Source organism: Peromyscus leucopus, chromosome 3, assembly GCF_004664715.2.
Source record: "Peromyscus leucopus breed LL Stock chromosome 3, UCI_PerLeu_2.1, whole genome shotgun sequence".
In the NCBI taxonomy this organism is placed as follows: domain Eukaryota; kingdom Metazoa; phylum Chordata; class Mammalia; order Rodentia; family Cricetidae; genus Peromyscus; species Peromyscus leucopus.
In genome coordinates this window covers 83,582,760-83,653,376 of record NC_051065.1, presented here as the reverse complement: position 1 = coordinate 83,653,376, position 70,617 = coordinate 83,582,760, and the positions used below count along the sequence as shown (strand labels likewise).

At 40.0% G+C, this 70,617-nt stretch overlaps 1 protein-coding gene across 1 annotated transcript; it reads right to left on the bottom strand.

Moving 5' to 3' along the window:
- Window positions 1–32,191: 32,191 nt before the first annotated feature.
- Mad2l1 (mitotic arrest deficient 2 like 1) lies at window positions 32,192–38,194 on the bottom strand. The gene is made up of 5 exons (XM_028880764.2): window positions 37,984–38,194; window positions 37,455–37,601; window positions 34,559–34,679; window positions 33,632–33,735; window positions 32,192–32,952 (listed from the first exon to the last, which is right to left on the bottom strand). The coding sequence occupies exons 1-5, from the start codon at window positions 38,054–38,056 to the stop codon at window positions 32,780–32,782; spliced, it is 618 nt and encodes a 205-aa protein (XP_028736597.1). The 5' UTR covers window positions 38,057–38,194; the 3' UTR covers window positions 32,192–32,779.
- Window positions 38,195–70,617: the final 32,423 nt, after the last annotated feature.

Below are 70,617 nucleotides of genomic sequence, written 5' to 3'. Positions count from 1 at the left end.
CCGTCTTTTTACTCTAAGGTGGTTCCTATCTTTAAAATTAAGATGTGATTCTTGTTGGCAGCAAATAGATGGATTTTATTTTATTTTATTTTTATCTTAGTGTGATTGGACACCAGATAGCCTGGGAATTGAACCTGGTTCCTCTGGAACATCAGTCAGTGCTTTTAACCACTGAGCCATCTCTCTCCTAATAGATGGATTTTATTTCTTGGTTTATTTGGTCAGTCAGTGTCTTTTGAGTAAAGAACTGAGGCCATTCATATTTTATTGTTGAAATGTGTGTGTTGGTTCTGGAGATCGTGTTGTTGACTTTTGGTGTTTTTGTTCTCAGTGGTACTTTGTGTTTTAGTAATTATGGCTCATATTTCTTTCCATAGTCTCTCTGCTATTCTCATTCCTCTACTCAATCTGACACAATGCTTCTTGTATTTTTCTTAGATTTGGTTTATTGAACATTACTCCTCCTCTTCCTCCTCCTCCTCCTCCTTTTTCTTCCTCTTCTTCTTTTTTTTTTTTTTTTTTTTTGAGACAGGATTTCTCTGGGTAATTTTGGTGCCTGTCCTGGATCTTGCTCTGTAGACCAGGCTGGCCTTGAACTCACAGAGATCCACCTGGCTCTGCCTCCAGAGTGCTGGGATTAAAGGCGTGTGTCACCGCCACCTGGCCCTGGACATAACTTATTTAAAGGTTGTTTATGTTGTAGAAAAATGATCTTTCTCCTTCAATCGTATCAGTAGTTTTGCTGGATATATTATTTTAGGTTTGCTGCCATGGTCTTTTAGGACTTAAAATGTATTGCTGCAGGCTCTTCTGGCTTTGAATGTTTCCATTGAGAAACCAATTGTTCTTTTTATGGATTTTCCTTTATTTGTGACTTGTAGTTTTTCTCTTGCAGCTTTCAATACACTTTCTTTGTATTATATATTTAGACTTTTAACTGGAAGATTCCATGAAGATTTTCTTTTCTAGTTTTGTCTATTTGTGCTGTGTTCTTTTTGTATTTGTATGAGTGTGTCTTTCCTTAGGTTAGTGCAGTTTGTCCTATGGTCTTATTGAATATCAGGTTTATGCCATTGTGGTGGTTTAAATAGGAATGGCCCGCAGAGACTCATGTGTGTTGTTGTTTGGAGTATGTGTGGCCTTGTTGAAGAAAGTGTGTCACTGTGGAGGTGGGCTTTAAATTCTTATGTTTCAAGATAGGCCTAGTGCAGTCTCCTGCTGCCTGCATATCAAGATGTAGAACTCTCAGCCTTTTCTCCAGCATTATGTCTGCCTGCACACTGTCATGTCCCATGGTGATAATGATGGACTAAACCTCTGAAACTGTAAGCCAGCCCCAATTAAATGTTTTCCTTTATAAGAGTTGCCATAGTCATGGGGTCGCTTCACAGCAATAGGAACTCTAACTAAGATAGCCATTGCCTTTGGATTCCTCTCCCTCACCTGTGGCTATAAGTTCAAAGTTGGGTTTTTCATGGTGTCCCACATTTCCTGTGGGTTTTTTCATATTCTTTATTTATTTGGTCTAGATCTTCTGTTTTATCTTTGGGACTTGATATTCTGTCTTCTGAATGATTCATTCTGCTTGTAAAGTTTTCCTTTGAGTTTTTAGTTGGGCTAATGGGTTTTTCAGTTTCTTCATTTCAGCTTGAGCCCTCTTCAATGACTCTGTATCCTGGTTGAATTTTGTTCTCAATTGTTGTATTATCTCCATCACTTCCATCAGCCATAAGTTTGTGTTTCCACGGGCATCACTCAGGCATTTATTCCCTGTATGCTCTTTATACTTCATTTCATTGAGGTGTTTCTTGGTGTCTCTTTGAAATCATTGAGGAGGTTTATGATTTTTTAAAATTCTGTGTCCTGGGTTCATCTAAGTAATTGGCAAACATTTCTACAGAACTGGTGGGTTTTGGAGAGAAGATATTGGCTTATTCTTTCATATTATTTGTATTCCTGAGATGAGATTGGAGCATGTGGACTTCCTTTGTTAGTTTTGAGTTTGTTATGGAAGGAGCAGGTTGGGGGAGAAGAGACGATGTGGTAGTGAGTTACTAGGGATGGGAAATGGCTTGAGAAAAATGAGGTCAGATGGACAGAGGGGACTCAGCTGGTATACAGGATGTGCATCCTATTCTAAGATGTGAGTAGGAGCTTAGATAGTCATCTTAGTTACTTTTCTATTGCTTTGAAGAGATATCATGACCAAGTTAACTCATAAAAGGGAGCATTTAACTAGGGGCTTGCCTACATTTTCAGAGGGTTTGTCCATTATCATCATGGTAGGGAGCATTGTTGGCCAACAGGTAGGCATGACACTGGAACAGTAGCTGAGAACTCACATCTGATTCACAAGTGGCAGGCATAGAGAAGGGGACACTGAGCTTGGTGTGTACTTTCCAGACCTCAAATTCTATCCCCAGTGACATACCTCCCCCAAAAAGACCATACCTATCACACCATACCTACCACACCTAGGCTATACCTCCTAATCCCTCTGAAACATTAACTGGTGACCAAGTATTCAAACACATAAGCCTATGGGGACATTCCCATTCAAACCACCACACTCCACTCCCTAGCCCCATAGGCTTGTAGCCATACTATAATGCAAAGTGCATTTAGACTAGCTTCAAAAGTCCCCATAATCTTTCATAGTCTCAATACTGTTTCAAAGTCCAAAGTCCATGTCTTTTCTGAGACTCAGAAAAACTTCCTTGTCTGGAGGTCTGTAGAAACCTCCAGGTCTCCATGGTTGGTACTGGGATTAAAGGCATGTGTCACCATGCTTGGATCTGTTACCTAGTATGGCCTTGAACTCACTCTCTCTCTCTCTCTCTCTCTCTCTCTCTCTCTCTCTCTCTCACACACACACACACACACACACACACACACACACACACACACACACACACCCTGCCTGATAAGTGATCAGATTAAGGGCATATGCTGCCTGACTTCTTGTTTACTTAAAATGGCTGACCTCCCCCATCTCCAGTTAAGCTTTATTTGAGCATAAATAAAATATCACCACAGTAATATACTTTTCTCTCTTGGGCTGGTTCCACACCCTGTCTGCAGCTTTCATTGGCAGGTATCCCATGGATCTGGCATCTCCACATCTTGGGGTCTCCACATGATCCAGGCTTCATGTCCATAGATTCACATAATAGCCTCTCTGGACCTCCATGTAGGAACTCCTCTATCACATGACTGGTCTCATTGGCTTGCCTTAAGAGTAGAGAAAGATTTCACAACTCCTTTCCTGTATTGTTATTGACTTTAAATCCAGAATCAGATGGCCAAAGCTGCCATTTTTTTTCTTTTGGGGCTAGAACCTGCTCCCCCTACCATGACTTTGTAAACAGCTTTCTGTTATTTTTTAGGCCTTGGAAATCCCTCAGGCCTTTCCCTTTCACTGGTTGTAGGATTAGCTGGCTGAGGTCTTGCCACTCCCTTTATTCCATTTACCATCAGGCTTTTCATTAAATGTTTCATCAAGACTTGGCTCCAACATTACATTTCCTGGTTCTCCTCTTCTCCTCAAATTGTACATTATATTTATCTTTGTCCTATTTGCTCCTTCTCAATGTAGATCTTTATAAAAGTCATTACTTATGACCATCTGACACAGTCAATACTAGGATGTCTTGAAATCTCCTTTTCCAAAGACATTAATCTAAAACTCTTCAGTTTAGCCTCAGGCAGATTCTTAGGACAAAGTCAGAAACCAGCTACATTCTTTGCCAAAATATCACAAGAATGATCTGTAGGCCATTTGCTAATAATATTTGTCTACTATGAAACTGCTTAAGCCGGGGCCTCCATTGTCCAAATTTCTCTCAGCCCTGTTGTCTTCTATGGTCCCAATAGGATGGTCCATTAAGCTCTACTTAAAGCATTCAACTGCTTCTCTAGATCAAACTCTCAAAGTTTTCCATATTTTTCCAAGAACTGGTCTGAGCGGAAAGGCTGGATATGACATGGTAGAGAGCTGTGGTTTGGTGGGAAAAAGGTAAAGTAAGCTCTGGGCCAAGCCTAGAGCTCCTTTGCAGCAGAGGCGAGGAAGGTGAGACTAGGTTGATGCACTGGTTATGGGACCCAGGCTGAATTTGATAGTTACAGAAAAGGTGTGGATAAGGAGGCTAGGGTATTCACCAATATATATACCCTGTTGAAAGATATGGAAACTCTGGGTATGGAGTGGGGTAATGGGGGTGGCACAAAGGATTCTCTGGGTAGATTCAGGTAGGTGGGTTATGGAGGAAGACTAGAGATTGGCTGTGTTGTAGGTGGAAGTCTCATATTTTTCAATTTAGTGGAATATATGCTTTAAAGGTATATCTTTATGGTTTTCTAAATTTCATCAGTGTCTGTCGTAATGACTCCCCTTTCAGCTCTAATTTTCTTAATTTGGGTCTTATGTTTATTTCAGTTTGGCTAAGGGCTTTTTAGTCTTGATTATCTATATTTGGTCTCTCAATCTGTCATTCAGTAGTAGCTGTATCTTCTATGCTGGTGCTTTTACCAATGTGAGAGCAACCAGATGAAGGTCACTAAATCCTGCTCGCTCTTCCCCATGAACTATATCATCAGGGCACCGATTTTAACAGTGACAACCTCCAGGGATGTCTTTCTTGTAGGAGTTATGCTGACCACAAGTGCATACATGGTGATTATCTTGTTCAGACATCAGAGGCAACGCAAGCATCTTCACAGTATCAGCCACCCAAGAGCATCCCCTAAGAAAAGGGCCACCCAGACCATCTTGCTGCTGGTGGTTTTCTTTGTGGTTAGGTGGACTTCATCCCATCCACTGCAGTCCTGTTATGGAAGTACAACCCAGTCATCCTGACTGTTCAGAAGTTTGTGATGAATGCCCATCCCACAATTACTCCTTTGGTACAAATCAGTTCTGATAATAGAATAATTAATATGCTGAAAGAATTTGTTTTCAGAACATTTTTCTTAGATAATATTGTCAAGATTTATGTATATTTCTACCAAATAAAAATTTAATTATATATAATAATTTATATGGTAAAAATGATCATATTATGTATATAGTATTTTGCCATCCACAATATACCAATTGACATATATTATTTCATATCTTGGTTCTTGTGAATAGTACTGAAATGAACACTGGAATGCAATTATTTCTGTGGAATATCAACTTAATGTCCTGTATATAAATTCACGAAAGTTGAATCATAGTTTGAACTTTATAAATCTACGTTGAATCCTTGTGAGGAACCACAATAGCCTTTCACACAATGTCTGCACCAATCTACCCTTTTACCAAAAATGAACAAGTATTCATTTTTCTCCACGTCTATGGTGATATTTTATTTGTACTAAAATGTGATTTTATTTGTATGTTAATAAATAAAGTTGCCTGGAGGTCAGAGCTAATAGCAAGCCATAGCAGAGCCAGGACGTTGGTGGCACACACCTTTAATCCCAGCTCTTGGGAGGCAGAGCTAGATGGATCTCTGTGTGTTCAAGGATACAGCCAGCATGGAGACACATGCCTTTAATCTCAATACCAACCATGGAAGACCTGGAGGTCCATTGTGAAATAAGCGATATGCTAGTAATACCAATTAGAAAAATCTCTAGGAGAAAGGTTATTCCACTATGTAATTATTTAATATCACAGATTCAAGTATTTCTAAAATGGTTATTATGTTATACAGAAATATATGGTATCAGCTTTCCCAGATATTTCTATATTATATCCTAATGCTTGGTCATATAGTCTCTTTTAATAATATAGAACCCAGATTTTAAGTAATTTGAATATTAAAGTGTAATTAAATTTGAATATTAAAGTAATAATTTGTTCTGTTTCTCATTCATTTAATACAATAATAATGTTACTTCCCTTGTGAAAAACTCTAAGATACATCCCCAAACATGTAGATCTCATCATTTGTTTGATCCCAGAAGTGTCAATCCATACAATTATTATAGATTTATGATACTGTCTTTAATTAAAATAATTATATGGTATCTTTGTGGTCATTTGTGAATTCTAGAAAAGTAGACCATAAAAGACACTAATTAAATTATGCTGAATCATCCATATGCTATGCATCACAGAAATAACCCACCCTCCACCCAAACACAACCTCATCAATGTCTTAATTTGTGTCAAAAACAGTGCTAGGCACTAGAAAAGAAAGAATGTACAAGAATCATGTTTTCAATATGATCTAAGTGCAGTTTCCAGCCAATCTACTGGCTACAGCCTAGGAGTCAGTAGACAATTGCCCATCTGGCCATTTCTCCTTCCAAGCAAAATACACAACCATGTGCACTGACTGAAGTTGTACCTACTATGAAGATTTCCCTTCACTTATATTTTCTAAGGTTGTTATTGAAGGGGCTGTAATGCTGTAGCTGTCCACTTCTGCTGTCTGCACAGTGTGCAGAACCATCACTAACCAGGCACTGATCTCTTCTTTAGTCTTCTCATCATAGGTCACACCCCCTAATGCCATCAGCAGGTGCTTGAGGACAGAAGATGGTGAAATAGGAGTAGAATCGTAGGCATTCTTCATTACTTGCTGCTCCCTCAGAACCTGCTGAGGCCTTACCACATATGTACCACTTCCATTTGATGATGGATGGCTATAGTGGACATCCAACTTTTGCAAAGCAGTCTGCACCACAACATGGACCTGTTGAAGAGTCATATCTTATTCTAGCACTATACAAAACTAGCACCTTTCCACGTTGCTTTGCATATGGGCTGGAGTAAGGCATCCTAGTAAGGGATATGCTGTTTCCAGAATCTGTATAGGCCTACTAAGCATTTTGTTTCTCTCTTGGAACTGGGAGAGACCAGTACAGCAACTTACCTTCCAACTTAGAGACCAGTACAGCAACTTACCTTCCACCTTAGAAGGAGTATTTCTACATGCCTGCACACCACTGGACTCCTAGAAATTTCACTGAGGTAGAATGTCCTTGGATTTTGGTTGTAATTATTTCTTGTCTTCTAATGTACATATGCTTTATCAAGTCCAAAAAGGCTGCTACTGTCTGCTTCCTTGATCCAAGCAGCATAATGTTATCAACATTGCAGACCAGCATGATACCTTGAGGAAGAGGCAGAAGATCAAGATCTCTTTGAACTTATTTGTAATAGAGAGATGGAGAATTAATATACCTTGAGGTAGAAATATAAAGATGAACTGCTGTCATTGCCAGATGAAAACAAATTGCTTTTGGTGGTCCTTATGAACAAGATTTTAGAAAAGCATTTGTGAGGTCTCCATTTGCCTACCAGGTATCAGGAGACACGTTTATCTGCTCCAGTAAAGAAATGACATCTGGTATAGCCAGTGCAATGGAGTCTTCCTCAGTCAGTTAAGTTCGTCAGAGTCAACAGTCATTCTCTATAAATGAATGCCCTGTCATGGGATTCCTCCTAAGTTTTCTACAGAGGCCAAATAATAGTCAAAGGGAGATGTGATGGGAACTATTATGTTGGTATCTTTCAAATCCTCAGTGGTGGCATTGATTTTTGTAATTCCTCTGGGAATGAGAAGCTGGTTTTGGTTTGCTGTCTTCCTTGGTAAAAGCAACTCCAATGACTTCCATTTGATCTTTCCAACCACAGTAGTCCTCAAATAACAGGTGAGGGAACAAATGTGGGGATTCTGTTGTGAATTCCTGAAAAGAAGCTGTGTCTGGCTGTGAACAAAAGACTCCCTGAAGGAGTCTGTGTCTGCAGAGACTGATGGACCGACTGGAATCTCAGTACTGTGGAGAGACTGAAATTTTGTAGGATCAGAGGCTAACTACTTTGCCTCGGGCTAGTTTATGCCCCCTGGAACACTATCTGAATTAACACCTCATGATAAATAAGTTAAAACCTCTTAGAAGCTATTGATTTAAACTAACAGCTCATGATTATAAATAAAAACCTATCAGAAACTATGAACTTAGCAGAACACCAGCTTCAACCAGTCCAAGAGCTAAGAATGTCTTCCGGAAACATCTAGGGCCTATAAAAAAGCTTTCCACATCTCCATGTACCCACATCTCTGGTGTGTCCACCAATGCATTTTAAACTTGTCCTGATTTATAATGTTCTTTGCTCTGTAAAACTATAAAAACTTTATAGAACTGCTTCCACATTGGAACACAGAGTTTTGGGGCAACCTGAATTTGTGTTTCTGGGCCATGGTCACTCACACACAAATAAATCAAGTCTTTTATTGATGTGAGAGATGTTTCTTTTGTGGACTTGCCAACTTTAAAGGTTATGTATCTTAATTATACATTCTGGGACTTTATAAATAACTACAGCTTGAATTTTGGATCCCATTGTGAACTGGATTTTCACAATGGATGGAGCCACACAGTTCCATCAATCTTGTGACATCCATCAACCCATACTTCAACTGGAAAGCCACAATGTTGTTGAGATCTCTCAGAATCATTGTCAATTCAGAACCAGTATCAGATAGGCAGAGAAAGTTATAGTTTCTTTTCCCCCAATGTATGGCTACCCTAGGAAAAGCCTGAAGGTCCTTCTTAAGGATAATGGGGAAAAGGCTATCAGTAAAACTCTAGTTTTGAGCTGCCTAATATGGGTTCTGGGAACTGGACTTGGGTCCTCTGGAAGAACAAACAGAAAGTGTTTTTAAACACTGAGCCATCTCTCCAGCACCAAAACAAATTTTAAGCAGTGAATCCACTCAAACATTTTAATTACCCTTAGTCTTAAAAACCTTTCATTAACACTAAACCAAGGGCTATCAGGCACCCCCAGCTCCTTCTCACTAGGTCATCTTTTGTTAAATACTTCAGCAAACTCTTGATGTCTTTAAAAAAAAAAGTGTGAGCCTCAATGTTAACCCTCGCAGCTCTGTTCAGCGATCTCATTTCAATAAACTCAGACTAATTCAGCGCTATGTTCCTTCTGCCATACACCACAAGCCTTAAAATTCCAGTCCCACGCATCTCCCTCAGATTTGTGCTTGAATGAAATGGCAAACTATTCAGTTCTTTGGAAATATGACATACCTCTTCACGCTCCACTCTTTGTATCTCACCTCTAGGGGCCTATTTAGCCTGGAGTCTAGTTATAGGTCCACAAAATGATGGATGGACCCTGAGGAACATCCCCATTGTCTGTTCTGTCACCTCCGTAGGAAAGGTCACTGCTTGCTCTACAGATGTGGCAGGATTTTTCAGAAAGAAAAACCGCAAGCATCTAGAATTGTTAATGCCTCACTTTTCATCATTGTTTGTCCATGGTTTTAAGTCTCCACCATACACATAACTTGAGAGAATTTAAACCGTACATTTTAATGGCTTTGTTTGCTGGTGGGACATTTCCTCAAAAGCTGCTCTTGAGAACTAACTAGAGCTAACTTGCTCAGCAGGAATTTTGCTGCCTTTTGTAACTGAATGTCCTTGGATTCATGTGTGGGACCAGAGACATGTTTTCTAATGACTTGAAAGTATGTGTGACATGAAAGAAAGGTGGTCTCTTTGTGGGGAGGGAAGAGGCCAGAAAGAATGAGTAGGATGGGTGGGGAAAGGTAGTGAGAAAAGGGCTACAGAAACCTAATGGACTCTGAGGAGGTTTGAAAGAAAATGGACCCCAAAGGGAGTGGCACTATTAGGAGGCGTGGCCTTGTTGGAGTAGGTGTGGCCTTGTTGGAGTAGGTGTGGTCTTATTGGAGGAAGTGTGTCACTGTGGAGGTGGGCTTTGAGGTTTCGTATATGCTCAGTGTCTCAGGCCACTTCCTGTTGCCTGCAGGTTGTAGGACTCTGAGGTACTTCACCAGCACCATATTTGCCTGCACATCACATGTCCTACCATGACAATAATGGACTGAACCTCTAAACTGTGAGCAAGCCCCTCCCCTGCAATTAAATGTTTTCCTTATAAGAGTTGCTGTGATCATGGTGTCTCTTCACAGCAATACAAACCCTAAGTTTGTCTTAACAGACTCAGTGAGGTAGATTAGTATCAGAGTTAAGTCTGGGGCAGATTCCTTGGGCAGAGTCTGAACCTTGTTGTCCACACCTAAGTGAGTCTGACTAGGGAGCCAGATCTAGTTTCTCCTCAGTGGGGAGCTGAAGGTGGCTGGACAGAAAGGACCCTGTCTAGTTCTCTGATCCTCAGCATGCCACACCTTGATCATAGTCATGGCCTTTGTCCTCAGAATGCTATTCTTGGCTTTTTGTCTTGCTGTAGAACAACGCTATGATGGGTAAGGTGTAACCCAACTTTCTCTGCATGGATATGTCTCCTGCTATGAATCATTAGCCAGAAAGCCCTTCACTTTGGAGGGCTCTTTGAGTAAACTCAGATTGGTAACCAGCTATCTCTGGCCCAGATGTTCTCCATGACCTTGAGAAAGAGGTCTGCAGATGAAGAGATAAGTGACAGGGCATGTAAGCAAAGGGTGGTCTTGGCAGAGTAGAGAAGGCTATAGGATTTATGTACTCAAATGGCATCCAAAGTAAGAGCATAGGGCCTGGCCTGGCACAGGTAGGCATGCCTTGGGATTTAAACAAAGGAATGGATGCAGGGAGGCAAGGATAGGAGAAGAAAGAGGGCCTGAGAGGGTGCGGATCTGAGGCTCCTGCATAGAAGCTGAGCAGTCGGTGTGGCAAGACCTCGGTGTCCTGGTAAAAGGAACCCAGTGGACACTGAGGTCAGGGGTCTGATCCCAGGAAGGGCCTACAGTGACCAACGTGGCACAGGGAAGGCCATGCAGCCCCTGCTGAGCAGAAGTGCCTCTGCTCAGTGAGCACAAAAGGTATCTCTCAGGTTCAGGACAAAGATGGCTACAGTTCCAGATCCTGCTCTGAATTATTCTCCAAAGAGTGGTCTCTTAAACATGGGGTTCAGCATGCCCTGGAGCTAGGGTGGAGCCTGGCACAGTCTGTTTAATGGGGCAGCCACTGGCTTGGCGACCACCCACCTACAGGGCAAATTGAACTGAATTCAGTGGGCCCATAGTACTGCCTCTATGCCAGACATAGTCTTGGAGGAGTGCCTGACCTGGTGGGAGGCCTCAGCCCCTCGTGGTCATTGTGGGGCACACATAGATTTGGTCAATAGAAGCTCCTTACCCTCATCTTGGTGTCTACAGGGTAACCTGTGCACACCTTCAACTACCACAAGGAAAAGATCAAATTGAACACCCTGGGAGTATAGGAGAGGGCATAAAATAGATAGTCACGGGAGTGTTTTGTCCCCAGGAGTCAGCAAACTGGGAAGAGAGTGCCCTGTGGAGTGGTGGAAAAGACTGACAAAATCCAGCAAGCCTCCATGGTACAAGTCCTAGAGAATGCAGGGCCAGAGGGAACATGCCTCAACCTCGTGAGAGCCATATATGGGAAACACACAGCTGACATTATTCTAAATGGAGAAAAGCCTGAAGCAATCTCAGTGATGCCAGAAACAAGACAGGAACCTCATTCTTTTTCAACATTTTGCTCAAAGTACTAGCTGGAATAATAAGGCAAAAGATGAAAATCAAAGGGATAAAAATAGATAAAAAAAATTAGTCAGACTATCCCTATTTGCAGATGATATGATACTATACATTAGAAACTCTAAGAATTCTACCAAAAAACTTCTAGAAGTCATAAACAAATTCAGCAATAAACTTGCACAAGGTTATCAATAGCATTTAATACACCAACAACAAACATACAGAAAAGGAAATTATAAATGCACACCCATTCATAATAGCCTCAAAGGAAAGAAAAATATCTAGGAATAAACATAAACACGGATGTTAAAGATCTCTACAATAAAAATTTCAAACCTGTGAAGTAAGAGATGAGAAAGTCACAAGAAGATGGAAAAACATCCCATGCTCATGGATTGGTAGAACCAACATTGTGGAAAATGGCAATTCTACCAAAAACCATTTACAGATTCAGTGCAACCCTAATCAAAATTCCTATATCCTTCTTTGTGGATATAGAAAAAAACATCTTAAAATTCATATGGAACCACAATAGACCACAGGTTGCCAAAACAATCCTGACCAAAAAAGGACAATGCTGAAGAGATTACAATTCCAGATCTTAAGATATATTACAGAGCCATTGTGGTGATATATTGTGTCCCCAATAAATTGTGTACCCTAGTAAAACTTATCTGAGGGTAGAGAACAGAACAGTCACTAAATTAGACATAGAGGCCAAAAAATGATGGCACACACCTTTAATCCTATCACTTGGGAGTTAGAGATCCGTCCAGATCTCTGTGAGTTCAAGGCTACACTGGAAACAGCCAAGCATGCTGAAACATACTTTTAATCCCAGAACTTGAGATCTCATGTCTTTCTTGGGGAAAGATACATGCCTTTAATCCCAGGAAGTGACAGCAGGAAGAAGAAAGGTATATAAGGCGTGAGGACCAGGAACTAGAGGATTTTAAAGCTTTTAGGCTTTTAGCAGCAGTTCAGCTGATATCCATTTGGGTGAGGACTCAGAAGCTTTCAGTCTGAAGATTCGTGGAAACAGGATCCAATGAGGAGTTGTCGAGGTGAGGTTAGCTGTGGCTTGTTCTGCTTCTCTGATCTTTCAACATTAATCTCAATACCGGAATCTGGGTTTTTAATTAATAAGACTGTTTAGAAATTCATGTTACAAGCCATAGTTATAAAAACAATATGGTCCCGGCACAAAAACAGACATGTAGACCAATGGAACAACAATTAAAGACCCAAACATAAGCGTGTACTAAATTTAGCAACTTAATATTTGACAAAGATGCCAAAAACAAGCCAGGGGGGAGAAGCATCTTCAACACATGATGCTACGAAAATTCGATATCCACATGCAGCAATAATGAAATTATATCATATCTATCACTTTGGACAAAGGTAACTCCAAATAAATAGATCAAAGACCTAAATACGAAATACTGAAACTGCTAAAAGAAAACATAATAAGTACCCTATATGATATAGGTGTAGGAGAGTACTCTCTGAATAGAATTCTATTGCCTAAGAGTTAAGGCCAACAATTGGCAAGTGAGGCTTCATGAAACTAAAAAACTTCTGCACAGCTAAATAAACAATCACTCAGGTGAAAAGGAAACCCACAAAGGAGGATGGGAGAAAAATCTTTGCTACTTATACATGTGATAGAGGATTATTATCCAGAATATACAAAGAACTCAAAAAAATCAAAGAGAAAAAAAAACAGCCTAACAAACAAATGAACCATTCAAAAAAAAAAAAAAAAAAAAAAAAAAAAAAAAAGAAAAAAAAAAAAAAAAGGCTTGAAACCTAAATAGAACTCTCCAAAATGAGGGAAAAAAAGGCTAATAAATATCTCAACAAATGTTCATCACTCTTAGCAATTAGAAAAATGCTAATAAAAACTTTCAGATTTTAACTTAACCCAGGTACACTAGCAAAGATCAATGGAACAATCAACAACAAATTCTGCAGGGAAGTGGGGTGGGGGTGGGGGAAATATAATGACTCCTCATTCACTGTTGCTGGGATTGCAAGCTGTGTAGCCAGTATGGAAATCAGTGTGGAAAATTCTCAAAAAGCTATAAATAAATCTACCATAGGACTCAGCTATACCATTCCTGGCATATACCTAAAGGACTCAACACTACACTCCACAGATACTTGTTCAGCCATGGTCATTGCTGATCTAATCACAATAGCTAGGGAATTGAAAAAACAACAAAACAAAACAGAAAACAAAACAAACAAAAAACCCAAAACTAATTGTCCTACAATCAATGAATCTGATATATGTACACTATGTAATAATATTTAGATGTTAAAAAAAATCAGAAACATTGTAGGTAAACGGATGAAACTAGAAAAAGATCATATTGAGTGAGGTAACCCAAACCCAGAAAAACAAGCTGAATGTTCTTATTGGAGGCTCTTAGCTCCAAATCGTTAGATATGAGTACATACATAGCCTGTAGTAACTCTAGAGACCAAGAAAGTAAACAGAAATACTTCCAGGATAGAGGAGTTGGGGGAGCAGTAGAGAGAAATAATAGGGTACAAGTCTGATCAGGGAAATGGGAAAAGGGAAGGCTCTTTAGGGAAGGGGAGGAAGGTGAGTATAGAAGGAGAGAGGTTGGTAAAATAACAATAAGGATGTCTGAAAAAGTGATAAGGAATTATACTATTAGCTATTTATAAAAAAACCTCTACTATGTGTAACTCTGTGTATAAACATATAGTTTTAATGAGCTTTTCTTATTTTGGCTGATGGTGCTCCCTCCAAGAGCCAAAGACCATTTAACAAAACCTCAATACCAGATATGAGAAGCCCTATTTTGAGTTGTTGGCCAGGGTTGTCCAAGAGACTCCTAAAACATATAGCCTATTGCTGTTGCCCCCCAGAGGTAGAAGTGAGTCTCTATTTTTGAAGACACCATCTACTTCAGAACAGGGCTCAGATACCTGTGAGCTGGACATGACCTGAATGGCCTCTTCCTGAGGACTAGTTTTCATGGTACCAGAAGGGGTCATGCAAACTTCTAAAGGAAGGGATGCAACCAATAGTCCTACCCAGCTATGGTGCCTATAGACATCAACGACCAGCATGGTACAATCACCCTAAGAATGCAGTAGTGGCACACACATCTTGGTGGTAACCAATGGCTTTCTAATTGGACTTAATACCTAATCAACAAGAGGGAGATTGTGTCTGGTACTGGAAACGTAGCTAACCACTCAGTGCTTGTGAAGTCATGGTTATTAGAAGAGAATCTATAACCACTAATTTACCAAATAAGCACAATCTTTATCAATAATCTATAGACATTTGTCCTGATACCCACAGATAAATGCAGACTTAAGCCATCATCGAGGAAATTTCTCTTTGCAACGGATGGAGACCACTACAGAAAACTACAACCAATCAGAATGCAGAAATGTAGAGCCCTGTAAGTGCCAGCACTTACTTAACAGGCCAAGGTTACCTGATATAGCTGGTGAGAGATGAAAACCAGGCACAGATTGGAAGGGCCACAGCAAGACTGAGGCTGTGACAAGTTTATTCCAAGCAACCAGACTTTTTATATCCTTACCTGAAACAGAATATAATGGCGGTTGCCAGGATCAATACAATGGTAGTTGCCAGGATATTATGACATTTGCGAGCAATACAGGGTACACAAGATTAATGCCTAAGACCAGTTGACAGCCAAGTTTCTATATGCTTCATTGACTTCTAGGGACACAAAAAAACACAGAGCAGATGGAATGCTTCACTACCTGAGGGAGTGCCTTGGTTTCCCAGGAACTGAAAGACACACAGTGCCTCATGAGCCATGGAATCTAAGGCATGAAAAATCTATGATGCATGGTTCTGAAAGCAGCTAGACCAGGTCAACTCCATGATTCTCTGCAGAGCCCCATCTTAATGGATACATTACAAAACACTCCTGCACCTAAGGTCCAGGGAACATTGTGGAAGAGGGAATTGAAGGGCCAGAGGACCCGGGAGTTTCCTGTGAGATTGTGTCTTTAAGTAACATTTGAAGCAACACCCATAAAGTCTTACCATCATGATTACCCAAATGTTAGCTAAACAAGGATGACACCGAAGAACATAACAAACCGGACAGAGAGAAGCACAAGGCCTCAACCCTACAGGAAGAACTATAGGCAATAGAGAAAAGCTGAAGATGGGAGATGTGCCCCTCCCTCGGGGAAGAGTACATCAAGTGGTTGTCCATTGACAAATGGTCAGCCCTGAAAACATCCATACAGGTAGCATTATACAGACAGAACAGAATACCAGCTCCCTCTGTACAATTCAATAGAGACACCATTTATCAAATTCTCAGGATGAGCATCCAAGGGACAACATATTCTAATGTCAAAAATGCATACCAAAGCATGTCCTTCAGGAATTATCTCATAGATTGAATCTTCAAGAAATAATCTCAATAAATAGGTATGAAAAGGGAGGAAACATAAAAGAAAAGAGCAATCTAAATTACTTAAATGCCCAAGTATTGCTCTGGAAGAAATAATTCCTTGAATTTCTTATCAATATTATACAATTTTTATGCACATACAGGTACCATTATATATAAATATATAATATTGACATAAATATACATTTTTACTTGAACTATAGAGTTATTGACCAATTTCATTATGTTATGATGCTTATTTCACAGGGAATTTAAACTGAGAATGCAAGAACAGTGACCATGCATAAACTAATATTATATATATTTGCTGTATTTAGTTTAAAGCTAGGCTGACAAAACATGGCTTGGACATGTATAACAATCAAGTATCTTGCAATAAAATTTAGACTTATTTATTTAAATATTTATGGAAAATAAAACAGAGTTGATTTTTAAATGAAAAGAGCTTACAAGTCACCTTCTCCTTCTTCTTCCTTCTCCTCCTCCTCTTCCTTCTTCTTCTTCTACTACTACTGCTACTAATCAAGTTGAGAACAGTCAGATTGACATCCACAATACATCCTGAACAGATTTGTACATCTTTCCAGTTCTCTTTGGCCTGTAACAAGAATGCCCCTTACTCAATAGCAGGTAGCTTCTGCCATAGGTCAGGACACCTTGCTTGATGGAAAAACCTTGTTTGTTGTTCCTATCATCATTTCAGACTGTAAAACCCTTCTACTCATTAACTTTAGGAAGCACATTCAGTTCCCAAAGCATTACTGTCTGCGTGCAAGGAACAAACTCCTTCCTAGGATCAAGGGTAGATATCAGCAGTTGATGTGAGTGACCATAGGAGAGTAATCTGTATTTAAGAGAATTTAATGTATGACTCAAGAATACTGTTTGGACCAATAGGAAGGTTGGAGAGGAGGAAATAATAAGAGTGGTGACCACATATTTCTCAAAAATAAATACAATGTGAATGTTAATTAGAGAAGCAACAGCCAAAACCAGGAAATGTCTAAGCAAGAAGATATTTCAGGGTTGTCCACCAATTTTATTATATAAAAGGGGAAAATATGAGAGCACTGGTTTGCATTATCTGTTATTATTTTACCATAGTAAAGAATTAAAATATGTACACTGGTAACGTACCTTTGAAGGGTAAAGTGCCATTGTTCCATTTGTTCCAAAAAATTATAATTAAAAAAAAATGAGAGCTGGGCAGTGGTGGAGCACACCTTTAAGTTGAGTACTCAAGAGGCAGAGGCAGTTGGATCTCTGTGAGTTCAAAGCCAGCCTGGTCTACAAAGCAAGCTCCAGGACAGCCAGGACTGTCACACAGAGAAACCCTTTCTTAAAAACAAACAATCAAACAAACAAAAAAAAAAGTGAGAAAAACTTAAACTGTAAAATATTCATGCTATGATTTTTAAGAATACTCTTTCATTTTTTTCTTTTTCTTTTTTATAATGACTGGGAGAGTTTTCTTTCTATTTTTCCACTTTGTTTTTAATTGAAAAATTTTCACACAATATATTTTGATCATGTTTTCACCTCCTCCAATTTCTCTCAGATCCTCCCCACTTCCCTAACTTTATATTCTTTCCCAGTCTGTTTTAAAAACAAACACACAAAAAAAACCCAAGAAACATACCCTCCCAACAACAACAACAACAACAACAACAACAAAAACAATAAAAAGGAAACAAAATACACCAGGAAAAGATCAATCAGAAAAAGAAAATTCCCAAATAAAGCAAAATGAGTAAAAGTGTCTGCAAAAACATCAATAAGTTTGTTTTGTGCTGGCCAACTACTCCTGGGCATGGGGCCTTCCCTGAAGTATGGTTACTACATCCCATGATACTCTACTGTAGAAAACAAAGTTTTCCTTTGCCAGTGGGTATCAGTTATTGCTGTGTTATTGTTATTGCTGTGATGAAACACTGTGACCAAAAAGCAAGTTGGAGAGGAAAGTGTTTATTTGGCTTATACTTCCACATTGTAGTCCATCATCGAAGGAAGCCAGAGCAGGATCTTAGACAAGGCAGGGACCTGAAGGCAGGAACTGATGCAGAGGCCATGGAAGTGTGCATCTTTCTTATAGAACCCAGGACCACCAGGCCAGGGATAGCACCATTTACAATTGGGCCCTCCCCCATAAATCACTAATTAAGACAATACTCTAAAGGCTTGTGTACAGCCTAGTATTATAGAGGCATTTTCTCAATGGGGGTTTCCTCCTCTGAGATGACTCTAGCTTGTAAAAAGTTATAAAATTAGCTAGCACAGAACCCATATCCACTTCTCCCTTTCAGTGTTGGGACCCCAACTAGCTTGAATCTGTGCAGGCCTTGTGTGTATTGTTATAGTCTTTGTGAATTCACTGTACATCAGTCCTGTTTACCATTTAAGATTGAGTGTTCCAAAGTGTCTCACTCTTTGCACATTGTTCAGTTGTGGGCCCCTGTGTTAGTTCCCATCTACTGTGAAAAGGAGCTCTTCTGATGATGGCTGACAGAGGAACTGACCTATTGGTATAGTGTGTATCATTAGGAATAATTATACTGTTATGATCTGATGGGGGGGAAATGTCTTTCTGTATGCTACAAATGTATTTCTCTGATTGGTTGATAAATAAAGCCATTTGGCCTATGGCAAGGCAGCTTAGAGGCAGTCAGGAAATTCAAAGAGAGATAGAAGAAGACAGGGAGAGACACCAGCTAGCTGTCCAAGGAGCAATATGTAATGAGACGCAGGTAAAGCCACAGAACATGTGCTGATACATAGATTAATAGTTGTGGGTTAATTTAAGATGCAAGAGCTAGCTAGCTAGTGAGAAACCTGGGCCATTAGGCCATATAGTTAAAAAATAATATAAGCCTCTGTGTGTTTATTTGAGTCTGAGTGGCTATGGACCAGGTAGGACACAGGAAAACTTCCAACTACAATGATCCTTTAGGAGAATAATAGCAATTGATTTCCCCGTAGGTCCATGGCTTATCCAGTCTCAGATTCTTGGCTATTTTCACAATGCCAAGGATGGACTTTATCTCACAAAATGGGCCTTAAATCCAAGCAGAGATGGTTGGTTACTCCCATAACCTTTGTGCCACTGTTGCAGTAGTGTGTTTTTCAGGCAGTTCACTGTTTCAGGTCACAAGGTTGGTAACTGGGTGATCTTGATGATTACCTTTTCTCTCTGGAAGTGTGCAGAGTACCTTCCAGTACTGTGAACACTATCCACTAGGGGTGAAGCTCCTGGTTAGGAACAAGTTAAACTTCTCCATGTTTGATGGCATAGGTAAGTGTTTTCCTCAGCAATAGGTCCTTACCATCATGTCAGGGAAAGTAATCAAACTGGTCACCACTGTTCTGCCTGTATGTGACTTGAAGTGACTTGTAAAAATGGTTCACTACTCTCTTGACCCTGAAAATCATGCAAAATAAACAAAATTAAGAGTTTTCAAATCTTCAAGTCCACTTTCAGTGTACCCACAAAACTGCCCAGGCCATCAAGGGTATTCATATCTGAAAAGCCACCAAAGTATTTGAAAAGTGTCACTTTCAAGAAGCAATACGTGCCTGGACCAGACATGGAGCTAGACGGTCAGTGGCCCCCAAATGGTGCTGAGTTATTGTAGCACAGGCTTAAAAATGCAGAGAGTAATGCCCAACTTAAGGAGACATTGTTGTTCATTCAACCTGGTGATGATGCAGAAGAAATGGAAAGAGGATAGAGGAGAGAGAGGAGAGAGAGAGAGAGAGAGAGAGAGAGAGAGAGAGAGAGAGAGAGAGAGAGAGAGAAATATGAATGCTGATAATGAATTCTCTAGTTGAAAATAAGTATTAAAGTTGGTATGTGGTTTTTCAGGTTAGTAGATGTCTGTTATACAATCCCTGTGAACCCAGCAGTATCACCAATAATCTTCCAGGCACATGGATTTATCTCCTACCTTTGTGTTAGCCTAAGACTGTACTGGAAAACTAACCTACACCCCACAAATCAAACCTCTGAGATGCTACATCATTCAAAGAAGCCTCAGATAGGTCATAAATAGTTATATTAGTGAATTCTCATGAGGCAATGAAACAAAAGGGCAAAGAGGGATAGAGGGAGCAGCTGTCCTAACACATGGAAGACACGGATGTGAAGGCAGGTGAAAAAGTCATTCCAATTTGGTTTTGTTTATGAAAATTCAGATTAATGAATATTATAGGAAGGTATTCCCATCTTATCTAAAACAATGTTCAGATATTGGAAGAGCTGCTAAAAGGCAGCAAATAATGTTGGCAACATCAAAAAGTTTCTTAACCCAAGGGAGTTCTTAGAGGTTCAGTTGAGGTCTGACCACTTTCCAGCAAGACTCTGTGGCCACCATGGGTAAAACAACTAAACTGAGCAGAATGTAAAATCTTACAACCAGGGCGGATCTTAGATTTACAGACATGTACCTCTTGTGGAGCACAGCACATAGCTCCCTGATGGTTAAACCCACTCGCTCAAGTTTGACATGGAAAATCACAAACAGGAGTAACTTCTCATGAAACCAGTGCCAAAGGTGAGAATTAGTGCACATGATTTACAGAAAAACAGGCCCCACCAAGGAGATAAAAAACCAGGACATTAAAAAGATCCTTTTTACAGTAAAGCCTTGAACTTTTTTTCTTCCTTTCTTGGTACTGAAGACCCAAAATGGCAGACCAACTGCTGAATTCTAGGATTCTGCTGTAGCCAGGGGTCACTGACTACTATGATATCAAATTTCTGAGGTTCATGCCATAACTGAAAAACTTCGATTTTTTTTTTAAAGCTTCCAAAATTAATTTTTATCTAGACAATTTTAGATCCAAGTGCAATTTCAAAATTGAATGCAGGAATTCCAGCAATCTTTCGTCTGGTTTGCCACAGATGGGGTACGTATTCCCAAACGGAGGCACAGTATTATAAACAGATGTGGTAGACTGTTTTCTGTTGCTTAATCTTTGAGGCTAAATGGACAGCTCAGGTAGTCCCATGGAGGTGGCCCCTGGTTGGGGCCACAGAGGTTATGTCACACCACAGAAAACGGCAGGCATTACAGCAGGCACTCTAGTGAGAGAGCTCATGGTGAGGCAGGAAGCCAAACAGTATGCAGAAGGTCCACTCTTGCTCTCTGATAATAATGCTCCTGCAAGGGCTCATGACAGACTCACTAAAACAGGGGCTGCATTTCCAAAGACAGGACAGCTGTCCTAGAAGCCCAGTATTTTAAAGTCCATCTTCTCTCATTGTAACACTAAGGGCTAAGTTTCTAACACATAAACCCTTGAGTGCTAAGTCATATCCAATTACAGAACCAGGATGTCAATATTGACACTATTAGGACATAGGACAGTTCTTTATATGCTTCCTTTACAGTCACACCAATTGTCTCCTCCTGTTGGCCTCCATGTAATTCCTAGCAACCACTTATCCAATCTCCATTTCTGTTTTTTTCTTCTTTTTTTTCTTTTCAGAATGATGTGCAATCAGGACCATATGGTATATACAGCTTTAAATTTTTTTTCATTTTACATAATTAGAGATTCATTTATATTATTGCTGGTATCATAGATTATTTTTGTCTTTGTATCTCTTAATTGCATTGTATTGCAGTTTCTTTAATTGTTTGGCTCTTTGAGTGGCTGTTGGATTGTCTCCAGGTTGGGCCATTATAAATAAAGTTGCTATGTAAATTGATGAACAGACATTTTCTCCTGAAGGCCATAATAAATTTATTTTTTTAAAAACCAGTACCACCTTGCTCATGGTGACCAGTATATACATGATGATAGATCTTCTCTTGGGTTTTTACACTGCAATATTTTTATATATGTAAATGTTTCATCAGGACTGACAAAATCAGAGAATAGAGCTTAACTGGACATACATGCTAACATCTCTGGTGTCTTGACTCACAATGGATTTACAGTCCCTGAGAATCAGTGGTGTTATGTCCTATAGTTATGAAGAACAAAGGTTTTAGGCAGCATTAGCTTGTGTTTCTCTATACTTTAATGTTTAGTTTTTGTAACTATGGCTAAAGCACCTAAGACAGTTGTGAGGGTTAATATTATCAACTAGACAAGATCTAGAATCATCCATGAGTTAAGCCTCTTGGTACTCCTCAAGGGATTATTTAGGCTAGGTTACTCCTGGGTATGCCTGGGAAGGGTTTCTTGATTTAAGTTGAGAAGGAAGACCTACTGTGTGCAGTGCAAATGAAAGGCTTTTGTTGTCTCCCTGTTTGCCATTGTTACTGGATTCTCAGCCTCGCCAGTGCTAAGACAGCCATCGTTGGACTACCAGATAGTATCCTGTACACGAGTGCAATAGTTTGTTAAATTGCATGATTTTAGTGATTGTACGTTAAAAAAAAGGTGGGGTGTAGCTTAATTGTTTAGTGCTTGCCTAGCATGTGCAAAGCCCTAGGTTCAATCCCTGTCACTGCATATGTGGGCATGATGGCTCATATCACTGATATGAGTGATATGAAGCTAGGGCTTCAGAAGGGAACAAAGACAGCAAATTTAAGGCACAAAATTACTTAGCTGTTTCAGTTGGGGTTTGTATAGTTGAACTTTAGGTAATCAATCCACAAGAATCAAAAGAAATCCACAGTTTTTTGAGGATTTTCATGGGTGTTGAGGTCTTCAAAATATGCTGAAGAAAAAAAATCAAGCAAAAATGCAAATAGTATAATCATTTTAAAGACTACAATGGTAGTGTAGGCATACATAGCATACTGTAGTTACAAAGTGGTTAAGAACACTTGCTGCTCTTACAGAGGATCTGGGCTTAGTTCCAACACTTAACATGGTGGCCCACAACTCCCTAACTCATTCCCAGGGATCTTCTAGCCTCTACTAGCACAAAGCATGCACTCTGGATACAGATATATAGACAAAATATACATAGACACAGATATATATGTAGACAAAACACCCATTTTTTTTTCTTTTAAATACAGGAGTACTCCACTGTCACACTTAGAAAGGGCTGGATCTGGTGGATGAAGGTCATCCACCAATGTCACCGAAGTGTGACTTCTTCCAGAACTTCCTGTCCTGCCTGGAATAGGTCAAGAAAAGGCCTAGAAGGAGCTGATGGTGGACACCTACTGCTTCCTGACCTTGAGCATGGCCCTACCGCCACCCTGGACCTGCTTAGTCAAAGTGTTCAAGGACTTCACCAAGAAGATGGATGACACATTGTTGCAGCTCAGTTATACAGTCCTGTTCTTTAAAAACATCAGGAGGAGCATTCCTTTTGCCAGGGCTTTAAGCTGGCCTCTTACTGGGCTTGAAGTAAGCCATGCTTTCCCTAGAGCCCGGGAGGATGCCATTAGCAAGCTCTTCCTAGAGTAGAGCAAGCAGTACCTGGAATCTGTAATGAACCTGTTAGAGCTGAGTCAGAAGCACCTTAAGATCGCAGACATGAGTCATGTTCAGAGAGCTCTTACCAAGGTGGAGGAGAGTAGGTGACCAGTGGAAGAAGGGATGAAGATCCCCAGAACTGACAGAATTCAAAACAGCTGCCGTTGCCTTGGCTGTGATGTACCACCTCCATCAAATCAGAATAAGAGACTTGCGACTGAAAATCAAAGATGTAACATTTCTTACAACAACAAATAACATTTTCCCAAAAATGACTCCGAAGTTGAGAGAAGTTCTTCCTAAGTATAAACATGTTAAGTTAGGTCCAGAGATAAGATTGTGTCCTTGTTTTCAGTTCAAGAAAACCTCTTCCAGCAGGGTATAGCTTGCTATCAAAAACTTCTTTGCCAGGCTGGAGAGATGGCTCAGTGGTTGAGAGCACATCTGCCCTTGTAGAGGGCCAGAGTTCAATCACTAGCTAACAGCCAGATGTGAATTCCAGACCTGGTGTCTCCTGGGACACTTGCACTCAGCCATAGCCACACATGAGCACACATGTATATATGCTTAAAAATAAATGTTTAAAAAGTAAACTTAATGTCAACTGTCAGTGGTACAAGAATGGTTTTGAGTTCAAACCTGCCTGAGTATGTAATGGAGGAGAGAAACAGTTAATGTTTAAATAATAAAGTATGGTTCGGTTTTCAGTTTTATGCAGGAGGCATAGAATTTCAATATATAACATTCAGTTCAAGGATCAGGGATACTAATAGAGGGTGAAGGTAGTGAAATCATGCTGCAAAGTCCTTGGTCCTTATAGACTTTTATCTTAAAACCCGATTATCAGAGATATGTGGTAGACATCTTGAGAGGCATTTAACAGCTTTTGAAACATATTAATACATTAATTGTATATATGAGTGTGGCACAGTGTTAAGACATTTCCATACAGACTGCATTAGTCAAATAAGTCCTTCTCCCTCTTCTCTACCCTCCCCCAGCATCCTTACCAATACCTGCTAATTACTACTTTCAAGGGAACAATTTTTAGCCTCTTGTGAAAGAAAACATGTAGTCCTTGCCCTTCTTGTCCCTATTTTATTTGACAAAGACATGTGGTTCTATCCGTTTTACTGCAAATGACAGATTTCTCACTTTATGGGTAATAACACACTTATTTGTAGTTTTAATTTGCATTTCTCTGAAGCCTGAAGATTTTGACTTTGTTCATGTATTTGTTGGGAATTTAAATTTCTAGAAAAATATCTATACAGTTCATTTGTTGCTGTGGGATGGTCTGTATGTCAAATCTGTTGCTCTGATTGGTCAATAAATAAAACACTGATTGGCCAGTGGCCAGGCAGGAAGTAGGTGGGACAAGGAGAGAGGAGAATACTGGGAAGCAGAAGGCTGAGGCAGAGACACTGCCAGCTGCCGTCATGACCAGCAGCATGTGAAGACACCGGCAAGCCACCAGCCACGTGGCAAGGTATAGATTTATGGAAATGGATTAATTTAAGCTATAAGAACAGTTAGCAAGAAGCCTGCCACGGCCATACAGTTTGTATGCAATATAAGTCTCTGTGTTTACTTGGTTGGGTCTGAGCGGCTGTGGGACTGGAGGGTGACAAAGATTTGTCCTGACTGTGGGCAAGGCAGGAAAACTCTAGCTACAATTTGTCCATCTTAAAACAACCTATCAGACTTGTTGAAATTTGCAAGTTCCTTATCCATTATGGATATTAAACTTCTGTATTAGCTAAGGATCTGTAGAGCACCAGAAACAATAGGATAAAAATATGTATACACATATAACATATATATTAAATCAGCTTACCTTGAAATAATAACAGCTCAGTCACACCTGAGCGGCCGAGTGCCTGGCAGTTGTTTGGTCCTGGATGCTGAGTGTTGAGCACTCAGAGCAATCTCACAGTGGCTGTCTCACTGGAGAGGCTGAGAACTCAGTGCATGGGGCTGCATGCTTCAGGAGTCCCCATCCAGTGTCAAAAACCTGGGAACACTGGATTTGCTATCAGCAAAGGAATCTTTTTTTTTTTTTAAATCCAGATGGCTACCAAAGGTGCCAGACAGCTTTGGGGTGGGTCATTCCATACCTATTAAGGCGATTAAGACAATTCCACAGTGAAGCTCCCTACTCAGGTGATTCTCATGTTCTGCAAGTTGCCATTAAACCAACCATCACAACTTCTACCCAAATAAACACTGACAAATATTTTCTTCTATTCTGTAGGGCATTTGTTTCATTGTGGTAGTTATTCCCTTTGCTGTGCTTTCTAGTTTGATGTAATGCTGTTTGTCAGCCTTTGCTGTTATTTCTTGTGCCTTGGAGTCCTGTCCAAAAATTAATGTCTGTACTGATACCGTAAAGTGCTTCCACTATGTTTTCTGATAGCTGTTATGTAGTTTTATGTTTGAACTTTGGGTCTCCAATTATCTGGAGTGGATTTTGTACAGGGATAACAATCTGTAAAGGGACAAGCTCACTGGGTAGCACTGCCCTCACATCAAGCCTCCAAGGATCCATTTAAGATCCAAAATGCTAGCCGTCTCTTCTCTGTACCTTTCCCAGTCCGAGATTGTAGCAGGCCCACCCTCCCATTCCCTGACTTCACAGAAGCTGGGGACCTCTGTACTTTTCGAATCTATTCACCACTGATAAACCTTGCTAGGCATTATCAGTCCCTTGGAGGAATTTTCAGAGACTCCTACCTCCCGCCCCACAGATCTAATAATTCATCAAATCCAGGAAGACTGCATTCTTAAGAGGTGCTGCCAGGGGATTCTTATGCTTGGCTAAGACTATGACTGAGGTTTAGGTATTTAAAAAACTTTTCTTTTCTGTCTTTCTTTCTTTTTTTTAAACTTTGTGAGACACAGGGTCTTCTATGTAGCCCAGGCTGGCTTCACACTCAGAGAGATCCTCCTGCCTCTGCTTCTGGAATGCTAGGATTAAAAGTATTTGCCTTAGCTGGGCTGTGGTGGCACACACCTTTAATCCCAGCACTCAGGAGGCAAAGGCAGGCGAATCTGAGTTTGAGTCTAGCCTGGTCTATAGAGTGAGTTCCAGGTCAGCCAGGGCTACACAGAAAAACAAAAACAAAAAACAAATAAAAAAGTGTAGAATGAGAGCACTGTAGACACCTGAAAGTCCTGTTCAGCTCCGAACTTCTTTCACAGGACAGGTGAATAAACCTTTAAAAGTATTTGCTGTTAGAAAGAAAGAGTACACTGACACCACCTTCTTCATGCAATAATTAATTATGTGTAGTAGCTAATGCCAACTTTCTCTCCAATGTCATTGTTAAGAGGGGGTTCTGGGAGAAGTAGGAGCACCAGACCAGCAGAACACTGGCATCAAACACACATTCCAGGCAGAGTGTAACCAGAAGAGAGCAAAAACGGCTGTACCAACAGAGGCTTTCAATCAAAAGACAGAACACAACAGGTACTATGTATTTTAAAGGGTCAGTACAGAAAGGTGACAGAGCAAGCATAAACATTTACAGACCTAAAACACCATGTGTTGCAATGGTTAGAAAACGGAAGGGCTTTGAAGACAGTACACAACCAGCAAGGGGCTTTCAAACACTGCCAGCACTAATGTATGGAACAGAGGGAATGAAAAGTGGAATTTACCTATAAATTGACTACCGTGTGACATATATGACTGTCCCCAACAATAACAGCCATTGCAGAAAACAGTATGTTGGTTCCTCAAAAAATTGAAAAACAGAATTTTTATACAATCCTGCAGCGTATTTGGGTATATCCTCCAAATGACTGAAAACCTGGACTTGAAATATATGCATATCCACAGTTACAACTGCATTATTCACACTAGCTGAAACATGGTAGCATCCCAAACATCCACAGATGGATAAATCCATAAATAAAGTGTGGTGGACACACACACAGTATATTACTTGTTAAAAAGGGAATTTTGAGATATACTATATGGGTAACTCTGAGGACATCAGAATAATAAAACATACATAAACGGACAAACAGTATGATTTCTTCTTTTTTATGAGATACTTATAAATGGTCAAAATGAGAGACAGAGTCAGTTGTCAAATTCAGGGAGGAGCTGCCAGAACTTACTGTTCCAGGAATAGTTTTACAAGATGAAGTATATGGGAATAGATGGCAGAGACAGAAACATAGCATTATCAATGGATTTAATATGACTATATATCAGAAAGCAGGAAACACCAATGCAGGGTAGTTTATGCCTATAATTCCAGCACTAGGAAGGCTGAGTTAGGAGAGGTTGCAGGTTCTAGAACAGCCTGTGCTACATGAATTCCAAGACCAATCTGGGCTACAGTGGGAGACCTTGTCTCAAAAAGTCTAAAATATAAGGAAAAACGTTAAACTTTATTAGGTGTATTTTCCTTCAATAAAAGAATTGGAGAAAAAGAAGAGTCAGTAAAAATTCTTGTTTTCTTTAAAATTAAAATTACATGTGGATGGATGTTTTGCCTATATACATGTGCACCACATGCGTGCAATGCCAGAGGTCAGAAGACACTAGATCCTCTGGAAGTGGAGTTACAGAGGGTTGTGAGCCACCCTGTAGGTGCTGGGAGTTGAACCTGGATCCTCTGCAAGAGCAGCCTGTGCTCTTACTGAGCCATCTTTCCAGCCTCCCATTGCTATTTCTTTTAGGAATAGCTTTTCATGGATGACTGACAGGCTTTGATTCTTGGTCAGCTCTATCTGCAATAACAAAATATGGAGGTACAGACATATACTGTTTCTTACATTGTGGAAGCCAGAAGCAGCCCCACATCTGGATTCTGGGGTGGAACTCTGTCTAGTTTCTAACAGTCATCTTCTCAATGTTTCTTCATGGTAGGAGGAAGATAGATATTAACACAAGAACACAGGAGTCTGAGGGAACACAACACAGAAGTCTCTTTTCATTTGGTCCCCTGTGGGCTCCTAGATAGAACCTTAGGGAACAGGCCAGCTGTGCTGCCGAGAGAATGGAGTCCACACAATCAGGACAGACCCCAGTAGGGGAGCTCATGGAGGTAACAAATGATACAAATGAGCCTTAACAATTATAAAATGAGATGCTCAACTCAGAAGGGGTGTAAATATCTGGCCTACAGCCCCCTTGACCTAAAACAGGATTTAGGAATTGTAATCCTCAAGGTAAATCAGATGACTTGACCTTCGTTGTTGAAACATGTTTTTTACTCTAGAGTAAAATTAAGGAAATAATTTTGATTTTATACCAAATATTAAACATTTAAAGTTGGCTTCACTGTCTTACAATCATCTTACCTAGTGTCTTATTTTCTTCTGGAGTGATAAAATACCTACACAGGAAGCAAGCTTGTCCTTGGTGCTCACCCCCCTCCTCTACTGGCTGTGAACCTTTGGCCACTGTGGGCAGCATGTTCTCAACCCCAGGCCCGAGTTCAGAGCAGCTCCCTTGATTGACAGCGGACTTCTGCTTCTTTAAGGACCCCACACCTTGGGCTTCCCCCAGGTGGGACTGAGCCCTGAAAACTGTGAAGGTGCTGGGAAGGTCTCCCCGTTCTCTCTATGGTAGACCGTGAATCTCCCCCTTGACTATTTCTACTCAAGTGCTCCTTTTAGTCTCCACCCCAATTACTGTCACCCTGGGGAACTTTTACCTTCACAAAGTGGAGGTGCCCCTGACAAGTGTCTTGGCTGCCCTCTGCTGACAAAAGCTGGAAATCAGCGTTGCTGTCTGAGGCCTTGGCCAGGAGAATAGAGCTAGGAACACAAAATGTGAAGATGCTTCATAAACTAAGTTAAACAAGGTTACATTTTTTGAAAATGTTTTAAAAAGTCAAAATAATAATAAGAACAAACTACAGTGAACAAAAAATGTCCTGATGTACAGTTTAGTAGAGCCTCTAGCCCTACAGTAAATTGGTGATTAGAGTTCAGGTCTGATTCAGAGACCCACCAGGTTATAGCTGCACCTTGACTTCCATGAGTACAAGTTAGTTGCAAATTTTTTGGCTGTTAGATGGATTACCTTTCTTCCAAGATGATTCTCAAAGTGAGAGGCACACATCTATTTGGAACCACAGGCTAAATCTTTCCAACTCACTTCCAACAAAGTTCCAAAATGTAATTTAAATAATATAAAATCTTTAAGAGATAAGAAATGTTTAAGGTATATGATCAACTTCTAAGAATGTGATCTTATATAATTTAGTTATAAACAATCTGTCACTTTTCTGGAAATTTTTAAATGTTGGAAAGATAGACTGACTAGAACCAACACACCTATTAAGAGGAGCAGTGAAGGCAAAGGAAAAGCTTGGTGCTCAAGGTCATAAGAAACATGAGGCAGACACTTAATTATTAATAGTCTAGGGGATCCTAGGAAGAGCTGGGCTGGGCTCCACCACCAGAGCAGTGAGCACTCACCAGGTCTCCTGGGTCTGAGGACTGCCACTCCTTGGGAAAACTCAGAGAAAACCGAAAGTGAGAGAGTTTGCTGTCTGCCACCCCTGCAACCAAGAGCAATAGCAGAGCAAACTTCACTACAGGCTACCTCTCCTCTGCTGTAGAAATTCTTATTTGGCTCCAACCTTGTACCACTTAAAAAATGACACTGGTGATGGGATGTTCCTTCAGTGAGTGCTCTGTGCTGCCATTTGGTTGGCGGCCTTGGTAGTCAACTTGAAGCTGTATCCCGAGGCAGTCTTGCCAGGCTTCCTGTCAGTGGTGCTGTGGGCCACCGCCACCTGCTGCTGGTTCATAGCCCACCACTCACCAAGCGACACGATCAGCTTCCCAAATCACTGCTGGTCCTGGACTTGCTGCTGTGCTGTGGGATATCTTCCTTTTCAAGTAAATACAGGGTCTCTGATACTACTTAATGATGATGCTTGCATTCTGTATCATCCTGACAGGCCCTTGTGCCCTGCTTTTTCTGAAATCTAACTATTCACAGCAAGACCAGCAGATGGCAGCAGTGGCTAGTTAGAATGCCTTTCTTGCACAAGCTAATTGTGGACTGCTAAGCAGTCTGTCTGTATAGCATGGCTATATAGCATGGCTCTCTGCCACTCTGGGAATGAATGGATAAATGACTACTCCACAAACATGAGAATGAAGAGACTGTAAAAAGCCTTCCCATGAGCTTTAAAGAAGGCAGGACTTAACTGGGTAGCTCAAAGACATGCTGCATTCTTGGGTCATCCTGTCTGAGGGTGCTGCCCATCAGTGTCTACTTAGTGTTATAATCCAGAAAATAGGATGGAGTTTGTACAAAGGAAATTACCGTCCTAATTTCTAACTTATTAATGAAGAGAAGCAGAAATAAACACTTTATTGGTTGAGGGAAGGAACTCAGGCTTACCTTACGGAATTTAAGTTCAATGAAACTGGGCCCCTTTGTCATGGTTGCTAATTGAATGTTTTAAAAGGCCAGCTCATTATTTTCAGCCAAGAATTATTTACTTTAGTATTGTTCATCTCTTAACATTGTCTGCCCTTCTTAGCTCAAAATACTTTGATAATAATTCCAGATAAAATCCATCCCCATCGGGATCTGTCTGTTGCATGGGCAGGCTTCTGGGAATCCGGTGCCTGTGGTGTGACATTTTGTGCAGCCTTGGTGCAGTGGGAAGGGGCTTGATCCTGCCTAGGCTCAGTGTGCTGGGCTCTGCTGATTCCCCATGGGAGACTTTTGATTTGGGGGATGTGGGGATGTGGGATGGCTTGGGAGAGAGGGCTGGGGGATGGGAGGGGGGAGGAGGGGGGATCTGTGGGTGGTATGTGGAGTAGAAAATTTGTTAATAAAGAAAAATGAAAAAAAAAAAATCCATCCCCAGAGAGCAAGTCACGATCACTTACAATGTGTGATATAATGTAAATATTCACAAACACACATGTGCGTACTAAATCTGGAACCCGGGTTCAACATTCTAGAGTTGCTAAAATAAAGGTTTTAGTTTATCGGACACAATTTAAAGGGAGTATACTTGTTGAACTGTACAGCTATATTTTTGTTCTTAGAGTTACTTAAATTCCTTTTAATCTGAAGTGTCTTGTTTTGATCTTATTTTAACTGATTTCCAGGAGACAAAAGAACACAGTAAATGTATTGATTTGATTCTTTAAGAAAACCAGCCCTGAAAGCACACTGCTCATTACCATGGTGTCTGTACCCTTAACATAGTAACCGGGTTTGGCTGTGCCTCTTACCCATTCCCTCCTGATATTGCAGTACTCTGCTCTGCTAGAGAAACAGAATAGCATCCTGCACCTGTCTAGGCTTCAACTTCATCGATGCTCCATTTGAGTTATGTGGCTCTGGACCTGAGCCCTCGGCATGGCATGCTTCCTGTGATAGGGAGTTAACGACAGTATGTAACTGTCTTATATTCTGTTGTCCAGGGTAGTTAAATCTCTAAGTATGTTCACAAATGTCTTGTTGCCTGACAAACACTTTAAACTTATTTGCTATTGTTATTACATGTTAATCAAGGGGAAAGACAGTTTGTAGACAGGAAAAACCTTGAACTTACCAAACTACTATCCTTACTATTCTCATCTCAATTTGTTTCCAAATCAGCAATGTCACTCGAGTCCCTGTCTAAGCATTGAATTGCTAGCACAGACAATATTTGATAATAATGTCTTTTACCCATTTCAGTTTTTACTTGAAATGCCATTAAATTATGCTGATAACTTCTGAATAAATGTGAATGACAAAAAAATTAAACAAAACAAAAACAAAAAACCAGGGATACTATAGCCTGATACTTGAACTAATTTCAAAGGACATTTGCCTCTTCACATTAACTGCACTGTTGAGAGATGAAGGTAGCACATAATCAAAAAGAACAATCCACACACTCAATCTACTGCAGTATCTGATTATATTAATACCACACCATTCGTCAAAGATACTCTAACACAAATTTAAAACACAAGAGTTAACTTAATTATCTGTATCACTGCCATTTAAAGCTTGATTTTTATAAAACATTAAAACAAGAGTTCTTTATTACAGAAATTAAACAGTATCAATTGCTTTTCGAGTTCAAGGTATATACACTAAAATCAAACAATTAGCATGTATTTCAATATGGGGTCTATACAAAGAGAAAGGACAAATGGACCCAGTAAGGCAGTATTCATGACTCTCAGAACTAAACAAAGCTTCAGTTCCTTCTGCTGTATTTACATTCAGATGCTTCTCTATATCCTGGTCAAGATTCCCAAGCTAAACGGTTAAAGAATGTATTTAGCTTTCTAACAAAAGAATTTCTATCTACAGTGACCACTTTTAAAGGAATCCACTCCACAATGCTGACAAAATCTGTTGGTTCCCCTCACTAATGTGCAGCAATCTTGTTATGTTGACTCTGGCAAGTCCAGGAGGAACCCAAGAAATGGAACAACGAAGCACATTTATCAAAGTTGGATCCTGGCTTTCTTCACCTCTCTTCAGTCATTGACAGGGACTTTGTAGGCCACCATACTGTTCACTTTGTGGATGGTGGTAGTAAATGAGCGGAGACGGACTTCTTCAGAATTAGTAATGAACTGGGGTCCTGATTCCTCCCATTTTTCAGGTACCACCAAATCTTTGTCAGTGTAAATCAGCAGATCAAATGAACCTAAGGTGGAAATGAGATTAAAGTACAGAACTTTTTAAAAGTAGAGCTGTCTTCTCTGCCTGTCTCACTGGGCCTCACTTGAATCCCCCCTTGCTAAAGATAGCTTCGCTTGCTCAAATTATGATTTTCCTCAAGAAAACCTAGTTTAGAACAAAGTAGTATACTTCATAATAGAAAGTAAAAGTAGTAAAAACAACTGTGAGAAAACTTTCACAAAGTACTGTAGAATGTTTTCATTTTCTTGAGTGTGTGTGTGTGGGATGTGCACATGTGGAGGCCCCAAGCTAATGGTGGCTCTTCCACTTTATTCACTGAGGCAGGCATTTTCAAGCAAACCCAGAGCTTCCCAGCATGTCTACTTTTGCTAACCAGGTTGTTTTGGTGATCCCAACTCTGCCTTTCTGGGCTGGAGTTATGGTGGGTCACCCTAACCACCTGGAGGGTCCTGCTGGTGGGGATCCTAATCCAGGTCTTCACACTTGCTCAGCAAGGACTTTAACCACTCAGCCCTTGTCCTCACATTTTCTGGAACACACATGTGGTATTTGTGCTGCACACTGCTTCCCATATCCCATTATATCACAAGGCAGTGATAAATTAAGAGATTTAACAAGTGGAGATCCTCCCAACAGTAGTGTACATTTTCCCTAGCAAATTTAAGAGGGTGTATAATACTTACAAGAAACTTCCAACAGTGGCAGAAAAGTCACAGTAGCTGTGATCTGCCTGATCACTGAACGGATTTCATCCTGGATGGCTTTCTGTGACTTTTCTCTACAAACACTATAGAAGAACCAAACAAATGATTCATTCTAGATTTCATTAATTAAAATACACTGGTGAGCATTTATCTGAACAAAATGCTTCAAACAACACAGAAACAATACATTAGGAGACTAAAGATTAATGGCTAGAGGTATTCTTGGGCTACTGTATCTCCATCTGTCCTTCCCATCATCCTTCAGGGCTGATCTTAGTATCAGGTTATTCAATGTATGATGGTTATTAAGTTTCTCAACCACTCCCAATAAGGATATTTCCAGTAACTCTTTAAGATAAAGGGAAATGGATTCTAACACATAAACTTGGTAGAATTTTGGTATTTTTAGTAACATCCAAATACCTAATTCTTATTGAGTCAAGTAAAATAAATTACACATAGAATATTTTATAAGCTAAAAATTTCCTACAGATCAAAGAGAAAAATGCTCTTCATTACAGGAACTTACAGAAAAGAATGCCTAGCATAACAGGCACTCTGACATACAAGGATCACAATCTTCAAAGTTTACGAAGTCCATGGCGTTAGATGAAGCAGAGGTACATCTAAGTTAGGAATAGGTGTAGGTTCATCTCCTGAAGTTAACAGTACCTTTAAGCACTTGATTAAATGGTCCGCATATTACATCACAGTTCTGGTATAACCAGAAACATGAAGGTCAAACTTCACTGAGTTAGCCTAAAGACAGCGTGTTAAAAGCATCTTAGCTACACAGCTACTAACAGGCTGAGGAACTCAGAAGTCCCTCACAAGCCAGTATCTTTAAAAACACACAATTTGAACTCATGTAACAACAGAAGTAGGAGTAACTGAATTCACACTTACCCGTCCTCTTTTGCAGTCTTGTCACACTCAATATCAAACTGCCATCTTTCAAGGACCTCTCCACTTTCAATGTTTGAGATGACCACCACCAGTTTCTGCACTGAGCACTTGTAGAGCCAGTCTGCAACACACAGGGCATCTCTCACGCTCTAACTACAGCAACTCTCCTAAAGACCCACTTCAGCCTTACACACTCCTCACAATGGTATTCTGGACTTCCTTTCATACATAAGGAAAAAGTTCTCCATTAATAATTTAGCCAATTTTAAATTTTCTACATTGCTAATAGGTACAACCAAGGGCATCATAGTGCCCTTTCCTGTATTTCCACTGTTATTCAGTTAAGAGAAAGAATATGAGATAGTTTTCCATCTAACCATTGTTAAAACAGCTGTCATGTCACATCTGTGGTGGTTGTTAGTAACAGATAGTATAAGAACATAAAAAAAATCTGATCCATTCTGGTAGGTAAAGGATGGATTTAGTTTTTGCACTAACTGTGCAAAGGAGAGGGAAGTCTAGCCCTTAAATACTCAGAAGAGCATATGTAATTTGGAAGGATAATTGCAAAGAAAGGGAGACTATATTAATAAGTCAAGATGTTATATTATATAAAACCTTATGTGTTGAATTAATGAAACTATACTTTTAAGAATCAGAAAAATCAGCAATCCTTACAATGATTGCTTTTAAATTTTAAGATAGGAAAGAAATCTATAGAAAGTGTTCTGTTACAAAATGTAACTTACCATTGGAAATTCCATATGTCTTAGGAGGTTAGCCGTTATTTACCAACTTTCAAGAACATAATCTTTAATAAGGTGAAAAACCAACAAATGGTAGACAGTCACAATGTACCGTTAAAATATGCACTAAGTCTCTTTTTTACAAAGGCTGAATTCAGTAAGGCGCTAACTTGCTTAAATGTGAATACTAACTTCTAAAACTGTAATTTGATTCACATGTTTTCAAATGGAGTTGGAGTTGATTCATATTACAATATTTGTGTGCAAAATGTGTATGTTTTTCAGTTTAAAGTCAAAATCTTATTAAAGTTTCAAAAATCTGAAAAAAAAAAGAATCAGAAAAATCACAACTATGTTTTAGGCAGAGTAATCGATTAACCTTGTGTTCCTAAACTATCACCCTTGGTAGTAAAAGGGGTGATACAGACACTGGAGGGGGTAGAAGGGGGTCTACAGACACTTAGGATTCAAAGCTCGTTGGATAAACTGGTAGAGATGAAACAAAGCAGATTTCATGCTTAAAACTGTTAAGATTTACTCCATTAGCTTTGAGTAAGAATTATTTTGAGGTAGTTTTCAGGTTTCTGACTTCATTGCTGGTTGGACTATTGACCTTGTCACTGATAAACCATTTGGGAGATCATCCTACATTTCGTTTTTATTCTGCAGAAGCATGTTTGGGAGAATGACAAGAGACAGGCTGCTCTCAGTGTATATATATCTTGTTTGCACTTGACAATAGAAGTCTATCTCCACGTATTTACCAAGTACTTCATCTTTCCTATTCTAGCAGTCTAACCCACCAAAGAAGTTCTCAACCAAGCCAGGCTACCTGTGGCAATATACAGATGCATCTGATGGTCATAGGCAGGAATGTGTTAATTGACATCTGGTGAGCAGGAGCTAGGATGCTGCCACATCATCTTATGACACACAGGAAAGCTCCCCACTAAATACCCAGATCAAAATGTCACTAATGTAAGATTGAGAAAATTTGTAAAGAGTAAACCCTACCTTCTTTGCTTGTGAATTCATACTCAACCTGCACAAGTGTTGATGAATACTCTACTATGGATATGAATAGTAAGGAACGTTTTGGAGTATGGCCTTAAGCTCGGCATAGTGGCGAATGCCTTTAGTCCCACCACTTGTGAGTTCAAGGTTAGCCTGGTCTACATAACAAGTTTCAGGACATCCAGAGCTACAAAAAACCCTGTCTCAAAAGCAAAACAAAACAAAACAAAAGAGATGTCAAGCTAACTATGTTCACTTGGTCACCAAAAGAAGGCCATTTTAATGCTGAAGTTATCAGAAATGCAGTTAACACTGTAATGAAACTACAATAGAAACAAACTGAAACACTCTTAAGAAAAGCATTTCTGGGGGCTGGAACAATGTCTCAGTGGTTAAGAGCATGGGCTGCTCTTCCTGAGAACTGACATCCTCTTCAGGAACCAGACAGACATGCACCTGATACATACAGACATAACCCTGGCAAAGCACCCAGCCACATAAAATAAAAACTCAAAGAGAAAAAAGACATTGGCAATGCTTTCTGAATTGGTATTTTGTAAGACTACGTTGGGAGATACAAGGCTAAACACAGATCATAATTAGAGTGGCAATCCTAAGTGATATGCAACCTGAGAAATAAGGAATTCCAGAAGGAATAAAAACAGGTAGAAATAAATATTGACCTAACAGGCAGTATAACACTGAGCTACCAATGAATCAATAAAGTGTGCAGATATTGAATTACTGCCCAACTTTTAAGAAAGATAAAGGAGAATAGTTTTGAAGTAAAAATGTAAAACTTTCCTGTATATTGTTATTTAGTAATACCCTAATTACAACAATTACCACATATTAATCTATGCCTCAGAAGAGCGAAATCATTTTGTGTAAAATTACCAATTTGTTGTACTGTAAACTGCAAAATGCATTCCTTAAGCAGCTGATAAGGCACTTAAGGCTTCAAGACTCCTAACATCAAGACATTAAGCCTACTTACAAGCAGTGGGAGAAAGGGTGGGATTTCTCTTCATTATCTGCTTTCTCCCAATTCAGAAGCACTGTATGCAGAAGGCATATTGCTTTATGCTACCCTTTAAATGTAACCCTGTAAGATGCAAAACTCAAAATGTGATTACCTTTTAGCTGCTCCACCACATTATTGAGATACTTTATGAGTTCGGGGTCAGTAGTTACAAGCAAGGTGAGTCCGTATTTCTGCACTCGAGTAAAGGTTTCCGATGGATATATGCCACGCTGGTACAAAATGCTGTTGATGCCAAACGCTGAAAACGGAAGAAATAAAGACATAAACGTCGACTCACGTTTGTAAGTCTTCCAGAAAGCAGAGTAGGCACAAAGCAACATGGAAAACCTTTAACTCAGCAATGCCAAATTTCACCGTTTCGCAATCTAAGTGTAAATACAGATTATGTGGTCGGAGGATGTCAACATGGACCCCGGCTTTCAAAGAGCGAGTGGGATGGCTCCCCCGCGGCGAGCCCCTTCTGCTCCAGGAGGCGGAAGCCCGCGCAGGGCGGCGCAGCGTTCCGCGCCCTCCAGCGGGGGAATGAGCGGGAGACCGTGCGGTGGTTCCGCCCTAGCGCGCGTCCTGGGGCCCGGGCCAGGCCGCTCTCTGGCAGCGGGGGACCCGCACTGAGCACTCACAAAAAAATTCGGCTACGATCTCCGCGCTCCCGCGCAGGGTGATGCCTTGCTCCCGGGCGAGCTGCTGTGCCATCACTAGGTCTAACGGAGAAGCCTGTCGACCTCACGGCACACGGCGCCCTTACGGCTCAGCTATTCCCCGCCACCCGGTTCAAAAGTAACTACGCAGCCCGCGGGGTGCTCCGTGCGCAGGCGCAACGTGCCCGAAGCCCCACCTACCCCGCCGGTTTCCGGCCCCAGCCTGGTCCTATCAACACTTAATCTCTCCTTAAGCCCGCCCCGTGCTTCCGGTTTCCGCCCTAAGCTCCACCCGCACGACCAAACCCGCTTTGACCAGTCTCTTCGCCTCAAAATTCCGTTCGGAACCTCGGCTTCCGCTGTAAGCCCCGCCCCACCAGGACCAGCGAACCGCCCCAAGCCCCGCCCATAGCGACTTGTATCTGTCCCTGGCTCCGCCCTCGCAGGCAGACACTTGCGCAGGCGCAGAGAGGGCCTCGCGCAGCGTTCCCGGACTTTCACGCCCGGAGGGTCCTTGTTGGGTGGGGTCTCTGGTCTGATGGCTTAGAAGAGGACCCCGGAGGGTGGAGGGAAGGAAGCTCACCTGCTAAGCCCGTGGTCTGCATATTTCTGAAGTACAGTCTCAGCTTCGTGGATAGTTTCAAGTTGGGGAGAGCCTGTGTTTTGTGTGGGAACGGGACTTTTCTGGAGGAATAAGATGAAGGGGACTGGGTTCTCAAGGCTCAGAGAGTAAAGGTGCTTGCCTCCAAGTCTGCAGCTCCTTGGGAGGAGTTTACCCTGCTGCAAGTTGTACACAGACACACACACACACACACACAGACACACACACACACACACACACACTATAGAAATCCTTTCTTGGGAGGAGTTTACCCTGCTGCAAGTTGTACACACACACACACACACACACACACACACACACACACACACACACTATAGAAATCCTTTCTTTGCAATTAAATTAGCCTGCTTTTTTTGTTTTTGTTTTTGTTTTTCGAGACAGGTTTTTCTGTGTAGCTTTGCGCCTTTCCTGGGACTCACTTGGTAGCCCAGGCTGGCCTCAAACTCACAGAGATCTGCCTGGCTCTGCCTCCCGAGTGCTGGGATTAAAGGCGTGCGCCACCACCGCCCGGCAAATTAGCCTGCTTTTAAGTTCTTTGGTCATATGCTCCTCCTCTTTGAGTATGTAAAGCCTGTACCAGAGCATATAAGAATACACATGGGATTCAGGTTACAGTTTTTATATTGTACAGTGTACGGGGTCCAGGAGATGGCACATCTTCCAAGTGCCCCAAGTGTTTCTAATGCTAGTACACAGATCACACTTTGAAACCAATCGACTGTTATAGATATTATAATATGAAGGTTTAAGATGTTGAGTGCCTGAACTAAACAGTTGCCAGAGAGGTTGAATAAGAAAGGATGCAGCATAACTGGATATCAACGTGTAGAAGGCTGCAAATAGATCCATATCTGTCACCGTGCACAAAACTTAATTAAGTCCAAGTGGATCAAGGACCTCAACATAAATCCAGCTACTCTGAACCTGCTAGAAGCGAAGGTAGGAAGTAGTTTTAAACGCACTGGCATAGGAGATCACTTCCTAAATATAACACCAGTAGCACAGACACTGAGAAACAATCAATCAATGGGACCTCTTGAAACTGAGAAGCTTTTGTAGAGCAAAGGATACAGTCAACAAGGAAAAGCGACAGCCTACAGAATGGGAAAAGATCTTCACCAACCCCACATCTGACAGAGGACTGATATCCAGAATATATAAGGAACTCAAGAAATGACAGAGGACTGATATCCAGAATATATAAGGAACTCAAGAAATTAGACATCAAAACGACCAACAGTCCAATTAAGAAATGGGCTATAGAACTAAACAGAGAACTCTCAACAGAGGAAACTCAAATGGCTGAAAGACATTTAAGGAATTGCTCAACATCCCTAATCATCAGGGAAATTCAAATCAAAACAACTCTGAGATACCACCTTACGCTTGTCAGAATGGCTAAGATCAAAAACACTGAAGACACTTTATGCTGGAGAGGATGTGGAACTAGGGGAACTCTCCTCCACTGCTGGTGGGAATGCAAGCTTGTACAACCACTTTGGAAATCAATATGGTGCTTTCTTAGAAAATTGGGCATCAATCTCCCCCAAGATCCAGCTATACCACTCTTGGGCATATACGCAAGAAATGCTCAATCATACCACAAGAGCACTTGCTCAGCTATGTTTATATCAGCATTGTTTGTAATAGCCAAAACCTGGAAACAACCTAGATGCCCTTCAACTGAAGAATGGATAAATAAATTGTGGCACATATACACAATGGAATACTACTCAGCAGAGAAAAACAATGACATCATGAGGTTTGCAGGCAAATGGATGGATCTAGAAAAAAATTATCCTGAGTGAGGTAACCCAGACTCAGAAAGACAAATATGGTATGTACTCACTCATAGGAGGATAGTAGATGTGGAACAAGGATGACTGGACTGCTGCTAACATCACCAGTGAGGCTACCTGGAAAACAGGACCCCAAGAAAGACACGGGGATCACCCAATGGCGGAGAAATGGATGAGATATACATGAACAGCCTGGACATGAGTGGGAACAATCAAGGGCGAGGGTCGAGGGAAAGAGAGCAGGAGATCCCAGCTGGATCAAGAACAGAGAGGGAGAACAAGGAATAGGAGATGATGGTAAATGAAGACCACATGAGAAAAGGAAGAAACAAAGTGCTAAAGAGGCCCACAGAAATCCACAAAGATACCCCCACAAAAGACTGCTGGCAATGGCCGAGAGACAGCTGGGACTGACCTACTCTGGCGATGGGATGGCCAAACACCCTAATAGTTGTGCCAGAAACCCCATCCAAGGACTGAGGAATCTGGATGCAGACATCCACGGCTAGGCCCCCGGGTAGAGCTCGGGAGTCTAATTAGTGAGAAAGAGGAGGGTTTATATGAGTGAGAATTGTTGAAACCAAGGTTGGATAAAGCACAGGGACAAATAGCCAAACGAATGGAAACACATGAACTATGAACCAAAGGCTGAGGGGCCCCAACTGGATCAGGCCCTCTGAATAGGTGAGACAGTTGATTGGCTTGATCTGTTTGGGAGGCATCTAGGCAGTGGTACCAGGTCCTGGGCTTGTTGCATGAGTTAGCTGTTTGAAACCTGGGACTTGTGCAGGGATGCTTGGCTCAATCTGGGAGGAGGGGACTGGACCTGCCTGTACTGAGTTTATCAGGTCGATCTCAGTCCTGGGGGGGGGGAGGCCTTGATGTGGAGGAGGTGGGAATGGGGGATGGGCTGGGGGGAAGGGGAGGGGGCAGGAAGGGGGAGAACAAAGGAGTCTGTGGCTGTTATGTAGAACTGAATAGTATTGTAAAATAAAATAAAATAAAAAAAATCTGAAAAAAAAAGAAAGAATGCAGCAGAGAAAGAAATTGTGGAGCAGGACAATGACAGATGAAGAAGAAGAACGAAACGGTGCCATAGATAAAGCTGAGGTACCATGCTCTTTCCTCCCAAACTGTGGAAGGATTTTTCTAATTTATCACAGCAGTATTTAAGATTCTGGAATTTGAAGGTTGGTTTCTTTCCTATTTACTTTTGGGCACTTGGTTTAACCCCTTCCCACACACCTTATCAAAAGCAGTGCTATAAATGCTTCTTGGAAAAGTCTCCGTTTCTTGTGTTTACTTTTCCTCATAATTCAGTGGACTCTTGCTGTGTATTGTTTAGGGAAAGGATGTTTGAACAGGGAGGAATAAAAATTGAGTCTTTTTTTCTAAAGAGAATTCAAACAATAAACAGTCAGTCTTTTTATGAATAAACCAAATAAATGTGGAGATTATGTCATAAGTAGTCCTATATTTTTATTAGGGTATTAAAACATGTATTTGATTTTTTTCTAAATCTAGAAGCACATGAAATTTTAGGCTGAAAAGCTCCATTAATGACTTAGTTAAATAATCTTATAGATAGGGACTAAGGTCTAGACTGATTGTAGAGTTAGTCCAAGATCCAGTATCTACTTAGTGGCAGATTTATTGGAGAGTTTAGACAGCTTAGCTTAGTCTCCTTTTAAAGCATACCTGTTTGGAAACATGGCGATAAGTGTCTTTATTGTTGTGAGGATTTTTTTTGGAGGGAGGAGATTTGGGCTAAGAACATTTAATGCACATAATTTGTTGAGAGATTTGCAGTAGTAAGCCATAAAGTTTGGTGCAGATACACAAATATTTGCAATTGCCAGAAGAGGGCAGTGTTTACCTGTACAATAAAATTTGAATGCTTGTTAATAGTTTTTAGGCATTTGTGTGAGAATGGGAACTTCAGAATGAAATGTTGAATTGAAATATAAAACAGAACTTACACTATTTTTAGAATTTAATATATGTGCACCACACATATTGGGAATATATGTAAGTGGGTTCTTGAAATTAAGCAGTTTATTCTAAAACTCATAAAACTGGATATGCATATCATATTTTTGTGCAATTTTAATATGCCAATTTTTCTTAAAAATAGTATTTTTATACAGTAGGGGTTTTATGTGGATTTGAAGTATTTGAGGGTTTTTTATTCTTTTTTTTTTTTAATCACAAAACTTAGTGTTACTCAATTTCTTTTTTGTATTGTTCTTGAAACAGGCTCTCATGTATCCCAGGCTGACCTAAAACTTTTTATGTCGCCCAGGGTGAACAGAACTTCTTATCTTCCTGCCTCTACCAGCTGACTGCTAGAATCACAGGTATGAATCACCATGCCCAGTTTATTAGTGGTAGGAATTGAAAGCAGGAGTTTGTACAAGCACTCTATCAGCTGAGCTATATCCTCATCCCTTGTTTGTAGCTAGAGGCTTTTCTTTGTCCTGCCCAGTCCCGCAGCTGCTTATAAAATAATTACTCAGAGGCTTATATTAATTATAAATGCTTGGCCCGTGGCTTAGGCTTATTATTAACTAGCACTTACAGCTTAAATGAACCCATTTCTATTAATCTATATATTGCCACATGGCCATGGCATTATCAGTCTTCTGCCATCTTGCTCCTTGGGTGGTGCTCCTCTCACTCTGCCCTACTTCTCCCTGTATATCTGCTTGAATTTCCCACTTGGCTCTTATCCTGCCTTGCCATAGGCCAAAGCAGCTTTATTTATTAACCAATGGGAGCAATACAAATTCACGACATACAGAAAGACCATCCCACAGCACTTATTTTTTTCTTACATAGTATACTTTTCACTTTATGTGAATAACAAGAATTATAAATCACTCATTTTCTGTTCTGATTACTAAGGCTCATTTATAATGTCTAATGAATATACATATATTTACATGGTTTTAATGATTAAATTGTAGAGTGTTAAATCTCTTAAAGTCCTATTCCCCTACCTCATACTTTAATGTGAGACTCAGGTGCTCAAACAAGAACACCTAACAAATTTTAATGATGACATTTAATTAGCAATGCTATAAAGATTTTATTTGTATTATTATTTATGCATATGTCTGAGTGTGCATTTATGCATGTGAGTGCAGTGCCTGTGTAGGCCAGAAGAGGGTGACATATCCCTTGAACTTGGTTGCTGGAGACCAGACTCAAGTCCTTTGGAAGAGCAGCAAACACTGGTCACTCCTGAGCCATTTCTCCAGACCCAGCATTGCTTTAAAAAAATCAACAGATATATTTCCATAATGATAGAGTTTATAATTTTAATTATATGATTACACACATGGTAAATTTTTAGTAAAAATTAAGTATGACATAGTATTGAAAACTAATATAAATTCTTATAACAAAAACAGATGACCTATTATCAGAAAGCATTACCATATTTTGTTATTTACTGTATTTGTTATTTATATGGCATTTGTTGCAATGTTATCATGTTGGTGATAGTTCCAATTTACTTTTTATATTTATTTGTGGGAGGAGGGGTTGTGTGCATGTGTGGATATCAGAGGACAATTTGCAGGAATCAGTTCTCTCTTTCTCCCATGTGGATTCTGGGTGTGGAACTCAGGCTGCCAGGCTTAACAGCAAGTGCACCAACTCATTGAACCATCTTGCCAGCCTTACACAGTATTTTATGTGTATTTAATTCTTGGTGAGGGAAAAGTGAACACACACACACACACACACACACACACACACACACACACAAACACACACATATTTGGAATACATTATATAGAATACAGGTGCACATATTTAAAATGCAAATGCAATTAGAATTTAGAACAGCTCAAAATGGTTTAGATATGAAAACTAAGTGCACAGCAGTCTTGTGAGCAGCTAATAAACCATGACCCTTTTTAAATGAGCAAAATGTATTTAATGTGTTAAATCATTTTATAATTACTTATTGTGGTGGTTTGAATAGGAATAACCCTCATAGGCTCATATATTTGAGTGCTTGGTCATCAGGGAGTGGCACTACTTGAGAAGGATTAAGAGGTGTGGCCTTGTTGAAGTAGGTATGCCCTTGTTGGAGGAAGTATGTCATTAGGGGTGGCCTTTGTGTTTTCAAAAGGCCAAACCAGGCAGGCCCAGTGTCTCTCTCTTCCTGCTGCCTGTGGATCTGGATGCAGAACTCTCAGATACTCTTCATCACTATGTCTGCCTATAAGCACCATGCTCCCCACCATGATGACAATGGATTAAACTCTGAACTGTAAGCAAGCCCCAATTAAATGCTTTCCTTTATAAGAGTTCAATGGTCTTGATGTCCCTTCTCAGCAAAAGAACACTGGGTTATTCAACTTAGATATTTTATGCTTATAATTTTATCTGTTTATGAATTTATCAAATATAGGATTGCTTTATTACCTAATATATAAATATAGATGAAGTTTTGTTACATAGACTATCTAATAATAGAACTCTTGTTTAACCAAGAAGAAAAATATTTTTGAAAGAGTGCCACATATAAAGTTAGTAGACCATAAATTTGGGTCTTTCTCAAATATTTGTCAGTGCTAAATATTGTAGAAAGAAAATACTTAAACAGAAAAATCAGGTTACTTCAAGTTTAAAAAAAATTTTTTTTGGGAGAGGTTTTTATTTTATTTTATTTTATTTTTTTAACTTTCCTTCTGTTTATAGGTCATTGAAATACTCCAATGGTTATCTGGGTAGCCTTCATTTTCAGCTTGGCTAGATATAGATACCTAGGAGACACACTTCAGGGTATGTCTGTGAAGTCATTGCCAGAAAGAATAAATAGAGGTCTTCCCTGAATGTGCTGGGGTTCTGGACTGAAGAAAAGCGGAGCGGGGAGGGTGGGAGGGGAGGGGAAGGGAAGGGGGAGGGGGAGGGGAAGGGAAGGGGGAGGGGGAGGGGGAGGGGAGGAAGCTAGCAGAATGCAGACATTCCCTATCTCTGCCTCCTGGTCCACCTGCTGCCAGATGAGCCAATCCTGTTGTGAGCGTTCCCCACCATCATGGCTGCACCCTCAACTATGGTCAGCAGGAAGACTTTCTTTACCTAAGTTGTTTGCCTTGTGTTTAGTCATAGCTGAGAAAAGTAACCTCTGTAGTAGTCTCCCCTCCCTGCCCCCAAGTTTCAGGTTAGTTCTCAATCATGTACATTAATTAGATTGTTTATGCTGGAATTTTCCACATATAAATTGAGTATGGCAGTGTATACCCCTTTTTATACCAGCCACCAACAAAATAAATGCTCACTGAACCTAGGGTTTTGTTTAAATGGGAGATCAAGTAGATTAGAAAATATGTGACAGTAATTCCCCAATAATAAAATTGTCAGTTTACAAATAGCCAGACGAATAGAAACACACGAACTATGAACCAATAGTTGAGGAGCCCCCAACTGGATCAGGCCCTCTGGATAAGTGAGACAGTTGATTGGCTTGATCTGTTTGGGAGGCATCCAGGCAGTGGGACCGGGACCTGTTCTCAGTGCATGTGCTGGCTCTTTGGAACCTGGGGCTTATGCAGGGACACTTGGCTCAGCCTGGGAGGAGGGGACTGGACCTGCCTTGACTGAATCTACCAGGTTGAACTCAATCCTCAGGGGAGTCTTTGCCATGGAGGAGATGGAAATGGGGGGTGGGTTGGGGGGGTGGCAGGGGGTGCAGGAGCGGGGAGAACAAGGGAATCCGTGGCTGATATATAAAATTAAATTAAATTATAAAATAAAATAAAAAAATAAAATTGTCAGTTTAGATGCCATCCTTTTGCTTCCAAATAGATGGCGATTCTCTGTTTTCAGGTATTCTTTACGTTCAGCCAAAATACACCTTCCCTAACTTATGTCATAATATCATCAACATGAAGGAAAGCTGAAAAAAGTTATTTCCAAAAATATACTTATAGACTTTCTCATATAGAAATAGCACACAGTATCTAGCATTTGTGTATTAATAACTACAACCTGACTTGTGTGGTGAATATTCTTCATTGTATTCTTCATTCTGAAATCTTGGTTTAGTTAATTTTTGGAGAATGATGTAAAGTCTGGTACTTATTTTTCTCGTTGGTATTGTGACTTGGATGTGAAGTGTCGTGTTGAAGGCTTGCTCCCCAGCTGGTGGCTCTGTCAAATGGCAGGTGTGTCACGGGGACTCTGACTTCGTCAATACATTAACTAGTTATTAGAGTCAGCGTTGGCGTGATATTAGGAAGTGGTGAAAGTGTTAGGAGGTGGGGCCTGGATGGAGGAAGTAGGTTAATCTGGTATGATTAATATGTGATTTGATAACTAAATTTTAACAATTATCCACTTCATATACTGAGGTTCCTTTGAAGGATGTCCTTGTTTCCTACTCTTTCCCATCTATTGCTGTGTCCTGTCCACCATGGGGTGAGCTGTTCAAGCTGTTCTACACGCCCACATGCTCCTGTCCATGGTGCTCAACCTTGCCTTAGGCCCAAAGCAATAAACTGAAACCTCTGACCCTGTGAACAAGGGTAAATGCTTCCTGTTTTAAGTGGGGTATTTTCTCAGTTATTTGTCAGATCAGTGACAGTCTGACTAGCATAGTCTAATTTAATTTTATGTTTTGTCATTAAAGATTTAAAAAGGCAGAAATATACAAAGACCCATTGGGAAAAAAGTTCATGGTTGATTTCTTTATTACTATGTTAGCAATTATGTGAAGATTTCTTGAAAAAGTCTTATTAAATTTCTATTTTCCTGATGCCAATTATATGTTTTTACTAAGTAATTAAAAGGTGAGATACATTTAAGAGGCATTTACTACCTTTTCTCTGAGTTTAGAACTCATTTGTAAGGTATAAAAATTACTAATACGTTAGAAAAATCTTTTCCCAAGGTTTCAGTTGTGAAGATAGAAATGAAAGTAAAAATAGTTGTAATATAATGTTTGCCCATTCATTAAAAAAGCCAACATTTGTTGACAAAACAGAGTCAGGATTAGCTTCTTTTAAATTCCTGTTAGCATGATATTGTCTGTTACTTGTATAGAAAAAACCCAGTCAATCTGGTATGATTAATATGTGATTTGATAACTAAATTTTAACAATTATCCACTTCATATACTAGGCACATGATCTGAATAGATATTTCTCAAAAGAAGAAGTACAAATGGCCAACAAATATGTAAAAAAAATGCTCAAAAGTAGTAACAGGGGAATGGAAATTAAAGCTATTAGAATAGCTATTACATAATAAACATTCATAGCTGACATGCAATATATATATATATATATACACATCTCACTAGCATATATATGATATATAATATGTGTGTGTGTGTGTGTGAGATAGATAGATAGATAGAGAGAGAGAGAGAGAGAGAGAGAGAGAGAGAGAATGAGTGTGTATGTGTGTGTATAGGGCCCTAGACTCAATCCTCAGCATTGCAAAGAGAAGAAAATACAAAGAGAGAAATACTGTTTGGCATGTGGAGAAATGGACCTTTCAAAACTAGAACAGCCATTATAAATTCATGTGTGATGATTCCTCAAAATACTGAACAAAGAACTACCACACAATCCACTTGTGGCTATTTCTTGGGATATACCCAAAGGAATTGAAATAAACACTCAAGGATGAACCTGCACAACTATGTTTATTTGTGCTATTATTCTCAGTAGCTAAGATATGAAATCAGTCTAGTAGTCCATCAACAGATGAGTGGATAATGAGAATGTGGTACATGCATATTCATCACAAAGTATTATTTAGCCACAAAGAAGAATGAAGTCCTGTTATGTACTGTAAAATGCATGGGACTGAAAGACATTATATTAAGTAAAATAAGGCAGACATAGAGAAACGAGTATTGCATGTTCTCTCTCATAAGTGGAAACTAAATACAGTCAATTAGGAAGAATAGTGATTGCCAGGTATTGAAGGCCAGGAGCAGAAGAAAGGATGGTTGAATTTGTTCAGTGTGTGCTATAAATGCGTATATGAAAATGTCGCACCAAACCTCATTAGTCTGTACAATCATTAACTGTTAGTGTGAATGAATATTATAAATAATAGAATTCAAAGTGTTGTGTATAGTATTACAAAAATATTCTGACTGAGGGATAGGTGGTAGTTGAAATCCAATCTGTGTGATTTGTCAACCCTGATGGTTCCAGCAGAAAGGAATACAGGAGGAATATAAGGAGACAAGAAGTCTGGGGTAGTTAGGAAAAGTGTTCAGGAGTGCTTGTTTGAACTGTGAAGGACAAAGTGAATTCTCACAAGTCACAGTGGAGCTGTATAATGGAGACCGAGGGGTAGCTTATGGCTTCGTGCTAGGTGAGTTAGTCTCCACGCCAGTGTAAAGGTATCGTGTTTGGTATTTCTAACAAATTAAACATTTGCCTGTCTCACCAATCTGCCTGTTACACACATCTTGCTTTTTTGTTATTTTTTTTTTTTTTTTTTAAATCCTTTTAGTGACTTTATAGGAAAAGAAATGATGTGGGGAGGCATTTGCAGGAAAGATATAGAAATGAATAAAGCATGACATGAGGAATAAAACAGTGAAGGAAACTTAGGAGCACGAGAAAGAAAGAGCATGTCCTAAGAAACAGTTGTTATAAGAATAAGTGAGAAACCCTGTCTCGAAAAACCAAATAAATAAATAAATAAAAATAAAAAAGAATAAGTGAGTTTAGGTTAACTGGAAAAATGTTGCTTTAGTAGTTTAGGCTACAGATCTAAAGAAGACTGCTTTGAAAAAGCCCTGGACTATCCGCTGAAATCACTGAATGCTGAAGTGAGAAGCACGGGTGACACAGTACAGCATAGAACTCTCACACAAATGGCCTCAAAGTGAAGGAGAAGGACAATGAAGCGGCAGAAGATTTGTACTAGAAATGGGGGGTGGAAGATAATACAAGCCATGAACAGGTCAAAAAATGTTTAATTTCTGTTTTTTCAAAAGATTTTTTATTATTATGTATGAGTGTATTGCCTGCATGGATGTATGTGTACCACATGGGTGAAGTGCCCGTGGAACACAGCATAGGGTGTCAGATCTCCAGAACTGCATTTGCCGGTGGTTGTGAAAGGAAATAGTAAATGTTAACATTATTTAAACATGAGTGGCAAGCTGGCTTAGAAAATGCTAAGATATATAAGACACTAAAATTTTACTTTATCTTTTAAGTTCAAGAAGGGGTGAAAAATGAATAAAAGAGATGATTTTTGTAAATGGATCCATCTGAAGTTCAACTAGAATAAGCTCTTTAAAATTCTGTGTGGAAAATTATATCTAATTTCACAATCAGCATATTTGATTTATTGTGTACCTAAAACATAATGCATCTTACAGCTTATGAATACCCACTTTTCCTAAGCAAGATTGATTATCTGAAAACAAAGCAGGTGATCGAAGGTATATCTGCACAGAGGATGTAGACCATACTTTTAAGGAGTGCTATTTCATGGGTGTCCAGGTCTTTTGTCATGGTTTGGATGAATGAGCTGAGGCTGATGTGTAGTTGAATCACATTAATGAAGGTCTGTTTGTCAAAGGCTATGATGAAAAATGAATTAGCCACAGCAATGAGGTGATTCCTATGTTTGGAGGAACAGTGATACTTAAGTGACAATAGAAAACACTAAAATGTAGATGTAACCATCTTTTAAATAAGAAACACAGAGCCAATTGCAGAGTTAAAAAGCTCAAGAGGTCAGAACAATAGCTAAGAGCTAAAAACCTTACCCTTCACTGCTGCTGCTGTCCTCCTCAGTCAGAGAACTACTTCCTGTGTGTCTGTCTTCTTATTGACTTTCTGTTCTGCCTTCTCATTGGTTGTAAACCCAACCACATGGCCTCCTTGTCACTGCCCATCTATACAGACCTCCAGATCTTCTATGGTTGGTATTGAGATTAAAGGCATGTGTCTCCATGCTGGTGATATCCTTGAACACACAGAGATCTGCCTGTCATGTGATCAGGATTAAGGGCATGTGCTACCACTGCCAGACTTCTGCTATGGCTTGCTATTAGCTCTGATCTCCAGGCAACTTTATTTATTAACATACAAATAAAATCACATTTCAGTACAAATAAAATATCACCATACTAAAGTGATTCCATTTGCAAGACAGCAGCTCTGGTGTGTGTGTGTGTGTGTGTGTGTGTGTGTGTGTGTGTGTGTGTGTGTGTTATAGGACCATCTTTACAAGGTGGTGCAAGACCTGAAAAGATAAGGAATATTTGATTTATTTGATGATAATTTGAAGCAGGCTTTCTTAGACTGCCATCCCCCAAATCATGACATGGAGACTTATTATTATGAATGCTCAGTTTTAGCTTTTGCTTGTTTCTAGCTAGCTTTTTTTTTTTTTAAACTTAAATTGACCCATTTCTATTCATCTATGTGCTGCCCAAGGCTCATTTACCTCATCTACGAACTGTCCATCCTGCTCTCATGCTTCCTTCATGTTTGGCTGGCTCCCCTTTTCTCTCTGCCCACCAGCCCTGCCTATCCCTCCTCTGCCTAGCTATTGGCCACTCATCTCTTTATTAAACCAATCAGGTGTCTTAGGCAGGCAAGGGAAAACAGCAACACATATTTACAAAGTTAAACAAATGCAGCATAAACAAATGCAATTCATCTTTACTAAAATTGTTTAATTTTAGTTAAATAATTATTCTGCAACACAAACCAATCCAAGACATCTTTATATAGTTAAAACAAATATCCTATCCCAGGACAATAGTTAACATGTGTGAACCTGTTACTGAACAAAAGGCCTGGTGTGTTCAGTGACATTGTAGTTAGGAGTACTTTTACCAACCTGACATCTGCAACAATGTATATTTTCATTTAAAGAAAACTAGAATTAAGAAAAACTGTGCTTGTGTTAAGAAGTTTGCTCTTTTGAGGTCTTACTTTTCTCTATAAACTAGCCCATCCATAGGGAAGAAAAACCATAACTAATCTTCCAAATTAGGCCAGGCCCGGGATAATCAATCTCCTAGGCAGCAGACACCTGTCTCAGTCAATGAGAGGGGTTTCAAAAGCAGTTTTGTGTTATAAACAGAGTGCATTTGGTATGGGTGATTAGAACTCTTTTAAACCCCACCAAAACCTTCTGCAGATTAGTCTGTGCCCAAACTTTCTGAACTGAAGTGGGTGTTCTACATATTTATCTTGACATAAACTCGATAGTGACTTTATACAGCCTGTGATAATATTTGTATGTATACAAAAATAACTGATTGCAGTTTGAATTTTTATATTATTTGAATTAAATTGATTTCAATAAATCTAAAACGAATGTCTGTCTTTTTTTATTTATTTATTTATTTTTTATTTTACAACACCATTCAGTTCCACATAATAGCCACAGATTCCCATGCCCTCCCCCCCGCCTCCTCCCCCTCCCCCCAGTCCACCCTCCACTCCCACCTCCTCCACATAAAGGTCTCCCCCCAGGACCGGGATCGACCCGATAGACTCAGTCCAGGCAGGTCCAGTCCCCCCTCCCAGACTGAGTCAAGCATCCCTGCATAAGTCCCAGGATCCAAACAGCCAACTCATGCAAGGAGCCCAGGACCCGGCACCACCACCCAGCTGCCTCCCAAACAGATCAAGCCAAATGACTGTCTCACCCATTCAGAGGGCCTGACCCAGCTGGGGGGCCCCCAGCCTTTGGTTCACAGTTCATGTGCTTCCATTCATTTGGCTATTTGTCCCTGTGCTTTATCCAATCTTGGCTTCAACAATTCTCGCTCATATAAACCCTCCTCTTTCTCACCAACCAGACACCCAGCGCTCCACCAGGGGCCCAGCCGTGGATGTTTGCATCCAGATTCCTCAGTCCTTGGATGGGGTTCATGGAACAATTATCAGGGTGTTTGGCCATCCCATCACCAGAGCAGGTCAGTCCCGGCCGTCTCTCGACCATTGCCACCAGTCTTTTGCGGGGGTATCTTTGTGGATCTCCGTGGGCCTCCCTAGCTCTCTGCTTCCTCCCCTTCTCATGTGGTCTTCATTTACCGTGGTCTCCTATTCCTTGTTCTCCCTCTCTTTTCTTGATCCAGGTGGGATCTCCTGCTCTTTCCCTCGACCGTCGCCCTTCATTGGTCCCACTCATGTCCAGCCTCTTCATGTATATCTCATCCATTTCTCTTTGTCTTTCTTGGGGTCCTGTTTTCCAGGTAGCCTCACTGGTGATGTGATGTGAGTAGCAGTCCAGTCATCCTTGTTCCACATCTAGTATCCTCCTATGAGTGAGTACATACCATATTTGTCTTTCTGAGTCTGAGTTACCTCACTCAGGATGATTTTTTCTAGATCCATCCATTTGCCTGCAAACCTCATGATGTCATTGTTTTTCTCTGCTGAGTAGTATTCCATTGTGCATATGTGCCACAATTTATTTATCCATTCTTCAGTTGAAGGGCATCTAGGTTGTTTCCAGGTTTTGACTATTACAAACAATGCTGATATGAACATAGCTGAGCAAGTGCTCTTGTGGTATGATTGAGCATTTCTTGGGTATATGCCCAGGAGTGGTATAGCTGGATCTTGGGGGAGATTGATGCCCAATTTTCTAAGAAAGCACCATATTGATTTCCAAAGTGGTTGTACAAGCTTGCATTCCCACCAGCAGTGGAGGAGAGTTCCCTTAGTTCCACATCCTCTCCAGCATAAAGTGTCTTCAGTGTTTTGATCTTAGCCATTCTGACAGGCTTAAGGTGGTATCTCAGAGTTGTTTTGATTTGCATTTCCCTGATGATTAGGGATGTTGAGCAATTCCTTAAATGTCTTTTAGCCATTTGAGTTTCCTCTGTTGAGAATTCTCTGTTTAATTCTAAAGCCCATTTCTCAATTGGACTGTTGGTCGTTTTGATGTCTAATTTCTCGAGTTCCTTATATATTCTGGATATCAGTCCTCTGTCAGATGTGGGGTTGGTGAGGATCTTTTCCCATTCTGTAGGCTGTCGCTTTGCCTTGTTGACCGTATCCTTTGCTCTACAAAAGCTTCTCAGTTTCAAGAGGTCCCATTGATTGATTGTTTCTCTCAGTGTCTGTGCTACTGGTGTTATATTTAGGAAGTGATCTCCTATGCCAATGCGTTCAAGACTCCTTCCTACTTTCTCTTCTAGCAGGTTCAGAGTAGCTGGATTTATTTTGAGGTCTTTGATCCACCTGGACTTAAGTTTTGTGCACAGTGACAGATATGGATCTATTTGCAGCCTTCTACACGTTGATATCCAGTTATGCCAGCACCATTTGTTGAAGATGCTTTCTTTTTTCCATTGTACCCTTTTGGCTTCTTTGTCAAAAATTATATGTTCATAGGTGTGTGGGTTAATGTCAGGGTCTTCAATTCGATTCCATTGGTCCACATGTCGGTTTTTATGCCAATACCAGGCTGTTTTTATTACTGTAGCTCTATAGTAGAGCTTGAAGTCGGGGATTGTGATGCCTCCAGAAGTTGTTTTATTGTACAGGTTTCTTTTAGCTATCCTGGGTTTTTTGTTTTTCCATATGAAGTTGAGTATTGTTCTTTCCAGGTCTGTGAAGAATTGTGTTGGTATTTTGATGGGGATTGCATTGAATCTGTAAATTGCTTTTGGTAAGATTGCCATTTTTACTATGTTAACCCTGCCTATCCATGAGCATGGGAGATCTTTCCATTTTCTGACATCTTCTTCAATTTCTTTTTTCAGGGACTTAAAGTTCTTGTCATATAGGTCCTTCACTTGCTTGGTTAGTGTTACCCCAAGGTATTTTATGTCATTTGAATGTCTATGTCCTAGTAGGAGTTCTTTTAATTAGATTAATAACTTAATTATTAGGTAAGCATTCTTTAAACTGAACCCTGACCTGCTGACATGATTCTGATACTCATATTGTTTAGGCACCTTTACAGCTTTTTCTTATGTGAATTTCCTTTGTATTAATTTCTGAATGCTTTTCTTCCAATCTGATGCCTTTCAGTTCATATCATATCACATGTGAGTGGATAGTATCTGAGACAATTTTGCAATCCAGATGTAATAATTTTAAATTAAAATTTATGTGTAATGTGTATTAAGCCTAAACTATTGGTTGACTTTACTAACAATGTGTTGGAAATAAATTAAATAAGTTTCAATGAGTATAACAACAACAACAACAACAAAAAAAAAACCAACCAACCAACAAATAAACAAACAGAAAACTGTAAGGAATGTCCCAATAAATTATTTTAGAAAATCATTTTTCAAAATGTGATCACTGATTACATGAAGGAAGATGTGAAATAATTTAAGAGGTCTCATAGGCATTTTCTTACATTGTAGGAGAGCAGGGTTATACATCAGAAGCATCAAGTAGACATGTATAAGTGGATGAGCACCACTACCCTGCCTGATTTTGAATTCCCTGATACTACTTCACTGTGTAGTCAACAGTTCTACTTCTTTCTGTCCCTTCTTAAACTGTCTCAGTCAGCCCAGTCTGTGGACAGTGATAGCCCAGTCTGTGAACAGTGATAGCCCAGTCTGTGGACAGTGGTAGGCCAGGCTGTGGGAAGTGACACATCCCACAGTGAAGGTTGATAAGAAGGTGGAGGGAAAATGAAAAAGAGACAGTCTTTAAGAAGAATTTTATGTTAATTACATCTCTCCTTCTATACAACTCAAATATCAGGAAAAATGGAAGAGTAAATTTTGTTTTAAGAGATTTTTGGTAGATAAGAGCTCCAAAGAGATAAATGTCTACACATTGTAAAATACAGACATTCTTACTAATCCAAGTACCAACCAAAAGCCCAGTGACAATTTACTCTGCTTACTTTACTACCAAGTCTTAAGTTTTTTTTTTTAGACTGGAAAAACAACTTAGTTCCAGATCTGTTGCTCAGCTATATTTTAGATTCATAATTTAATTACCTTACGAAACAAGAGTTTACAGTTGACTTGGCAAAATTGACACTCAGGTTTCTACAATAACTTTTTGACTTAGATCTGAGTGATTTTTCAGAATACAGAATTTTGCAAATGAAAATTCTTCCTAACGGTGGAGCTCTTACAGCCGAGCTTATTCATGGGTTATTTCTTCCTTAAACACAATCATAATTCCACCATTAGTGGTGTTGTTTAACAATAATTTTGTTATAAAGTTTGGCATTAATTTTCTTCCTTTGTTCATGAATCCCTGTAAAAGTTTGCAAGGGCAGAAGATAGCTGACTTATTTCTGCCCTTTTATATACATATTTATAAATGTAATAATTTATACATGATGCTGATAAGAGCCATTTGGTGGAATCACAGTGTGTCAACTGTAAATTGTAAGGAGCATGTTTCTCTTACAGCATCTTAGAGTGATCCAGGGGAGTAAGTAGTAAACAACTGAGCAGATGCTGTGGAGGCCCTTGGGACCCCTTAGCCCTCATGGACAGTGTTGGAGACCGCCAAAGTTCTTGTATATACAACTTACTGCTATAGATGTTTATCATCTAAGAAATTAAAACAGAAATTTTAAAAATCTTTTCTATTTCATTTAAAAATAACAATGAAAGTATTTGAATTTGTTTTTTAGCGGTGGGATTGAATGGAGGGCTTTGCATATGTTGAACTAAATCCAAGCCTGAAAATGCATGTTGAGGTTGTTTTTTTTTTTTTTTAAAAAAAAAAAAAAGAAAGAAAGAACTTCCACACCACATAGTGATAAGAGCAGTACTGTTTTACATTTTTTATTTTTATTTTTTGTAAATGGCTTTTATGTGCAGCTTAATAAAATACAGCTGGATTCTCCTATCTTCTTGTGTATTCGACTCATTCTAGTGTGGTATTTTGGTTCAATGAAGAAAAATTTGGCTCCACATAAATATGCAGTTTAAAAATGTGTACTTTATTAACGTTTCCAGATTATTGTGACTATTCTTCATTACTAGTACTCTGCATATCAACAAGAGAGCTCTTTAAAGACCAGTTTTGTGGGAAATCTGAAACCATACAAATAAGGTTTTAAAACTTTCGAATCTAGACTGTTTCTCAAAGATTGTTTCTAAAGGAATCCAACTTTTATTTAAAAAAAAAGTAACATTCCAACCATAATTAAACAAGTCCAAAGACATTCTAGAGTTTGATTTTCATCAGGTACCTTCTAAAGTAGACAACGTATACCCACATGTCTGGTCTTGATTTTATAGTTCTTAGGTAAATTTGCTTTCATGTTTATTACTTATGCACCTTTTATTCCCAAGTCTTTTTTTCTTGTTCAAGTCTTTTTTCTTAGAGTCTTTGGTCTCCATTATTTTGGCGATAACTCAATATATATAGATTAAGCAGATCCATCAAGGACAGGGGAAGCAAAAGTTACATCAGTGATACTTGGTGTGGTCTCCTCTAGACGTCTGTGCTCTCTGTGGGCAGGGAAGAAAGCCATCTAAACATGACCTCTGCTTGAGTTTGAGGACTAGAGGGATTTTAAAGGAAAATGTTTGTTTCAGTTGTAAATGTTTGTGCCCCAAACTGATGTCAGAATACACATTTCCTGTCAGGACACACATGTTAGACATTATTAAGAATTACTTAGACTGTGCCCACACATTGCATTTGACGATGTCTCCATTTTCTTTGTAAACATTTGTACAAAATGTCTCAACTACTGCTTATCAAAACTTCAAAATACCCTTTCTTTCAAAGTAAGTATTCCTCTTCTTCGGATGATTAAAAAACGGAGATGCCGTTCTTGATTGACAGGTCAAACAGCCCAGCTAGATGATGTGACTATCTTACATATTCACGATTCCGGAGAAACTATCCTCTGCCTTTTGTTCCTGTCCAAGAGAAAGTCCTTCCCTTCCTGTACTGTCTCATCCCCACTGTTTGTGTCTGCCCTCATATCGTTCACCATGGCTTATAACGGTATATTTCCACAAGCAGCTGATGAGTGTCTGCCTCCCTCACTGCCTGGTGTGCTCCAATGGTTTGTCTTCTGTCTCATGGACTATTCTGTTCTTCTGTCATGGTTTTTCATTTGATTTCAGGGACTTAAGGCAAGTGCTTGAGAAAAAAAAATCTGTCTTTTTTTCCTCCCTGACTCCTTGCCCCTCTCCCTGTCTTCCTTTCTTCTCTCCTCCATATCTTCCCTTCCCTCCCTCTGAGCCTCCCATTTTTTATTTCTGAATTATATCATTAGCCATACAATCGAATTTTTTAAAAAATTTTGAGACAGGGTCTCACTCTGTGGTTCAGATTGGCCTGGAACTCATTTTGTAGCCCAGGTTAGCCTTGAACTTGTGGCTCCTGCCTCAGTCTCTCAAGTACTGGGACTATAGATATGAGTCACTACGTCCAGCTAATTTCTATGATTCTCTTTCTGTCTTTCTCTGTCTTTGTCTCTCAGAGATAGGGTCTCATTATTTACCTTGGCTGTTTTCATCATCTGTAGTCCAGAATTTTTTTTTTTAAATTTAAGAAATAAACCACATTTAACCCTTAAATGTGAAATTCTCTTTATACTATAAGCTCTGTAAATAGTTGCTTGCCCATTAATAAATATACTTCCTTTACCTGGAAGAAATAATTTGTATTTATAAGATTAGGAGGTAATGAATTTTTAGAGGGGGGAGACAGGGGTGGTGGTAGTGGGCTAGACACAGGAGGGGCTGAAGGAGGGAAGGGCGGAAACGATGCAACGACAATACATTATATGGAATTTTAAAAATAAATCTACGGGGCTGGAGAGATGGCTCAGAGGTTAAGAGCACTGACTGCTCCTCCAGAGGTCCTGAGTTCAATTCCCAGCAACCACATGGTGGCTCACAACCATCTGTAATGAGATCTGGTGCCCTCTTCTGTCCTGCAGGGGTACATGCAAACAGAACACTGTATACCTAATAAGTAAATAAATCTTTTTTTTTTTTTTTTAAAAAAAATCTACAAAGTAATAACTTTAAAAAGACTTATGGCCTAATAAGTGTGTACCAGCCACTGAGCAAGCCTCACTTACCTTACCAAAAATAACCTCCCTCTAGGCATGTCCCTTACTCCATCATGGAGAACTGACTTTAGAACATCCTCCATCCAGCAGCCTGGAGTCACAGTGCCACGAACAGGGTAGCCCACATTGAAGAGCCAAGTAGATCAATCCCAAGTTGTTTGGGACAGAATTGAGAATGGCTATTCCCTTGATGCTCTTCCACACAGAAGCCTCTGCCAGGAAGTCTTGTAACTGTTAATGAATGAGAAGTAACTTCAATCCCACTCCCCATCCCACAAAATCTCAAGTCCGAGACTTACTAGGAACACATCCAGTCTCATCCCTGAGGAGACCTTGGTCATAGATACTGATTTTGAGTATTATAGTTTCAAAGATTTTGATTTTTCTTTAGTGGTTTCAAGAGAGTCAGTCTAGCTCCCACCACTTTATCTTCACTGGAAGTGGAGAGCCCCCTGATTTTCAGTAGTTGCCATCTGCCTTAGATCCTTGTGTAAATCTGCTGATTGTACACGTTACCCTTTTCTGTAAGCTGGCTTGGATTTGCTATGTGCTCTTGAAAAACTTGCAGAGGTGTTCATGAGCAATGGTGGCTTGTTCTTGTAATGTCTGCAGCTTTGTTTTAGGTAAAATACTGACTTCATAAGATGAACTTGGAAATATATTCTCTTTTCTAGTTTCTGGAAGAAGTTATATAGAATCCACATTGTTTCATTATTAAAGACTAGATATACTTTGCTAGTGAAAATATATGAACCAAGCATTATCTTTGTGAGAAGTTTCTTTTCTTCTTTTCCTTCTTCCTTCTTCCTTCTTCTTCTTCTTCTTCTTCTCCTCCTCCTCCTCCTCCTCCTCCTCCTCCTCCTCTTCCTTTTCTTCTCTCTCTCTTTCTTTCTCTTTTTCTTTTCTTTTTTTTCTTTTTTTTTTTTTTTTACTGAGAATTCACCATACTTACAGACATAGAATTATTTGGGTTTTTCTCCCCTGGAGAGAGGATGGATACTGTAAATAAACGTTCCTGGAAAGAGTCCACCTTCTATGGAAACTTCTGTAAGGCTGATTGATTGTTAGGAACTTCAATGACTGTGGAGATATTGAAATGTTGCAGGTCTAGTGTCTATTTATAATTTATCTTGTTCTTCTTTGGCCTTCCTAATGGCCACTTCTTGCCTACATCTGTGTCTAACCTGACACCCTTGTGACTAACAGGTAAAAACTTTTGGAATGTATTACGTTAACCGACTACTGTTTCTACCAACTGAAAGGCTACAGATGCCACCAGACAGCAGCTGAGACCTATTGCAGAGCTTTCCCTGCTTGGCTTTAACCATCTACCTAAGATTTCCACCAATGAATTTGAAAAGTGCCTTGACTTATGACATTATTGTTCTGTTACTATTAAACTTTACCAAACTGTTACCACATTGGAACATGGAATTAGGAATAACTCAGATATGTACTTGGCACATGGTCACAAACTATTTCTTATCCCTTCTGAGGTAAGTGCTATGTTCTCTCTCTCTCTCTCTCTCTCTCTCTCTCTCTCTCTCTCTCTCTCTCTCTCTCTCACACACACACACACACACACACACACACACACACACACACACTCACACACACACACTTTGCTTTAACAAGTTGATCTAATGGATTAATAGCTTGCAAGAGTAGAAACTGCTAGCAGACTGTTGTGGTATTTCTGAAGATAGTGGCATTATAAATGACAGTGGGGATGGGTGGGTGAAGCAGATGGACTTGGGGTGTAGAGTTTAAACTTTAGATTGGGGTTAGAATATCTTCTACAAATCACTTACCCCATGACTTTGAACACCGAGTGAAAGAAAGCAGACTGGCTTCTTTCTCATAACCCCTCCTGTTATCCAGCTATGTAAAGGATTTCTGGAAGTCAGGTAGCAATCCTTGCTTACTTGTATTTGATACTTTTGTATTTGATGTTTTTTTTTTTTTTTTTTTTCAAAGCTGTAACCAAAATAACTAAGAGGACAACTTAAGAGAAGCAAGGTTTCTTTAGGCTCTCCCTCTGAAAAGATTCAGTGCGTCCTGGTAGGAAAAGCTCGGGAGAGCCGCGGACACCATGGGGGACAAGAAGCCTAGTGAGGAAAAAGGAAGGAGCCAGGTCTAGATAAGGCCCTAAGAACATGTTCCCAATGGGCCCACTTCCTTGTTTGCAGAACCTTACAAAACAGTGGCCCTGTATGGGGACAAACATTCAACACATAGGCCCACGGAGGGGATTTCATATTCAGACCTTAACATTCATACAGTGAGAGTGTTCTATGGAAGGGCTCAGCCTGAAAGAGGTATGACCATAGGCAGGCTGAAGGCTCCACCCTCAGGGCAGATGAAATGCACAGTTGCACACATAGTGCTTGGCGTTGCTGATTTCAGTTAAATAGACTTTCAAATTTTAATTTACATAACATTAACACTTTTCCCTGAGAAGCCACAGTTTATAGAGCCTTTTCCTTCATTGTCCTCATGCAATTAAAAAACCCCCCAGGGCGCTCATTCACACTTGTAGAAGTGATAGGCTGTGCTTTGTACCCTTTCATTTGCACTGCTTCTGATCTTCCCTCACTAATTAAAAAGGGAACTCAGGGTAACAGAAACAGTGCTCCTTGGCTGCAAGTTCTTGGCTTGCATTGCCTGATTGTCTTGAAGGAAAAGAAGGATGTATGTTCCTCATGGCCTGGCTCTCAAGAGGCTGAAGAGTTCAACTGTTTGTACCGTCACTTGTGGAACTTTCAGATTATCTTCTATTACTTGTTACCCTGCTCTACTTCAGCCTATAGGGGTCCTTATATCATCAACCCCTTTGTGAGAAAGGCAGGATTTATATTAGGTCTTGGAATAGGAACATGATTTTATACCTAGTTAAGAGAAAAAAGGTCAGTTAGAGCTCAGATGGGGGAGAATGTCAGGAATACTTTATTGGTAATGCAGTGACTGACTTTATTGCATAGCCATGATGGGTGGCTAGTATTGGTTGACACCTTGACACACCTGTAAGAGGGGTGCTCAGCTGAAGAATTGCCTCCATCAGATTGGCTTGTAGACATGTCTGAAAGTCATTTTCTTGATTCCAGTTTATGTGGGAGGTGGTGCTACCCCTGGGCAGATGGTCCTGGATTGTATAAGAAAATAAACTGTGCAAGTCGTGGGGAGCAAGCTGGTAAGCACTGTTCCTCTGTGGTTTCTGTTACACTCTCCCGCCCTGAGTTCCTGCCTTGACTTCCCTGCCTTAGATGTACTCTAACCTGTAAGCTAAAATAAGCCTTATCCACCCCGAGTTGCTTTGAGTTATGGTGTTTATCCCAGCAACAGAGAGAGGCAAACTAGGACAGAAATTGGTACCAGGATGTGTGTGATGGCCATGGTTGTGATGGTCATGGTGTAATGGCTATAGGTATGATGGCTATGAGTGTGATGGCCATGGGTGTGATGGCCATGAGTGTGATGGCCATGGGTGTGATGGCTGTGGGTGTGATGGTGGCCATGTTGATTTTGGGGAATACTGTAGAAGAAATTAGGAGCTTTGGGCTGGAACAGTGCTCCATTGCTCAGAGCATGATGTGGTTTTCTGGAGGATCTGGGAAGATAAGGAAACTGAAAGAAATGCAGACAATGCAGGCCTGGCTCGTGAAGTTTTGGAGGGAAGTTTTTAAAACAAACTTTTAGTTCTTGAGATGATAATCACGTAATTTCATCTTCCCCTTCTTTCCTCCAAACCCTCCCATGTACCACTGCTGCTTTCTTTTAAATTCAATTATATATACTCCATCATGGTAGGGAGCATGGTTGTATGCAGGCAGGCATGGTGCTGGAGAAATAGCCTAGTGTCCTACATCTTGCAGGCAACAGGAAGTCAACTGACACACTGGGCCATATCCTGAGTATATGAAACCTCAAATCCCACCCCTGTGACACACTTCCTCCAACAAGGCCATACCCGCTCCAACAAAATCACATCTCCTAATAGTGCCATTCCCTATGAGATTATGGGGGTCAATTGCATTCAGACTACCACATGTATCCACTGGGACTGAGCTCTACAACTCTGCATTTTGATTAGTTACGGTTTTCTGTAATGGTCTCCATCTGTTGCAAAGAGAAGTTTCCTTGATATGAGATGAAAAATACACTTATCTGTGGGTATATTTAGAATGCAGTTAGGGATTATGCTGATTTAGTAAAGTGGCCATTGTAGATTTTCAAACTTCCAAGATCCATGACTTCATTAGCCCTAGGTAGCTGGCTAAGTTTTGTGTACCAGGCAGGATTTCCCTCTTGTTGAGAGGGTCTTCAGTCCAAACGGATGTTGGTTACTGTCAGGGTGTGCATGTTACTATTGACCTTTAACATTATTGTGCCTTGATAGTTGATGTTGTGGTTTATAGACATCATAGCTGGGTAGGACTTGGTTGCTTCCCGCATTTGGAAGTTTGCATGGCACCTTCTGGTACCATGAAAGCTAGTCCTCTGGGAGGAGGCTTACAGGTCAGTTCCAGCTCAGGAACTCTGGGCTCTGTGTCTGAAGGCCATGGTGTCTCCAGTAATAAGGACTTAAGTCTCTGGGGTGCAACCAAGGGCAATAGAAATAGCCTATAATATTTGGGAAGTTTCTTGAACAATCCTGACCAAGAACTCAAAAGGGACTTCTCATGTATGGCATTGGAGTTTTTGTTAGATGTTTGATGGTTATTTGAGGAAGCATTGTCAACCCAGATGGGAAAATTTAACTTAAACTATTTATGTATATTTATGTACTGACTTACATGTACTATAGGTATTTTTAGGTAGATAGTTAATAATGATTCCTTATGACTTTTTCAGACATCTTTACTGTTATTTTATCCTCCCTCCTTCCTCTGTATTTATCTCCCTCCCTCTTCCCTTATTAGAACTCTTCATTCCCCTCATTTCCTCCATCAGATCACTTGTACCTCACCATTCTCCTCCTTATCTACCCTCCCCACAGCAGTGATCCCTTTTTAACTTTCCTGGTTTCTGCAGTTACTCAAGGTTATATATTCATATCTGAAGATTGGGAGGTAGGAACCTCAGATGAGAGAGAACATGTCTTTCTGGGTCTGGGTTACCTCGCTCAGTATTATCCTTTCTAGTTTGGAGGGAAGTTTTGGAGTCCCTATCAGGCCCATTCATGTGATGTACTAACTTAAGAAATCTGGGAAAGTGAAACTTTTGCCTTACTTGGACAATAGAAGCTAGTCAGCTGGTGCTGAAGAACCATCTGTGATTAGTAAGATACCAGCATCATTGAGGTAAAATCTGGAAAGTATCTCCCCACCATTAGCACACAGAAGCTGTGGTCCAGAAGGGGCCAAGGCTGAATCTCAATCTGGCAGCCAAACGTGCTAATGTGTAAGAGTTTCCCATGTGGTAATGGTTTTGGTGGCATGGAATTAAGAGGTAATAGAGAGAAGTTAAGACTTGGTATTGTAAAAGGCTAGGAGAAGCCACTAGTGAAGGTGGAGCCTCAGTTGCATTGGAGGCCCTAGGATTGAAAGGGTCATGGAGAAAAGTGAGGCTTGGCACCATGTGGCAAGGTTGAAATCCCTGCAGAGAGGCCATAAGGCCATTAGTGTATGTACAGCTTCAGCTGAAGTTGAGATTCCGGCATTTTGGAGATGCCAGGATGGTGGAGTGACCATAAAAGACAGCAACAGGTGTGGTATGGAGCTGGGTTGAGCCTGTAAGACAAGCTGTGTGTGTTGTGGATGGAATAGACAAAGAAGTGGACTGGACAAGCCCTTTGGAACACAGAAGATCATGAGTTTCTCCCAAAGCTTTTACATGGTTAGATTTCAGGTTTGCTTTAAGTCTGGCTCTTCCCTCTCTTAGGATAATAAAATATATAACTTGTTCTTTATTTTATAGGTGACTTTGGATCTAAAGAGACATTAAACTTGTAGTGTGTTTTATTATATTATGATATTAACATAAGGTCTTGGGGCAAACAGGAAAAGAAAGGTTATAGGTTATAGTTTAACAGTGGTAAGTTTATCTGTCAAGTTGATAAGGGGCTCTGAGCTTTAGCAGTTCTACAACCATTTCATTTCTTATACTTGCAAACCTCCCTCAGGAAGTTAAGAGAAGTAACTCTGCCATGGCAGAGCTGAAATGAGCCAGGAGATTCTGGAAGGATGGCTGTAGTTACTGTTTTTCACATTGCCATGAGGTAGAGTTGAATAATCTGGAGGGCTGTTTTAATGTTTCCCTTTTTATTAAACATAGACTTTTTTCATACAATGTAATCTGAATACAGTGTTCAATCCTTTCCCCCCATTTCTTCCCCACCTCCTCTCCCATCCAGATCTACTCCCTTTCTGTTTCTCTTTAGAAAAGAACAGGCTTCTAAGAGAAAATAGCAAAACATAACAAAATAACATATAACAAAACAAAACCCATCATACTGAAGCTGGAAAAATAACCCAGCAGAAGGAACAGAGCCCTAAGTGCAGGCACAAATATCAGAGACTCACTTGCTCACATCAGGAATTCCATAAAAGTACTAACATGAAAGATATGGTATATGTGCAGGGGACCTGGTGCAGACTCGTGCAGACCTGTGCATGCTGCTTCAGTCTCTGTGAGTTCAGATGAACTTTGGTCAGTTATTTTAGAGGGCTTTGTTCTCATGCCCTTGGTCTCCCTGTCTCTTCCACTCTTTCTGCCCTCTTTTGTGGGGTTCCCTGAGTTATGAGGCGGGAGTTTTGATGTAGACATCTTGTCTAGAGCCGTGTGTTCCAAGGTTTCTTTCTCTGCATAATGGGGAACTGTGGGTCTCTGTATTTGTTTCTATCTGCTGCAGGAGGAAGCCTCTCTGATGATAGATGAATAATGCACCAATTTATGAGTATAGCAGAATATCATTAGGAGTCACTTTATAGTTATTTTCCACTGCACTAGGCTTCCATACCGCCCCCAAACGCCCTTCTAGCTGTCTCTCCCCTCATTTTCTCTCAATCCCATCCCCACTTTCCACCCGATCCTCCCATTCTCATTCTCCCTCCATTCCACCCATAAAATCTGTTCTAGTTCTCCCTCCCAGAGAGACCCATGTGTTTACCCTAGTTCCTTCCTGAATGTTTATCCTCTCTAGGTCTACAGATTGTACTTGATTATAATTTATTTAACAGCCAATACCCAGATATAAGTGAATACATACCATATTTATCTTTCTGGGTCTGAGTTACCTCAGGATGATTTTTTTTTTCTAGTTCCATCATGCAAATTTCATGATGTCATTTTTTTTTAAACAGCTGAGCAACACTCTGTGGTGGTACTGTGTTCCCCAAAATATTGTGTGCCCTAATAAACTTATCTGGGGTCAGAAAACAGAAAAGCCACTAGATGCTTAAGATAGGCAGTGATAGCACACACCTTTAATCCTAGTATTCCAGAGGCAGAAATCCATGTGTTCAAGGATACAGCCAAGCATGGTGGCTCACACCTTTAATCTCAGAAAGCGAGCCTTTAATCCCAGGGAGTGGTGGTAGAAAGCAGATAGGTATATAAGGTGTGAGGACCAGAAACTAGAAGCATTTTGGCTGGTTAAGCATTTGTCCTGGTTAAGCATTCAGGCTTCTGAGCAGCAATTCAGCTGAGACCCGTTCTGGATGAGGACTCAGAGGCCTCCAGTCTGAGAAAGCAAGACCAGCTGGGGATCTGGCAAGGTGAGGTAGCTGTGGCTTGTTCTGGCTCTCTGATCTTCCAGTGTTCACCCCAATAACTGGCCTCATGTTTGATTTTATTAATAAGAACTTTTAAGATTCATGCTACAACACTGTTGTGTAAATGTGCTACATTTTCTTTATCTATTCTTCTGTTGAGGGACACGTAGGTTGTTTCCATTTTCTGGCTATAATAGAGAAGCAGTAAACATAGCTGAGTAAGTGTCCCTGTGGTAGGATGGAGTGTACTTTGGGTATATGCCCAAGAGTGGTATAGCTGGATCTTGAGGTAGATTGATTCCCTTCTTTCTGAGGAACTGCCACACTGATTTCCAAAGAGGCTATACAAGTTTGCACTCCCACAAGCAATGGAGGAGTGTTTCCCTTGCTCCACATCCTCACAAACATGAGCTATCATTTGCTCTGTTGATCTTAGGCGTTCTGACAGATGTAAGATGGTGCCTCAAAGTAGTTTTGATTTGCATTTCCTTGATGGCTAAGGATGTTGAACTTTTCTTTTAGTATTTCCAGACATTTGCATTTTCTCTTTTGAGAATTCTCTGTTTTGAAGTATAACCCATTTTCACATTGTATTATGTGGTTTTTAAATATCTAGATTTTGAGTTCTTTATGTATTTTGGATATTAGCCTTCTACTGGATATGTAGCACATAACATTTTTTCTCATTCTGTAGGCTGCTGCTTTGTCCAAATGATGGTGCCCTTTGCCATACAGAAGCTTTTCAGTTTCATGAGGTTCTGTTTATTAATTGTTGATCTTAGTGTCTGAGCTGTGTTCTGTTCAGAAAGTTCTTTCCTATGGCAATGAGTTCAGAACTATTCCCCCACTTTCTCTTCTACCAGATTCAGTGTATATGGTTTTATGTTGAGGTCTTTGATCCTTTGGAGTTGAGTTTTGTGCAGGGTGATAAGTATGGATCTATTCACATTCTTCTACATACAGATATCCAGTTTGATCAACATCATTTGTTGAAGGTGCTCTTTTCTCCAGTGAGTACTTCTGGTTTTTTTTTTTTTTTTTTTTTTTTTTTTTTTTTATAAAAAAAATCAGGTGCCCATAAATGTGTGAGCTTATCTGGGTCTTTAATTCAATTTCATTGATCAGTGTATCTATTTTTGTACTAACACTATGCTGTTTAAAGAGTACTTAATACTTTTTAATTTATATTTTAAACCTCAGACGAATCATGAAGAAGTCCTCAAATTTGTGTAAGAACTACCACTGTAGCCCACATTTCTTTGTAATCCTTTCCAGTTCTCTAGACAAGCAATATTTCAAAGATTTTACTATCTACCTCCTTTTCCCTTTGTAAATTTTGCCATCTCTGGACTGGGTTGTCTGTGGAGATCTTCCTGATGTCACAAGCAATTGTGCATACACATGGAATTTTCCAGAGCAGTGTGAGCTGCTTAGAATGATGTTCCAGAGATAGTGTTTTGACTCTGGCACTCAGCAAAGTGAAGAGTATGGTATCAAGGCCTGGCCACTCCTTTCTCTGAGTTGAAAATATTTAAGCAAATACTAAAAAATCTTTTAGGTCATCCAATTTAAAAATGAGCAAATAAAGTAGACACTTCTCAAAAGAAGAAATGCCAGTGTCCAAAAAAACAGTCCATGATAATAAAAGCTCAATATTATCAATAGCCATCAAAGAAATGAACATCACTCTATAATGAGATACCAGCTCATCCCAGATAGAATGATTATTTCCAGAAAGCAAAAATAACAAATGCTGACACAAGTGTAGAAAAAAGGCAACTCTTAGTCACTGTTGATGGGAATGAAAATGAGTCCTACTACAAACAAGACCAAATAGAAGTCACCGTTGATGCTGTTGACACAGTAACTGCAAGAAGTCTTCAGAAAGGAGGAAGAGGTATGCTGTGGTTTGAATGAGAATGGCCTCCATAGATTTGTGAATACTTAGTCACTAGTTAGTAAAACTGTTTGGGAAGGATTAGGAGGTGTGGCCTTGTTTGCGTAGACGTGTCACTGAGAGTGTGCTTTGAGGTTTCAGAAGACCACACCAGGCTCTCAGCTGTTTCTTCACTGCCATGACTGCCTTCCTGTTGTCATGCCTCCCACCATCATAAGGGAATAACACTTTAAAACTGTAAGCAAGCCCCTAACTGTATGATTTCTTTTATAAGAGTGGCCTTGATAATGTTGTCTCTTTATAGCAGAAGAACAGTAGCTAAAACAGGATATATTGATTTGCAGTTAAAGACATCCCAGTCTATGAAAAGCTGATACCATTGTGTCCATTGGGGAGGCTCCATTCAGAGGGGGTACAGAGAAGAAGATCTGTTCACCTCGTGATAGCTGATAAGCAAAGAGAGAGAAGGATTAGCAATAAGATGTACCAGGGCACATTGCCATGACCTATTTCTTCCAACTAGGTCCCATCTTCTAGTTTCCATTACATCCTAATAATGTCAATAAATTATTATTATGGAATAATCCATTGGTTAGGCCAGAGTCCCTGTGGTCTTCTGAACACATGAACTGCCATGCAAAACTTTAAACACGTCGAACTTTCAGTGTTTCTGTTTAAATCATAATACACCAGCATGGAGGGTCTTAAGAATTTAAAAAATAGATCTATCATATGATCTAGCCATCCAACTTCTCTGGATCTATTCAAAGGAATTACAATCAGCACACTGAAGAGATGCTACTCGCTCATGCATATTGTGGCATGATTCACAATTATTAAGACATAGAGTCCACCTAGGTGCCAATCAAAAGAGGAATAGCTGGAGAATGTGATAAAGCATACAGTGGAATATAGTTCAGCCCTTTGAAGAATGAATGAGCAGTTAACAGGAAAGGGGAAAGAACTGGAAGATTAATTAAACACACCACACAGAAAGTCAAGTCCCTCATGTTCTCTGTCATGTGGAGATTCTTGGACTAAGAGTCAGCACAAGGAAAGGGAGAAGAGTGGAAAAGGGAGGTTGTATTTGATTGACATATACAGTACATATTTGCTGAATAATTACATGGGACCCTTTAAACTGGACAGTTAATGCAAGCCCCACCATCAGATTTTAGAAAAAAGTTCTGCATTACCCAAAGCATTGTTCTGTGGTTTGTTTAGCAGCACTTTCCCTCTGTTGCAGAGTAATGGCATCCTTACAATCACTGTGGTGAGTCTGATATAGATAGACTGTATGATTATAAAATTCCTGAACTGAGAAATACAAAGGTATTTTTTTTTGTTGCTATATCTTTTAAAGAGTTGGTATGAATCAAGTTATATCAAAAGAGGCATTAAAGCATTTTTTTTGGGAATGACTGAAATAAAATGTAAAGGGATTTAAATTTTCATACCATAGATAACATTCTTTCTAGAATTGCTTTCCAAACGTGTCCTATAAAAGCAAACTTCAAAGTACCACTTGGGGCCATACATAAATACTTTGTCTTATTTTTTATACACAAGCATCTTTGAGAAGGCCATAGTTTATTTTGGAAGAGGATTTAGCACTTTATAAGTTGATGTTTGAGATTGTGATATTGACTGATTTCCAATCTGTAATGGACACTTAAGTGGCTCGAGTGCTCAATACATCTGCATTGTTTGCTATTTCTCTACTTAATAGTTTTTAGAAAACCCCTCCGTTCCTCCTTTCTGAAGAGGAAATCAAAGTTAGCTCTAAGTCACTTTACTGTCTGTGTAAATCTATGACTTACACTGTTAAATGAATATGGTAACACTATTTCTCCAACATCCATAAATTTCAGATAATTCAAGGGCAGATATTTAAAGGCCAAACCTACAATTTTCTTTTCACCATTTCTAATATTCCCATTTTTAAATAAATTATTTATTTTTATTTTTATATGCATTGGTGTTTTTGTGTTAATGTATGTCTGTGTGAGGGTATTGTATCTGCTGGAACTGCAGTCACAGACAGTTGCTTGCTGCCATGTGGGTGCTCAGAATTGAACCTGGGTCCCCTGGAAGAGCAGGCAGTGCTCTCAACTTCTGAGCCATCTCTCCAGCCCCAGAAATATCACTGTTATACAGCCTCTGTTGATAGATACAGAAACTTAGATGTTAAACTTTTATTTTCTGTGAGCATCTCAGGGGAGAACCTTTACATGTTGATGGATCCTTGGTTTGTGGTTGACAGCAGATGAGGAAGAAGCACATTTAAAATTAACTAGCCTTTCTTTTCTTGAAAAGCACTACCTCCTGGTCTTCTGAACATCAGCTGACCACAGTGTAGGGGCCCATTTTGATTCCTACCCAAGGCCAGGGATGAGCAGATGATTATTTCTGCAGAGAGGAGTGGTTGCATGTTACCATACCATGTGAGAGTTCCCACCTCACCACTCCACTTTATACTTTTCTCTTTTTAGTCAGAATATAACTATATCCAAGATTTGCAATTCAGCTTCAAAGTTTTGGCATAGTAGATGGCTGTCTCCATTTCTTCTTTCCAAGGAGACTTGTGGGCTGTGC

Bases quoted from the DNA above. Each gene is read 5' to 3' on its own strand.
- Mad2l1 (XM_028880764.2), bottom strand. From the start codon at position 38,056: ATGGCACAGCAGCTCGCCCGGGAGCAAGGCATCACCCTGCGCGGGAGC. The intron at 37,602-37,983 runs GTGAGTGCTCAG...TTCCGTTTTCAG, and splicing joins GATCGTAGCCGAATTTTTTT to CGTTTGGCATCAACAGCATT. The intron at 34,680-37,454 runs GTAATCACATTT...TGTGTGTTGCAG, and splicing joins TGTGGTGGAGCAGCTAAAAG to ACTGGCTCTACAAGTGCTCA.